At 37.9% G+C, this 69,062-nt stretch overlaps 9 protein-coding genes and 1 long non-coding RNA gene across 12 annotated transcripts; 4 read left to right on the top strand and 6 right to left on the bottom strand.

The window, feature by feature from the left end:
* Nucleotides 1–2,519: 2,519 nt before the first annotated feature.
* On the bottom strand, nt 2,520–4,895 carry LOC122010494. Of its 2 annotated transcripts, none has more exons than XR_006119904.1 (4): nt 4,328–4,895; nt 4,123–4,233; nt 3,814–3,883; nt 2,520–2,767 (listed from the first exon to the last, which is right to left on the bottom strand). It is a non-coding gene; the product is annotated as an uncharacterized LOC122010494 (long non-coding RNA). The 2 variants fall into 2 exon arrangements; XR_006119905.1 differs by having other exon boundaries at nt 4,123–4,226.
* A 7,089-nt stretch (nt 4,896–11,984) lies between these two features.
* Nucleotides 11,985–21,062, bottom strand: LOC122036480 (syntaxin-71-like). The gene is made up of 9 exons (XM_042595812.1): nt 20,787–21,062; nt 20,570–20,695; nt 18,391–18,553; nt 15,817–15,902; nt 14,668–14,736; nt 14,551–14,595; nt 14,392–14,454; nt 14,201–14,277; nt 11,985–12,223 (listed from the first exon to the last, which is right to left on the bottom strand). Exons 1-9 carry the CDS (start codon nt 20,940–20,942, stop codon nt 12,208–12,210), a joined length of 801 nt encoding a protein of 266 aa, XP_042451746.1. The 5' UTR covers nt 20,943–21,062; the 3' UTR covers nt 11,985–12,207.
* Nucleotides 21,063–21,342: 280 nt separating this feature from the next.
* LOC122010485 (transcription factor RAX2-like) lies at nt 21,343–22,448 on the top strand. Its single transcript, XM_042567027.1, has 3 exons — nt 21,343–21,557; nt 21,650–21,779; nt 21,860–22,448. The coding sequence occupies exons 1-3, from the start codon at nt 21,422–21,424 to the stop codon at nt 22,284–22,286; spliced, it is 693 nt and encodes a 230-aa protein (XP_042422961.1). The 5' UTR covers nt 21,343–21,421; the 3' UTR covers nt 22,287–22,448.
* A 1,211-nt stretch (nt 22,449–23,659) lies between these two features.
* LOC122010475 (probable LRR receptor-like serine/threonine-protein kinase At1g05700) lies at nt 23,660–27,776 on the bottom strand. Its single transcript, XM_042567018.1, has 13 exons — nt 27,650–27,776; nt 27,000–27,564; nt 26,457–26,929; nt 26,184–26,325; nt 26,040–26,111; nt 25,887–25,958; nt 25,721–25,801; nt 25,485–25,636; nt 25,156–25,382; nt 24,926–25,052; nt 24,605–24,670; nt 24,320–24,512; nt 23,660–24,222 (listed from the first exon to the last, which is right to left on the bottom strand). The coding sequence occupies exons 1-13, from the start codon at nt 27,762–27,764 to the stop codon at nt 23,886–23,888; spliced, it is 2,622 nt and encodes an 873-aa protein (XP_042422952.1). The 5' UTR covers nt 27,765–27,776; the 3' UTR covers nt 23,660–23,885.
* Nucleotides 27,777–31,078: 3,302 nt separating this feature from the next.
* LOC122036460 (dehydrogenase/reductase SDR family member on chromosome X-like) lies at nt 31,079–36,917 on the top strand. Of its 2 annotated transcripts, none has more exons than XM_042595787.1 (10): nt 31,079–31,368; nt 31,447–31,513; nt 32,105–32,133; nt 32,221–32,429; nt 33,542–33,660; nt 33,826–33,892; nt 33,985–34,080; nt 34,535–34,688; nt 34,780–34,988; nt 36,720–36,917. In XM_042595787.1, exons 1-9 carry the CDS (start codon nt 31,144–31,146, stop codon nt 34,936–34,938), a joined length of 1,125 nt encoding a protein of 374 aa, XP_042451721.1. In that variant the 5' UTR covers nt 31,079–31,143; the 3' UTR covers nt 34,939–34,988; nt 36,720–36,917. The 2 variants fall into 2 exon arrangements, with proteins under 2 accessions (XP_042451721.1, XP_042451713.1); XM_042595779.1 differs by having other exon boundaries at nt 31,080–31,368; nt 33,826–33,927; nt 34,005–34,080.
* Nucleotides 36,918–37,023: 106 nt separating this feature from the next.
* On the bottom strand, nt 37,024–37,799 carry LOC122036472. The gene is made up of 2 exons (XM_042595799.1): nt 37,549–37,799; nt 37,024–37,467 (listed from the first exon to the last, which is right to left on the bottom strand). The coding sequence occupies exons 1-2, from the start codon at nt 37,778–37,780 to the stop codon at nt 37,142–37,144; spliced, it is 558 nt and encodes a 185-aa protein (XP_042451733.1). The 5' UTR covers nt 37,781–37,799; the 3' UTR covers nt 37,024–37,141.
* Nucleotides 37,800–41,011: 3,212 nt separating this feature from the next.
* On the bottom strand, nt 41,012–42,735 carry LOC122036452 (protein NUCLEAR FUSION DEFECTIVE 6, mitochondrial-like). The gene is made up of 3 exons (XM_042595767.1): nt 42,519–42,735; nt 42,323–42,444; nt 41,012–41,373 (listed from the first exon to the last, which is right to left on the bottom strand). The coding sequence occupies exons 1-3, from the start codon at nt 42,653–42,655 to the stop codon at nt 41,354–41,356; spliced, it is 279 nt and encodes a 92-aa protein (XP_042451701.1). The 5' UTR covers nt 42,656–42,735; the 3' UTR covers nt 41,012–41,353.
* A 114-nt stretch (nt 42,736–42,849) lies between these two features.
* On the bottom strand, nt 42,850–44,384 carry LOC122010465 (epoxide hydrolase 4-like). Its single transcript, XM_042567010.1, has 4 exons — nt 43,515–44,384; nt 43,351–43,440; nt 43,205–43,272; nt 42,850–43,105 (listed from the first exon to the last, which is right to left on the bottom strand). Exons 1-4 carry the CDS (start codon nt 44,208–44,210, stop codon nt 42,970–42,972), a joined length of 990 nt encoding a protein of 329 aa, XP_042422944.1. The 5' UTR covers nt 44,211–44,384; the 3' UTR covers nt 42,850–42,969.
* A 15,401-nt stretch (nt 44,385–59,785) lies between these two features.
* On the top strand, nt 59,786–60,796 carry LOC122004286 (uncharacterized protein At2g29880-like). The gene is made up of 2 exons (XM_042559200.1): nt 59,786–60,091; nt 60,197–60,796. The coding sequence occupies exons 1-2, from the start codon at nt 59,786–59,788 to the stop codon at nt 60,794–60,796; spliced, it is 906 nt and encodes a 301-aa protein (XP_042415134.1).
* Nucleotides 60,797–61,492: 696 nt separating this feature from the next.
* Nucleotides 61,493–62,473, top strand: LOC122004278. The gene is made up of 3 exons (XM_042559192.1): nt 61,493–61,584; nt 61,659–61,884; nt 62,313–62,473. Exons 1-3 carry the CDS (start codon nt 61,513–61,515, stop codon nt 62,471–62,473), a joined length of 459 nt encoding a protein of 152 aa, XP_042415126.1. The 5' UTR covers nt 61,493–61,512.
* Nucleotides 62,474–69,062: the final 6,589 nt, after the last annotated feature.

Below are 69,062 nucleotides of genomic sequence, written 5' to 3'. Positions count from 1 at the left end.
ACGAGCTACCAGTATCTATCAGCATATCAGCAGATAATGCATAAATAGAAATCGTACCGCGAAAAACGGATCCATCGGCTCGCTGCGCATCCTCTCTAGTGACCGCATGAATACGCCCAGTCTCTGGTGGAGGAAGAGGTGGTAACGCTACCTGCGACTGCTGCGTCTGGGCAAGAGCCTGCCACTGAGGTGGTGTTGGATACTGTGCCAGAGAAGTCTGAGAGGGCGGCGACTGATACTGTATTATTGATGGCTGGGACTGCGTCTGATACTGAGCCTGAGGCTGGGGCTGCAGCTGATACTGAGCCTGAGGCTGGGGCTGCAGCTGATACTGCCCCTGGGTCAGATAATGAGGTCCCGAAATGGAGCTCTGGGGTACTATGGGAGTACTGGGGTACTCCTGTCTGAGCATGCCAAATGCAGCTGCTGAAGGGGAAGTTGTTCCCTGCTGGTGGTGTGAGGGTGGAAATCTCCGCCCTCCTCGTCGAGCCCCTGACTGACTGTGCTGCCCTCCCTGAGCAGTAATTCCAGGAGCAGTATGCTGAGCCTTCAGCTGGCAATCTCGACTCTGGTGCCCAGGCAGTTTGTAATAAAAGCAAACTGACTGTTCCAGAGAGCAGGCGGTGGTGATGTGATCTCTGGACCCACATCTGAAACAGCGAATGTCGTTGGCGGGTTGTTTCCGGTTCTGCTGTGGAGACCGAAAACGTCCTGAAGAAGACTGCCCTGACTTCTGAGACCTACGTAATACCCCAGAAGTACCCTGATCTGGCCGAATGCGCCCGCTCTGCTGCTGTGTAGCCTGTGACTGCTAGATCTGTCCAGATGTCTGACCCGGCTGTTTCCTTTTTCTGTCAGGAAACGCTCTCTGCTGAGCTGACTCAATCATGAGGGCTCTGTCCAAAGTTTCCAAATAAGATGCGCAACCAAGACTGGCAAGCCTTACTTGCAAATGTCCATCCAGCCCCTGAATGAACTGCTGTATACGTGAACTGTCCTCAGCAACTAGCTCTGGACAAAATCTGGCCAATCTGTCAAACTCTGCATTATACTCTGTCACTGACCGATTGTTCTATCGCAGACTCAGGAAATCCTGCCGGCGAGCCATCTAATAAGCTCGTGGAAAGAAGCGGCTCTCAAAAGCCTCTCTGAATCTGGCCCAAGTGATGTTCTACTCGTCGATGATGGAACGCTGAGTAACCCACCAAGTGTCAGCCTCGTCCCGTAAGTGAAAAGCAGCCAGCTCTACTTTCTCCCACTCGGAGCAAGCCATATAGAAGAAGGTTCGCTCCAGAGTCTCTATCCACGACAGGACCACACTCGGATCAAGGTCTCCTCGGAAGAGTGTAAATCGACTCTTCATCGACTCTGCCAATGCTGGAATCCTGGCTCGTGCCGCGACAATATCAGTGAGGTGTGTCGAAACGGCTGCAGGAACTGGCGGAAACACTAGAGCTGATGCTACAGGTGGTACCGCTGGATAGACCGGGGGAGGTACTCCCGGTGCTGCTGTATAAACTAGAGCATATGCCGCCGGTGGCACTGCAGGGTCAGCATAGGTGGTCGCGACTGGATGTACGGTAGGTAGTGGTACCGGATGTGGAGCAACCGGTACCGCTGGTGCAGGTGCTGCTGGGTATACAGTAGGTATTGGGGGCACAGGTGCCACTGGTGTCGGGTACACAGTAGGTCCAGGTGACGGTGGTGCCGAGTACGTCATAGGCTGGGCCGGAGCAGGTGCGGGGTATGCTGGTAGTACCCCTGGTGGTACCGTAAATACGGTAGGAGTGGGTACAGTCGGTACAGCCGAGGTAGGTATATCTAAAGGAGCCATCGGGATCTGAGAGCACGACACACCCACAATATCCTGAGTCTGTCCCTGACTGATAGGCTCAACACTAGTAGGCATCTCTGGCAAGTCCAAAGATCCCAAGGCACTCGTACGTGGCCGTCCAGCACCACGTCTCGCAGCAATACGTGTAGATCTCCTCATATTTGTTAAGTTATATAACAGACATTACTACAAGTATAACAATCATAAAATAAACATCATATCTATTTGTTGTCTGGAGATGTTCCGTCGCTGTCCAGTCCCCTTTTTCCTCGAAATTCTGTACAAGAAAATCATCGAAAATCTATATAAATCCGAAACGGAAGTCCGAAACATAAACATAATGGAAATCCGTGCTAATCTGAAATAAATACCCAGTTTAACTCGCAAACTTGGGCTAACCCAAATATCCAGAACACCAAAAGCAGGTATCATAACTTGGCTCTGATACCAAATAAATTATCACGCCCCGGAGGAGTCCCTGTCCGAAGAAATTTCGGCAGCATCTCCCCTGTACGACGGACAATCTGAAACTTTCTACATCGCCCCCAGGGCCACACATACATCGGCCAACATGGCCGGAATAATAAATAAGCAACAATCACACATCCAACACCCACGCAGTTTAATAGTGAACAACTAAGAAGCAATGATAAGAAGACTCAAAAATAACCCTACTCAACTACACTCATAAAGCACAAAACTGATGTCCTACTCCATTACACTCATAAAGCTCAAATCTGACGATAAAATCAACTTACGTCTTCTGCCGTCTAGGCAGGCGTGTAGTAAAACAAATCCAAATAAGCTCATCGACAGTATCCATAAGGTAAACTAATACAAGTCCAAATAGTGCAATAAGAGACATAACAAAAAGATCAAATAACTCTGGGTCTTCAGGGGACTAGCGACTGGAACTCTCCGGACAGCATCAACCTGAAAATAGCAACGGAGGAGGGTGTGAGTCCAACACTCAGTGGGTAACAACTAATATGCATAATAAAGAAAATAACAACCAGCACAAATCATGCGTACAGTCTCCTGATACAAGAAGGATAAATGCAACAGAACCAAGCAGGAGAAAACTGTACTAACCAGAACCAGAGTATAAGTATAACAGGGTCGTCAGACCGAGAAGTATCAAAATCCTGTATGCATGTCAATCATATGCATTCATATAAATGCAGCAAATAAATGCAGCAAACACAAACAATAAATGCATCATGCATATGATGCAAATGTCATGGTCACTCTGACGCCAGTCAGTCATCTCCCACACAATGGTGAGACCGAGTGGGTAGAGCTGTGACAACCGTGCACTCTGCCATCACTGCTCCTGATGAGTGACCGAGTGGACGGGATGCTGGCGGAGTACACCTATCCTCCTACCTCAAATCATAAATGGGGGAGCTCAATGCTCTCATCTCCCGGTACACAATGACGGGGAGGGATTCCTGACGTGCTACCACGCTGCGTCACACTACCCATGAGCGGACCAACGGAGCACCGACAGAGCCAAACTGACGTGCTACCACGCTGCGTCACACTACCCATGAGCGGACCAACGGAGCACCGATAGAGATGAAACTGCCGATGTGCTCAACAATAATGGAACAGACTATCGCACAGCATGCAATCATGCGAATGGTGCATGACACTAAGCATGGCAAAAATCCTGAATAGCATAGCAATATCCATACATATATAAAATGTGTACCATAGGAAAATGAACCAAATTAAAGGTACACAGATTAGATAAGTTATCAAAAACCCTAGTTCTTGAACATAATAAATAACATGGTTGTGTCACTACCTCTATAAGTATGTATAATCAGGTAAATACTAACATGATGTGCATAAAAGTAAACAAACAAGCATGTAACAGATCGGGTAGTGATCAACCGAAGCAAATGAGAAACACAATCATTGCTATTTGTTAAAAACATTACTATGCATATTAAATGACATAAAGTCAAAAGTACCTGCCTCCAATAAGAAAGGATCGTATCCGGTCCAAATCCGACGTCGAGATACTCGTCTCGCGTCAAAGTCCTGTATCAAATATATAGATATATTTTATTTAGCTACAATTCTTATAAATAGATAAATAAAACCTCTAACCCTAAATTAGGGTAAAACTCTAATCATACCGATAGATAAATTCCAAACCTAATCCATATATATAACCAACTTAAACTTAACTAAATTTCTGTACTATTCATTTCTTATCTTTTCCTAGCTCCAATTATGTGTATGCTGTAACAAAAGGAATGACTTCCTCTACACCTTACCTTAATTCACCTCACTGCCGTTTCTTGATCCAAAGTAAGTTTATGCCCAGAGTTGTGGATCACCCACGCACAAAGATGATCGGAGCTGTAATCACTGACCAAGCCTTAAATCTCAACAATTTAACATAAAGAACAGAAATTAGGTCTTCTCTAATCGGATATGTGGCATGCCTTACCTAAATCCAAATATAGGAGGAAAACCTACCTCCAATCCGGCCACCGGAAACCCTAAATCAGCACTATCACAGAGGACTTATGTGACTGAATCGGGCAAAGAGGAGAGATATGCAGGTGAACTTGAGCCCTAGGTCAAATCTGCATTGCTCGGAAGGAAGGAGGCGCCGGAAAGGGGCGCTAACGGCCGGCTGTCGTCGCTAGGGCATAGGGAAACAGTAGCGCTAGGGCACAGGGGAGGTCGGCGGCGCCATTGGGACCTCCACAGCGAGGGGCGACGAGCGTCGGTGGTTAGCTAGGGCACAAGCGACTGGTACCAGACCTGGTGGCCGGCGCTCAGCTACGCCGTCGGGCAAAGACGAGAGAAAAAACGAAGGGTGCTCATGTGCCGACGATCAACGCCGTTGCTTGGCGGAGTGGAAGAGGAAAGGTAGGTGTACGGCAGTAGAGCAGAGATTAGGGCACGAGGGAGGGGAAAAGCTCGGAAGAGGAGAGGATAAGATGGGATGCGTCGGGGGAGCGGCGGTTTTGGTAGCACGCTTGTTGGGAGAGAGCAGTTAGGGCATGAGGTGGTTTCGGTGGGGGAAAGAAGAGAGACGCGAGGGGGAGGAAAGGGAAGAAGGAAATTAAAGAAAATAAAATAAAAGAAAAGAAAAAGAAATTAAGAAAATAAACATTTTCTCGCTTAAATGGGTAGCCTAAACAGGCTTTCCCGGGCCCCATTTTTATCCCCGTTAACTCGTCCATACGAGATCCGAAAAATTCTCGAAAGTTTTCTAAAAATTCTGGAAAATTCCCTTATTATTCATCATTTTTCAGTATTTTACATTCGTTGCTGCAGATCACTTTAGGGTCCACGTCAACAGTGATCCGAGCGTCCAAACTAGTCTGAACGCCTAGGAGTGGATAAATGACTTATCGCTTAGCCGTTACAAAGCGGATTGAGGTGACCAGCCGGGGGACCCAGACAGGGTCTGGGTGCCCAGGATCTGCCAAGTTAGAAAATGGTCACTTTGACCAGTGAAACTATAAAAGGAGGCTTGGGGCTTGAGATTCAATTCAACACTTGAATTTAAACTTCCAAATTCTGTTTACTGCTTTTATAGTCTTTTTTTTATACTTAATTGTTGTAAGAGGCTACTCCGCTGAAGGAGATTTTCAATGGAGTCTTCAAAGTCTTAGACTAGCAATCTTCTTATTATACCAAGTAAATCGGTCTTGTATCTTACTATTCTTTTTATGTTTATTTTGATTAACTTTTGATCAACTAACCTGTGTTTTATTTGCTAAAATGAGAAAGTAAAAGAAAGTTTTAAATTTATTAATAGGGTAATTTAGCCCCACTTGCTAACTAACTAGGACCTATAAGTAGTATTAGAGCAAGAACTCTTTAGAAGGACTAATCGTCGTCTACAACATAAGAAATGGCCAGAGCTAGTATTCATCCACCGAAGTTTGAGAGAGACTTTGTGATATGGAAGAAAAAGATGGAGGTATTTTTTAAAATAGATTTTGAAATGTTGTTAATTATTAAATATGATTTTGTAGAACCCAGAGATCAGTATGGAGAGATGAAGAAAGAACAACTCTGGAACAAGAAAGAATAGAGTGACTCTGTGGCAAACGGAAAGACATAATTCTATCTGCTTAGTGTTCTGCCATCTCAAGAGGTCAACTGCATCGAATGCTACACCTCAGCCAAAGAACTTTAGGAGAAATTCTTGGAGCTCCATGAAGTCACCTCAGAAGCAAAGCTAGTGAGAAGGAGCATCCTCAGAAATCAACTAATAAACCTTCGGATGAACAAGGAAGAGAAGGTGACCCAACTCCATGCGAAGATCAAGGAACTAATCATCCAACTCAAAAACCTCGGAGAAGCAGTAACAAATTGAGATGCAATCCAATATGTGCTCAACGCTTCCCGAGGACAATGGAGTGGTCAACCTTAGTATATGCATATTACATCTCTAAAGACTTGGAGGTAAGTACTTTAGAAGAACTTTTTTTAACGTTTGAATTACATGAATCTAGATGTGCAGGAGTGACAAAAGAAATGGAGGTAAATCATAACTTGGCACTGAGAGCCAATAAGAAGGATGAACTAGAGTCAGACTCATCCCTAACAAAAATTAAGAAACATATATGGTAAGAAAGTTTCAAAAGTTTTTTAAATCTAACAAATTTAGTGAGATGCAGGCCAAGAAAAATCGAAGGAGCAAAAGAAAGGTTCAATACTACAATTGTCAGAAAGAAAGGCACATCAAGGATGACTACCTAAAGCTCAAGAAGGAGAAAGACAAAGAGCCAAGGTGACTCAAGCATAAGAATCTCAAGACTACCTGGGATGAAAGCTCTTCATTAGAATCCAAGATAGAAGCTTACTCTAGACTGATACTGATGACATGCAAGTCACGAAGAATCAAGTATCTTAGAAGTAAGCATCGATGAAAGGGGAGCTAATCAGAAGACAACAACAATGCAGGGGGAGAATCGAGCTTCAGATTTTATATGATAAGTGAGGTATATCTTCTACCTCCTGATCAATTGTATTCAGGCATAAAACCAATGTCTAAGTCTTTATGTAAGCTTAAAACAAAAAATGAACAAATGAAAAAAAAAAAAACTAGAACTAAGAGTAGTTTTAGCTAAAACATGCCCTCTAGAAGAATTCGATAAATTCGAAATTGAAAATGTTAAGTTAAAAAAAAATTAGAACAATTACAAAAAGGTGATGCATATTCACATGTTTAAAATTATCAAGGATTAAATTAGTATTTCAGATATCAGTCAAATTATAAAAGTATCACAAAAATATATTTTCAAAAAATATCTTGTTAATCCAGTTGGTAGGAACTTTTTTGGGAATCCTCAATTATACTTAGTTTAAATATTTATGCATATTTTAATTTTAACTTGCCTTAATTTTTTGCATGCTTAAAATTTCCTGATAGTAAATTTTATCAAATAAATTTCATAAACCTTTTGTTAGAAATTAATTATATTTTAATTTTTCTATAAAAAAGAAATAGGTTATTTATCAAAAGAAAAAAATTTTCAGAATTTTTTTACCATTAAATAATTTTTTATAAATTTTTAACAAAAATCATATTTTAAAAATTAAAAATATTTCATGAGTTATTTTTGTACAAATTTAATATTTTATGATAAAATATTATATTCTCTATTACGGAAATTTTTTTGACCAATTTATTTTGAATTATTTATCAAAAATAATGTTATAGTAATTAAAAATGATCTAGATATTATTTTTGAAAACTTTAATTTTTTCGTGGATAAAAATTAAATTTTACATATTTGAAAAATTATCGTAACTTTTAGATATCAGATTCTATTTGTAAAGCATTTAACTTTGAAAATTTTTATTTTTGATTAAATAATTCATACTGGTCAAAATAACTATTTGTTTGTCATAAAATTATTTTAACTAAACTATTGGTTTTTGTTTGACCACCATGAAACTTTGTAGTATTTTTTTTTGAAATATAAAATTTATTTTTAAATTATTTTTTTCCATAAAATCTAGTTGTTCAAATTTTAAAAATTTGGATATTCAAAAAATTATTCTTCAAAAATTTTCCTCAAACTAGTAATTGGTTTAGAAATCCTTAAAAAAAAATTTAAAGATTTTTTTTACATATATATACCCATAATTTTTTTATGTGATAAAAAAAAAGAGAATTATGTTTAGGGGGAGATCTATTAAAATTTTCAAATTTGCTTACTTATAATTGCAAAAATTTTGTAGTACATTGTACAATCAAAATTTACTTATGTTAGCTTGTTTTTATTACTATAACTTAATTTGAGGGTGATGCAAATTAAAAAGGGAGATATTATAAGTACCTTGGATAAATTTTGATATGATCAACCGAGTTAAGTTAGGTCATGTTGCATTTGCTTCTTGTGTCTAAGTGTGTATAAACTTAGGAACACAAAAATTCGAGCGGAAGATGCAGCTAACTAAAAGGATGGCACGAGAAGTGAGTCGATGAGCTCGGTGCATCTGAAGGACGAGGTGTTACAGAAGAGTACACCGATGGACGAGAAGGACGTGCGCGGTGCTTCCAATGGACGAGAAGTCAGAGCGGAAAACTGCTCGAGGAGAGAAGGTTAGAGTTGGATTCGGGTGAACTCAACTCTAGATGGCCGAAGAATTACCCAAGCGATCGGAGACGAAGTCGGACAAAGTCAACTTTGAGTTGACCTTGTCCAAACACCTGGAGAGGGTCCGAGTGCCCAGACCACCTTGGTGCCAAACAGGCACCTCGTCGCAGAGTTGTTGCAGTGGATCACTTTCGAGTGCACATCAACAGCAATTCGGACGCCCGAGAGTGGATAAATGACTTATCACTTAGCTGTTGCAAAGCAGATTGAGGCGACCAGCTAGGGACGCCCGGAGGGTCCAGGCACCTGGGATCTGCCACATCTGTAAACGATCACTTTGATCTGTGAAACTATAAAAGGAGGCTTGAGGTTCGAGATTCAATACAACATTTCAATTTAAACTTCCAAATTTAGTTTATTGCCTTTATAGTCTTTTTATGTGCTTAATTGTTGTAAGAAGCTACTCCGCAGAAGGAGATTTTCAATGAAGCTTTCAAAGTTTTGGACCAGTAATTTTTTGATCACAAACCAAATAAATCAGTCTTGTTGCTGACTATTCTTTTTTATGTTTATTTTGATTAACATGTTGTCTTTGCTAAAACGAGAAAGCAAAAGAAAGTATTAAATTTCTTAATAGGACAATTCACTTCTCTCTTGTCCGCCAACCGAGCCCTACAGAAATTACTAATAAAACTTAAAATCATTTTCAGTGTAAAAGAAAAAAAAAATTAATTTTAGGCTTTACCGAATTAATTGAAAGTTAGTTAGTAAAGGATCTAGATTTTTAATAAAATAGTAAGATAATAAATAATAAAATAATGATATAATCAACAATAAATTATCAAGCAAACCTTGACCCTTACCTAATTTAAAAAGGCCCCCAGCTATGATATAACAATAAGTGCGTGTTTGGTTCAGGGTTATCGTTGATAACTAGTTGGTTATCAACGATAATCTTGTTTGGTTTAAATAATTGATGATTCTTGGTGATGCAACATCTCGCCACATCAGCAATTAGGGAATAGAACCAAGAATCACAAAACCTTGGAAATCTTAGGTTTTCTACGATTCCAGGGTTATCAATATTTTTTTCCAAAATTACCCTTCGAATCACAAAACCTTGCTCGTCTCGACGCCGCCACAGCTGCGATCGGGAGCGCCATTTCCTTCTTGATCTTCTTTTCCTTCTTCGTCTCCGATTCATATCTTAGACGGATTGTACGCTTAGTTGATTGGTTTCTGTCCTTGCATTGGTTCCTGGAAAGGATTCTTGTTTATTCGATCGGGCGAGTGCGGAGTTGATTTTGATTTGGGGTGTTTTGTTCTTTAGGAAAGATGATGTCGAGATCGTATGTGAACCTTCTGGATCTGGCGTCGGGGAACTTCGCAGCGTTGGGGATGGGCGGGGAGTGGGCGGCGCGGTGGATGCCGCGGGTGATGACGGTTCCGAGGACGCTGGCAGACCTGCAGGAGGAGGAGGAGCGGGCCAGCGGCGTGGCGTCGGACGTGCAGTCGTCGCCCGTGTAGGAGCGGATCATCATCGTGGCGAACCAGTTGTCGGTGCGCGCCCGGCGGCGGCCGGATGGACGCGGGTGGTCCTTCGGGTGGGATGATGACTCGCTGCTGCTCCAGCTCAAGGACGGGCTGTCGGAGGACATGGAGGTGCTCTATGTCGGCTCCCTGAGGGTCGATGTGGAGGCACACGAGCAGGAAGACGTCGCGCAGACGCTGCTTGAGCGATTCAAGTGTGTGCCTGCGTTCGAGCCGCCGGATCTCCATGACCAGTTCTACCAAGGCTTCTGCAAGGCCAACATCTGGCCGCTTTTCCACTACATGCTCCCCTTCTCCGCCGACCACGGCGCCGTCCGTGGCCGCCGATACCTAATTTTATTTTTAATATATTTTCGGATTTTATTTTGAGTGATATAATATCATAGTGAGAGTTAATATTTTTCCTTATTATCTTAGATTTTATATAAATGCTTAATATTAAGAAAATAAAAGATTTTGAACGAAATCTAATTGATCTAAATGTATAACATTGATAATAAATGCATACAGATGGCAAAACAAAATAATAATAATAATCATATAATTAAACCAGGGGTAATATAGTAAATATAATATAGTAAATATCAAGTTAAATTATATCATTACCTAATTGAACCAAACAAGGTTAAGATTATATTTTATTCTCCCATAACCTTGGTTATGTGATTACCTGATAATCACATAACCAAAATTATACATAATAACTTGAACCAAACGCATCCTTATTATTTGTCTCCCAAGTACCCACAGTTCAATTCATAAGTACTGTATATTTATTAAAAATTTCCCTTCAAATAAGACATACAATTATATGATACTAGGCTTTTGGATCATCAGCCATATGTACTTTTCGATTTATCTAAAATTATCCAACCTGATTAATTATTTTTAAAAAATAATTTAAGAAGACATTTAAAGAATTTGGATATATATATATATATAGAGTCTTGATCTTCTGCGTGATGCGCACAGTGCGTGACTGTGCGCGTCGCGCAGGAAATCAAGCTTTGATTTTTTTAAATTTTTTTATTTTAAATTTAAAAATTAACATTTCCTTATATAAATTTCTAATACATTAATATATCCCATCAACATATTATTATACTCAATAAATACTTAAATTAATTTTATTTTAATTTTTTTAAAAAACCAAACACTATAATCTAATTGAGAAACCTGAACCCCAGAAGTAAAATCTAAACAACAAAATAATTTTGATACTATAACCCAAAGCCTGAATCCTAGAGGTAAAATCTAAAAAAACAACTTTGATACTATAACCCAAAGCCTGAACCCTAGAGGTAAAATCTAAAAAAAAAAATAACTTTGATATTATAACCCAAAGCCTGAATCCTAAATAGTTTTGATACTATAACCCAAAGCCTAAACCATAGAGATAAGATCTAAAAAAAATTAACTTTGATACTATAACCCAAAGTTTGAACCTTATAAATAAAATTTTTAAAAAATATTTTAATTCAAAAATTAAAAACAAATAAAAAAAACTAAAACCAGTTGAATCCTACGTGCGCACAGTCACACACTGTATAAGCGCGTAGGATATCAAAAATATATCCTACGCGCGTAGTATATTTTTTTTATTTTTTAAAATCTTAATTTTTTTTAAATATTAACTTTAAATATTATATTTCAAATTTTAAATTTCAAACCTAAAAATAATTAGGTACCATAAATATTATATCTAGACATTAAATGTTATATCCTAAATACTAAACACAGTTTAAAAAAATAATAATTGCACAGTATTGCATATATTGTTATTCGGTCATATAAAAAAGGTGTGCAATTATTATTTTTTTAAACTGTGTTTAGTATTTAGGATATAACATTTAATGTCTAGGATATAATATTTATGGTACCTAATTATTTTTAGGTTTGAAATTTAAAATTTGAAATATAATATTTAAAGTTAATATTTAAAAAAAAATAAGATTTTAAAAAATAAAAAAAAAATATACTAAAAAAAGCAAGGGTTGAGATGCCTGGACACATGTCACATACAGTAGCGTACTATAAATATAATAATTACACACTCAGTCAGCAGGAAATGCAATGTAGCTCAGTTTTTGTGTAGCAATACAACAAAAGTGCAATAAACTCGAGATAAAAAATATTAGAAAGAAGAAGCAACGCAATACGCGAACACAAACATTTTCCTCCATGAAGAAATACAAATGCGCAATCAGATGGGAGATTGATAGTCTCATATGCATCTCATTTCTTTAGAACGCTGCATAGGAAAAGAACAAATTAGTTAGGCTTCCAAGCAGGAGCTAAATCACATGATTCTTAAGAAAGCTCATGATTATCATGAGATGAGAAAGGGCAAACCAAGCAGGAGCTAAATCATTTATCCTGTTTCCTATTCCTGGATCGCATGTAACTGTGATTCTTAAGGCATCTATAGCAATTAATAGCAATAAAACTTTGATTCCTCCCAACTCCAACCATATCCCTAACCTACACTTCTAGCGGATACCAGCAACATACAATGGCAATGTTGATGCTTGTACTCTACTGCGCAATAACAAATTCCATAGGAGCATTTCGATGTCTGAATATTACAATTGCAAATGGACTGAAAAAAAAGTTGTAAAAACCAGAATGTAATAAGTTATTAGTAAATAGAGAAACAGACCACTAACACAAGCTACTTTTTAACTTGATCCCAAGTTTGGGGATCAGAGAGCTAATCTTTAGAGACAAATAAACCAACATAAGGTTTATTGTTTCAACCAATTCACATGGCCGAATAGTCTACCAGTATTGCATATCACTTAAGGTTGGAACCAATACAGACCCTTTGATTTAATTACAGTATTCACGTCCAATTGTCTAATTACTTAGTTTTATCTTCTTGTGAGCCATGCTAAAAAATGTTGAGTGAATAAGGATTGATATGGTGCAGTCAGTAAGGTAGGGCTTCTGAAATTAGGATCGGAGTCCAGAAAGCTAGTTAATATGGTAGTCAAAATCAAGGAGACAACATTCAGATGCACACGGTCGCATGACTCAATCGAGCGATCTAGCCAATCAGACCTTTCGACCGATCGGACTGGACTCCGAGTCCTCAATGAAGTCAAGTCGAGTCCCCAAAGAGGTTGAGCCGAGTCTTCAAAGAGGCCGAACCGAGTCCTCAAAGAGGCTGAGTTCTCAAGGTGATCTACATCCCTTAGCCAAGCCAAGCAGATCCCCTCCACGTGCAAGGTCCGATCGGACGATGGAGGAGACATAGCCGGCCTATCATCCCAGTACATTAATGGCTCGCCAGCTCAATATTCCTTTTTGACGTTTTACGTAACCATCGTCGGGGAATCAGGGGAATATTCCCCGTGCAAGTTGTACACCGGAAGCTTTTATCTTGAAGGTGCAAGAATTGTAGGCCTATTTCAAGAAAGGTGTCAGAATGTCATAATGGCTGGCCATATTTTAGTAATGCATCGAGATTCGTACGAGGAAAAGTAACACTTATCCATCTACAAGCATAGGTACGCGAGGCATCGTGATAGGTACGCGAGGCATCACTATCACAGTTCATTGTTTGTAGTTAATGTTCTTCGTCTTCTCCACCATCGTTTGCCTTTGCCTGACTTGAGCATCTAAGTGTTTACGCTAAGACCCCTTCCTGACCCTTTGTTTTTTGCTTCTAGTTCTTTCCCTTGGTACGCAAATTCGCTCGCAACACCATGTCACACCTATCTAAAGTCTTTTTTGGTCAACAGCGAAGACACCTATCCAACGCACCATCCTCCTCGATTCCAGACAGGATCAAGGATCTAGGATCATTTATCAAAATGACAACTCTTCTTTTCCAAGGGATCATTTTATCAAATTTCTTCAAGCCAAACTAAATTTAATGAGAAAAATAGATTATAAGGATGAAAATTTTCTATACAGCATACAAGAAAGTTCATAAGTTCAAATTATACAAATGATCAAATTTTAAATTCTAGTTTTTATACTTCGAGATATTACACTTTCTATGTAAAATTGTACCTTTTCATCTTCTATTTTGATTGGAAAAGTTTGTGTCACTTTGGTTTGGCATAATTCCATTTCTGATATTAAAAAAACCCCACAATATGCACAACCATAGTATTGCTTACATCAATTAATTTATTTTTGAAATCAGATTCAAGATGGAAACTAAATTAGACAACCGACCATAAATATGACTGTCAAACTGCAGATTAGAAGTGGAACTTACTTGTACAGATACGCAGCAATACCAAGAATAATACACAGCAAGATTATATCAATGCAAAAGTTGCGACTGGATCTAAGCTGAAAAATGAAAAAACCACAATTATTTGTTAGAAATTCTTAGCTACAGGTTGTGGAATAAAAATCTCTTGTGAAGTATAGATAATGTTTATTCAAACTAGAATTAGAAGGAACCTGATTAACAGTCTGCTTAAGCCTGACATTGGTATTCTTCAAGTCAGAAGTAGCCTTGTCCACCTAGGGTCCAATCTCACCAGTAAATCAACCAAAACCCAAATATCTCATTTTTTTTTAATGAAAAGGAAAAAATGCATTTGAAGAAAAAAAAACAACCTTCGCGTCAATTTCATCCATCAAAGGTACTTGCCTGTCCAATTCCTGTTAATACAATAGAATCAGTATAAAGCTTTTTTTTTTTTTTCTTTTTGAATAGTCAGAATAAAAACTCACTTCATTCATGTCGTGTGCCATGTTTTTAAGTGTATCCAGTCCTTCAGATATAACATCCAAACCTTGATCCTGAAAAATAGATCTCCTGTCATCCCATGAATCTGAAGCAATAATTATTATAATAAAACCACCACTGACTAAGAGAAAACTAGTAGTATAGTTTGTAATCTCACCAAAATCATCGCGGCACCTGATAGATAATTAATTAGCAAATACAACATAACTGAGGACCAAAATTTAAAAAAATCAAGATGCTCATACAAGGGATTACAATAGAAATTTGTACAATATCCTGAACTAGTTCAATATCGTACCAGTTGCTATTGAAAGTGCATGAAATTAATTTGGAAACAAAAGAAATTTATTTTTCTTGAAACACAGTTCATTTTACACAGATTCAAGGAAGTGACACAAAAAACGTATGACAAACAGAGTAGAGTGTAATTCTCAATCTATAAGCATTGCAATAAAATGAAATGTACTAATGAGATAAAATACTAATACTACACACAGGTAAGAAGACTCAGCAAACAACAAAAGAAGGAATGAAATGCCAAATAAAATAGCAAACCACATACATTTCAGGACACCACGGCTTGTGTCCAATTTTTTATACTAAATGTTCAGTCGCTGAGAAGATATTTGGCTCATCAACAAGAACTAATTGACCATGTCTGAACAAAAACACACATCTACCTTGTGTTCCTGACGGCACACACCGATACCCATATTCTTTATTGCGGAATAATTCTCTGAACATCTTAAAACGATCCAAAATATCCAGGATGGATAAAACATCTAAAGATGAAAGTTTGCAGTTTGAAGGAGAAGATGATGGCAGTTTAAAGAACAAGCAATCTAAGTTGCATATGATATCTATAGCCTGTTTTTCAGGTGAGAACACATGTTCGCCTAAGAAAGCTTCTATATGGGTGACACAAACTAACCTATTTAATAAACTAAAGAAATTATTCATGGAAGAAAATAGTAGCACCAATAATCATGAGAATAAGCCATCACTGGTAAAGCTTAGCAATTTGAACCACACAAAAAAGGACTAGATGTCAGTTGCCACCCTTATCATTCACTTCCACATGCACACAAATATTTCCAAATATAAAGGAAGAAGAGAAATGAAAGATGAATCACTTGTTTCATTTTGCGCATCTCATACTCTTGCCGATATTGGTTTGACTCTTCAGTCTGCTGAAAGTACTCACTGTCGAATCTTCCATCTGGATCAAATTAAATACATGATATGGTCATGATTAATTTTACAAGAAAAGTAGCAATGATAAATCTTGATGTGAGAACTATTCAAATAACATGCATTTCATTGTAAAAAATGAAAGTAGTTGAAAGGATTTCCATCTCCAGAGGCATACAATCAAAGCAAGTAGAAAATAGAAATAATTAACTCAATGACTGTGCTTCTCTACTTCTCGGTTTGTCCCTTTTTGGTTAAATTCATTTGAACAGGTTATAGCAAACATATTGAACAATAAATTTCTTTCGCACTGGTGAATGAGAATACTACTTTGGAGGACAATCATGCATGTGTGGATATATCAGTATACTTGGCAGTACGTTAAGCTACAGGTTATTAATTTAACTTGAGCTCAACAATACATCAAAATTTGATAGGAATATAATGTAGAACACTCTTTTTGTAATTTTTTGAATCTCTGAAACCTTATTAGAAGTAGCATATAGACCATGTAGGTGCAGCCATCAATCAAAAGTGCATTTTACAGAAATGGAGTAGTTGTGAATTCCTAGAACCATGAAGATGCCCAGTAGAAAATGAAACATCTTGGAACATTGATAAACTAGCATGCACTACAGCAAACCTTCATGTTCTACCAAGTGGCATAAAACACCAAACTAGCAAATTTTATGAGATTTTTAATAAGTAGCCTAGTTCTCATACAATAAATACAAGTCAAACTGGAGAATATACCAAACACATCCTTATGAAATCCAATTACAGAACTATGTCAAAGTCATGGTAAACAATGTCTGCAAAACTATCCAATTGAATGGAATGAAACCAAAGAAAATTACATTTCCCATTTCATAGGTTGAATTGAACAAGGTTTCATATACTAAATGCAGAGAAGGCAATTTCCTGTTAATCCCTTTAGTTGAATCAAAACCAAACGGATAAGGTATGCTAGTTGAATTTTCATCAAGAAATCAATCAATCAACTTGGCTATTATGAATGAGAAAGGTTGGTTCCAATGAAAAATTCATAGCTAATTAGAAAAGATCTCCAACCAGAATTCCTGCCATGGGCATGACAATTTGGAAATTCTACTTTCTTTCTTCAATGACCTCTACTAGAATCCAAAGAAAAAGGGTGTGCTTTCAAACCCACAAATTAATATGAATTGGAAATGCATTATTGAGGTCACTTAGCAGTCAGCAGTAAAGTAATACTTGTTATTTGGCTAACTGGCGGAGCCGGCCCGAGTGATCCACTCGGAATGTGGGCCATGTGCACCGTGCAGACGTTGTCACCCCGGGCTAGCCTCCTCTTTCCGACGCTTTTTTTCCTTCCTCTCACATAAATCTCCTTCTCATCCCCATTGGACCCCTGGGCTACAGCTCGGGTAGCCATAAACATGGCTCTGCCCTTGGCTAACTTGAACACAATGTTCTAAATGGCGGTTGAGGCAACCGCCTAGGCGCCGCCTAGTCGGGAGGCAAACCTCAACCGCACCGCCTTCAACGACATCACCTTGTGTTTAGACTGTGGTAAAGTGTTTCTGATTTGGACTCGGGTGACTCGTCCGGACGCATCACCGGACTCGGGCGACGTGACACGTATGGAAGCGTCACCAGGCTCGACCGACGGGTCTGGACTCCTCATCGGGCTCTGGCGACAAGTCTAGACTCATCACCAGGCTTGGGCGACGGGTCCAGACTGGTCGCCGGGCTTAGGCAATGTGTCTAGACCCGACGACGCATCCAATGCCAAAACATTGAAGTCATTCGCCGAATAGAATAGTTTTTTTTTGAACTTAAGATTTAATCGAAACATTATATTAATAATTTTAATCATGATTGAGATAATTTAAATAGGCTTAATTAAAACTCAATAAAATTATCCTAGAAATTTAATATATATATTTTAAAAAATATTAGTATTTATTTTTTAAAAAAAATATTTAGATTAATTTTTTTTATTTTTAGTCAATATATTTTATAGTATTTTTTTTTTATTTTTGATCTTTTAAATAATTTTTTATCAACTAGTTAATATATTATTGAATTATGTATAAAAATAGTAAACAAAATTCAAACTATCTAGGTAGCCGCGGCGATAGCCGACCACTAACTGCACGGCCACTGCCTACCGCCATTTCCAACATTGCTTGAAAGTCATGGCAATCTCAGTATTGAACAGTGAGTTCTACCGGCTTGAATTGGTTAAGACTAGAACCAAAAAACAAAGTAGAACACTTTCCGTGATTACATGAAGGAGCTCATAAATTGTAAACTACCTCATTCTAGAAAATGCTTCTCTGAGTTGTATGGCCTAGAAAAAAAGAAGCATAAATGCAAACACAAACAAATTTGAACTCTCCACTGATAATTTAGTATTAGAATGGTTAAATGCACATCCACAGTTTAGATCAGATCAACAATCTCTAATTTAACACCTTTCATAGATTATTCTTATAACAATCTAATAAATGCACACAATGTGATCTTGATACCTGAAGTAGAGTCAAATCTAATATCTGTGCGAGAACCAGAAGCTGTCCAGCCACCAGCTTTTGCACCATTCGTGCTCCCATCTGGAATTGACTGAATCCTGTCCGGTAGAGCTGATACCAAGTCGCTCCGTGTAGCAATTTCTTCCTTTGAGAGCCCTTTTACCTAGACCAGAAAATAGTCAAAACACCAAATTCAACAACAATAAAAAAATAGTCGTCTATTTCATGATTATGTCCATACAGATTAATGGTTGTGCATAACAGTTACAATCATGAAAGACAAAAATTTTGCCAAACTTTAAGAAAGCCAACACCAATGTGCAAATAATGCATTGGTATTGTATGGAAAGACAAGTTGTCATTAAAACATTGGGGCATGTAGTTTAATCATTATTAACTGTAAAAATATGGTGATTTACCTTCTTGAAAGGAAAAATAAAAAAAGAAATAAGAATTTCAATTATGGCCTCATAAAAAATTTTATACAGGACATATGTCCATATCAAAATTTGGCATCTAATATTTACCACTTATGAGCCACATGCTTCTTCATATCATTGGAATTTCTGAAAATAAATAACTCAAATTAAATTACCCATCTCAACCTACAAAAATAGTTTCTCGCTAATTATTTAAACATGCCTTTTTTTTACAGTTTATGAATAGTTTCCAATAGAAATATCATGAAAATATATAGTTTATAGTCTACTAGGATATATGATTTAGATAACATTCGGATGTGTGTGTGTCTCCAACACAATATGTATAAATTACATGTCTTGTTTATCAGTTTCAACACTAATATTTCATAGAACACAAAACACAATGATTCTATATAAGTTTATATCAACAAGTAATATTTCATAAAATAAGCCATAGAACATAGAACACACATTGATTCTATATAAGTTTAGATCAACACATAATATCTCATAAAGGCATAGAACATAAATCACATCATCATTCATCAAACTGTCTTTGCCCCAACTATTTAAGTTTGGCTACATGAATCTTATCCCTACATTGAATTCTATGCAAGGTAATATCACTAACAATATTAAAATCTATCAAATCATATTTTATTACATTGATTAATATTTTCTTTAGTCTCCCTCTATTTTTTTGTATCTTATACTGAAATAGATATAATTTATAATTATATATTCTATTGGTTGTCATTGAACATGTTCATACCACTTTAACCTATTTTCTCTCATTATACATTTTATAGAAAATACACCAAATTGCTCTTGAATAATAGAAATACATGGATTGGATGCAAGCAATGATCCTATTATATATAAATTTCTGAAATTTTAAAGAATGCTATTTGGATATATTCATGATAATAAGTATTTTCAAAAAAATATCAGTGAGACAAATTGTGAGACATTCATATAGTTAAATGTCTAAATTCCCTTATAGTGTCCCCATCGGCATAATTACACCCACTGGTTAAGGAAAATTGAGTCCCTAATTCAAGAACTTTCAAGTTTCAACTAAAGATACAACCATTTTATGCATAATACATATCATCACAGCAATTAACCCAAAATACAATTTGAACATCTAGAATCTTCCGGAAAAAGTAAAAAATAAAAAATATACATTCATACGTTTAGACAACCATTTAGATCCTTGTCACTCCATTTCAAATTTTTGGCAAATTGTTTATGAAACTATTACATGTGATCGATTAAGTTGATGTCAGACTCAAAGTATAAGTGGTAGGTGTCCAAAACGAGCATGAAATGATAGATGAAGAATACAAAAATATTTAGTTCATCCAAACACATCTTGGAAAAAATAATTGGAACCATAATCCTGCAGTGAGACAACCTTTTCCTGTGTAGCTTAACAGGTCCATTTTCTACTGCATTTATCTTGTAATGTGCTATTGCCCAGTGACAAAGAATTTATTTTTTTAACATAATTTCCACCTATGAACATCTTGAATAACTTTATCTTTTGAACAACATCAGCAAGAACAGAGTTCCAATGACTATTTGTAATCTGGTGGCGAAATCTACAAAGGGCTATACGGAGCTTTACTAACTGATTCTTATATATGAACAGTCAAACATGTCAATCATGCCAGACTGTCGATTACCTGAAATAATACGACATAAACCACAAGATATGCCAAAGACAAAAAACAGAGAAATTGAATGTTTCAGACCTTCTTCACGGCCAACCTCTGCAGTTTCGGGACCTCCTCCAACAACCGCGCCTTTGTTCGGCGGATCTCGGCATTCAACGCCACAACTGCCGCCCGATTCTTCTCGTTGGAGGCTGCTTCCGCTTTCTGCGCCGTGCGACCGCCAGATCAACCTCTACGGAACAAACCCTAGAAAAATGCCAGAGAAGAAGAAAAAGGAGGAAGGAACGGAAGATACCTGGAGGGCGGACTCGATGTCCGACTCGACGGACGCGTAAAGGCGGGCGAAGGCGTCGTCGCCGGAAACATTATCGGCGTTGAGCTTGTCGACGTCGTACTTCTCGTACTTCTTGCAGATTACGTCGACTCGCGTAAGGATATCGATGACGCTCATCCTTGATCCCTGGTCGTCCTACCCCTCTCCCCCTTCCCCGCCACAAAATCTAGCTGTTCTCCGACCCCGATGCCTGGAAATCGAGATGCGACCGGGGTGGAGAACAAACAAAATCACGAGTAAATAAAATTAAAAACAGTAATAATAATAATAATAATAATAATAATAATATACACTTGTAGAATTTTACGCAGAAAGTCCCCCACTTTCGAAAATTAATAAGAAAGTGTGCCTCCAACCCCCTCAATTTCCTGAATTGTACTCTGTAGTCCTGTTCAACACTACTCCGTTCAACGCGTGTTGTGTCGGTCGCCGATTCAATCGGACGGTCCATAATTTCTCACGGGAAGAGCAAGCTCCCTATCATAAGAACAACTTTTTCTTCCTTTTTAAAGACGACGCAGAGGAAGGCATCCTCCATTGCTCCTCTGCTCGCTCTGCTATTCTTCCTTCATCCATTTGCAGCTCTTCACTGTTCAATGGGGAGAGCTCCGTGCTGCGATAAAGCCAACGTGAAGCGGGGGCCCTGGTCGCCGGAGGAAGACGCCGCCCTCAGGAGCTACATCGAGAAGAACGGCACCGGCGGCAACTGGATCGCTTTGCCCCCGAAAGCAGGTCATCACTGTTCCATCTCAGTCAATATCACATGTACCATTTTCTGTCCTCCGTCGATCTTTTCACTATTTCGGTCCCTGCCAATAATGCAGGCCTCAAGCGGTGCGGTAAGAGCTGCCGATTAAGGTGGCTCAATTACCTCCGCCCTGACATCAAGCATGGCGGCTTCACGGAGGAGGAGGACAACATCATTTGCACTCTCTATGATCGTCTCGGAAGCAGGTTCGATCGATTCATTTGCGGGTGATTCAGCTAAGAATTTGATCTCGAGGTTGGCGATCCCTGATTCGCAAAATCATTAGGTGGTCCGTGATCGCTTCCCAGCTGGTTGGAAGAACGGACAACGATGTGAAGAACTACTGGAACACCAAGCTCAAGAAGAAGCTGCTCGTGGCGAGGGCAAACTCCAGTTCCACCCCTCCTCCGGTCCTCTCCCTGCCCATCAAAACAGGGGTTATTGGCGGCGCCGAGTTCAGCTTCGCCAATGTCAACCCTCTTCAACCCAGCTACGGGTTGCTCCCTCAGCAGTATCCCCAGACGCCATTCCCCGAGAGGAGTTTCATCGAGCAAATGGTCTCCCCGCCTGTGAACGAGCTGTTCCTATCAGCGCTTGGACTGGGAGACGCCAGCGCCTTATTCCTCGGCGGCTATGGCTTCGGCTATCAGGAGAGCGATCCAATTCCCGGCGACACGACAACACTGTATCAGGGCCTCACTTTCTCTTCATGATGGGCGCAACTGTAACAAGTTCCATTACCCATGAACGTGAAAGAACTGACAACAAAGTAGAGGACCAGAAATCCTTGTAATTAGCAATGTAGTTTCTGTTCTAATTCCCTTTTGTCTTTCCATCCTCGCGTAGCAAAATGGATTGGTTGGTGCGCAGTGGAATGAATCACCAAAAAAAAAAAAAAAACTTATCATTATCAACTAATGCTTTGATCAGTCATTTTTTGTCTTGTGCATTGGAATGGTGTGGAGACTTCTTAGTACAGACATGGTCAGTAAGGGCATGTCTCTTTTAGTTTACCTGCAGCTGACATAGCGCTCAGAGGCCATGAGAAATGCATGGATGGTGGAATGGCAGTTTCAAAGCTGAAGCACAGGAAGGTAGCTAGCCATCAGCCCTTTCTCACTGCATCAAGATTCCCCATCACAAGGTTTTGACTCTTTAGCAATTCCAGACTGACATTTCAGCCCTCCTAATCCACTTGCTACTTTATATATTTAGTCTAGCCATTAATTGTTCAGATAGGCCTATTGCAAAGCTTTTGTTTATTATGCTCCTCTCTCTCTGCCTGTCTCATAAGGTTGTTGCCTCTGTGATTGGGACAGACGAGCGTATCTGCTTCCAGGGAAGGGGCTCTTCTCTTTGCAGTTCTAAGGCTGCAGACTTTCTTGTCCTGTAATAATTAAAGTGTTGGCGACGGCCAGGTACAGGAATCGTGTATTGGGGAAGACGATTAAATAAACGTCTCTTTTCTTTAAATCATCAAAGAAGGATTAAATATATTCTATTAATTTGAAAGCATTTAAAAAAAAAAATGAAATATAGATAAAATATATGACAATTTTAGTTAAAATTAATCATATAAAGTTTAAAAATATATATATCAGGACCATTTTATTAAATTGAATCTAAAGAAACTACACTGTTCGCTTATATTTGAAAATGACTAAATAATTAAAAAAAATAAGCTTATAATAATTTTGATTAAAATGGTTACTTGAACATAATCTTTTAAAGTAACTAAACTACTTAAAATAATTATATAGTATTGTTAGTCAAAATTATTATATTATTTTTTCTGATCACTTCCAACAATATCTACCTAACTATGATTCTATGCATCTGTTTGATGAAAAGTATTATATAAATTTTCTTGAGTACACGTATTAGGCTGGTTGAACGATTAAGCAAGTATGTAAATGTATTATGACCAGATAAGCCTAAAAGAACAACCTTTTAATATTAGTTTAATGTTAATTATTGGACTATGAGTACTCTTTTCTTAGAAAATTATAGATGCTTACATTTCCATATGAACTGGTTGAACTATGATTTCCAAAAACATGCTATAATCTCTTCTTCTTCTTCTTCTTCTTGTTTTATTTTTGTAATTGAATCTAATGGAGAAAAGTCAAAAGTCTTAACTTTTGCTAAAATCAGTGACGAAACATGAGGCAATTCATCCACTACTGACTCAGAAGTCAAAAGGTTTCCTACCATAGCAAATTGGATAACTTTATCATTGAGATGAACACAAACTTCTTGACAACTCCCTCTACGAGTCCCAAATATTTAGTTTGAGAATCTTGGTTGCACCATCAATCTCTCTCTCCCCTCTCCAATTCAATGCTTTCTTGCAGCTGATCCACTATTTCAGCCATTTCAGGCCTCCTGCTGCCTGGTGATGATGCTGTGCACCTCATTGCAAGGTCAACGACCTTCCACACTGAGTTGGGCTCATAATCTCCATTTTGCAGCTTTTCATCAATGAAATCATCAATCTTTCCTGTGAGAATCCTCTCCGACAGCCATTTAGATATGTGACCCCTTCCTGGATCTGGAATCATTGGAGGTTGGCCAGTGACCAATTCCTGGAGAACCACTCCAAAACTATACACATCGATCTTCTCATCGAGCCGTAGATTACTTTGGTACCTGCAAAATATTAAGACGGCAGTCGACTTGAGTTGTTGGATTTAGTTTCTAGTCTCAGGCCTTATAACAATTCCATGAATTGGAGAAAATGGCATACAGTGGATCAATGTATCCAGGTGTGCCGACCACCTTCGATGCGAAACCATCTGTGTCATACTCATTGCAGAAGGTCTTTGAAAGCCCAAAGTCAGCTATTTTAGTCTCTAAACTTTCACCCAAGAGAATGTTGCTGCTCTTCACATCCCCGTGAATTATCGGTTTCTCGCAACCCCTGTGTAGATAGTCCAGCCCTGTATGATGACGATCAAGGTTTGTAGCTGGTGTCGATACCATGAAGTAGAATGATATACATAAAACTGATTCTTGATGTTTAGGTTGAAACCTTGTGCAGCTTGGTGTGCAATGTGGAGCCTCTCTGCCCATGTTAACCCAGGGGAATGTGCTTTACCTTCAATTTGACAGAAGATAGAAATCTTTATCGATATAGACAATGATACAAAGATCTAGCTGAATTGAGTTCATATATATGCTGAAGTTTCAACCTTCTGTGAAAGGTGCTAATTGTTCTGATATCATGTCAAAAGTTTGATAGGATGATCCTTCATTCTAAATGATCAATATAGATGTATAATACTAACTAAAAGTCTGTTTTATTTGAATTAGGCATCTGTGTTTTCAAATTGCATGGCTTAGAATTGCAAACCTCTCAAATTTTCCTGAAGGCTTCCAAGAGGCATGTATTCATAGACAAGAGCAAGGTAACTGCCATCCTTGCAGTATCCAACCAAAGAAACCAGATTCTTGTGGTGAATTCTTGTTAAATTTCTGGCCTGCCATAAAGTGCAAAAAACCATTATTCTTAAGAACTTGGGTCGAACTTGATTCTGAAAATAGTTAGTTGTCGACTGGACTGATAGAATTTTAGCTGCATACCTCAGCCAGGAAATCCCTGTCACCTTGCGGGGACAACTGCGACTGCAGCTTGATCGCGACTTGAGTGCCATCTTCTAGTTCTCCATGGTAGATGATTCCAAACCCGCCTTTACCAATCGACCTTACAAAATTGTTTGTTATCTTTACTATCTGTGCATAGGTGAACAAGTGAACATCCACTTGCATTTGAATGACTGCACTTTCTTCAGCACTAACTGCAGCCAAATCTTCAATTCGCCGACAACATTGATGCTTTAGTGTTAACTCGATCAAGAATATCACAAACCCTTGTTCTACAGAAGGAAAAAAGAAAGAAAGAAAAGAAATACCTCTTTCATTCCTTCTCATTCTCCATGCAATTAGGACCACCAGTAGAAGTAGGATCACTACTGCTGGACTAACTGTAGAAATTAGAATTACATTGGTGTTCTTGTTCTTGTCACTGGCTTCTACAGGCTCAGAGTTTGTATAACTGTCAAACCTGTATTAGGAAATGGAGATAATGATATTGCTTTCAAGAAACATAACTAAATCAAAAAAATGGAGGAGGAAAAAAGAAGTTTACAGAAGTGTCAATGTCCCATTATTCATCTTTTGTAAGATGGAAACTGGGACAGCTCCAGTAATATTGTTCCCTCTCAAATCACTGGCACCAAAGACAGAAATGAGGTTGAATTATAGTCATCTTTATAGTTCACATTCTGAAATATAAGGTTATCATAGAACTTAACAGGAATGTTAGCAAAGTTAAATTTCCCAAACTGTCAGGTATAACTCCTGTCAAATTGTTGAATGACAAATCCCTGCAGCAAGTAAAAGAGACACCATCAATTCCAAGTTCCTATTCCTTGTACTATGACTATATATGTTAAATTAGAACTTACAAGCTCCTGATTTCAGATAATGATGCAAATGAGGTCGATATTCCTCCTGCCAATCTACTTGAACTCAAGTTTCTGCAAAATGCTTGATCTCGTAAGATCTTTTTGATGGAAACAGATACACACAGACACCTTCAGATAACTTACATAGAAGTGATTCTTGGAGGATCAAGTGTGTGATGGCTACAAGTCAAGCCGTCCCAAGCATATCTCCTTGGAACACAGGGATCACCAGTCCAGCTCCCCCTTTTAACTTGGTACTCTACTTTGATTGCAGTAATGGCGTCGACTACAATGGTTAAATCGTTCCCCAAACATTATTTCAATATTTCTAGTGATGAAACCAGATTTAAAAACTTTATCATATGCAAGAATCTGCTATTTTTTCCTCTAAAAGATGAAAAAAAATGATTGAATTACCATCATTAGCAGTGGTTGTATCTTCAATCTGCATGGGAGAGTAGACCTCCACCGCGTTGATCAACGGCGGGAGGCTGGAATTCCCCGTCGCAGTGAGACGGAAGTTGTAGCTGGCTTGGTCCTCCATGGGGAAGACGCTATAGACGGCGTCGGACATGAGGTACGGCGGCTCGTAGGGGCCGTACCAAAGTTCGCCGTTCATGAAGATGTTGAATTGCCTCGATCGGTTGATCGCGAGCTCCGCGAAGTGGAGGTTGGCGAAGAACTTGTTAGTGCCTTCAAAATAGTCCCAAGAGAACCGCATCTCCCTGTCGAAGAACCTCGCCGGCGTGAACGCCGTCTGCAGCACCGCCGTCGGCGCCTCGAATTCGTCCTGTTCGAAGTTTTCGACCGTGAAGTTGGTGGATATATTCCTCCACCGAGGATCCGGAGGAGTTGGTTGCCAGATGCGATCGTACTTGTCCTTAGGATATCTGCCGAACCAAATTCTGTTGGATTTTGCAGCAAAATTCATATCTGAAAGAGTGAGTATCTACTAGTCACCTCACTGCCTCGTTGTCGAGCGATCCGTAGTTGCTGCGGAAGCAGAGGACTAGAGATTGGCTGACATTCGCGAAGCTGTAAATGCTGCTCTTCAACGGCCGCAGCTCGATCGCCGACACGAAGGGCGTTCCTTGGCCGGTGTTTATCAAACAGACGGAGACTACGCTCGCCGCGGCGACTGTGATGACCTCGTGACTGTACACTTCCGAGGCATTGGTGACGTTCACCGTCCGCCAGTGGTTGACCTCCAACTGCAGATCGAACGACAGAGGACTAGCGACGCTGGCGCTGTTCCGGCCGTCGTAGTTCCCGTAGTAGAAGATCGCCCTGACGAGGTACTTGGTGTGCTGCGAAGCCGGCAAGGAGTAGCAGTTCCGTTCGTCGTCGGGGAAGCTTCTCAGGTTGAGTAGCTGCGCGCTGAGACGGAGGGAGTTTACGTGGGTTGCGGAGACATTGTAGTTGGTTCCCCTGTCGATGAATTGGTCATCGGAGACGTATAGGATTTGGGTGGTAGGATCGGAGTAGCTGTGGTTGCTGGAGATGCCGCAGTCGATGCTAATGAATCCTGAGATCGATCGAATGACCAAGAATTGAGAGGAGAAGACAAATAAAAAATTAAGATAAAATAATTAAAACATCATTTGTAGCACCGTCAGTGCTCGGAGGCTGTCCATGAACGCAGAGAATGAGAACAGAAGCGAACAGAAGCACAAAGCAACACGATCTGCTTGTCATCTTCCTCCCCTGAATTTGCCTTCCTTCCATGAATCCTAGTTCTTGATATGGTAATTGAGAAATTGACATTCGAATAAGGATGTCAGGAAGAGAATTTCATCAACAAAAAACTAAAATGGTTGACCTGAACTCAGTCGTACTTTCCTGTTCATTTTTAATAGAGAAGACGTAGGCTTTGAATGACTTAAAAATGAATGTTCATCATCTGACTTGCGGAATGAGAATTGGTTGTTGAAACGTAAGTATAGGTTTTGAAATATTACCAAAATCACGTATCATTTAGTTACATGTAATTCTGAATTATTTTAGATCTTTACTGTTAAAATCAGCAGATGTATTTTATCATGTCCGAAAGTCGAGATGGAAAATTAGAATATGGAGGTCTCGTTGATCGCTCGTAGACTCTGCTCCATCTTACTAGACAGATGATATTAATGTCGAGTCAGGGAAGGAGTCCCCGGCGTTGGTCCTCCAATACTCAAGTCAGTCACAGACGATAATGTAGAAGGCGGGGCAACAAGAATGAATACTGTAGCGCAAATAGTGTATATCGCGTATCTCCGTCGATGCTTGGACCCCCCTTTATATAGAGCTCCCGTAGCGCGCACGCGCTTCCTTAGGTGAGCACGCTTCTCGAAATTTTTTCTGAAAAGACTTGTCAATAAAGTGTCTCTGACACAATACCTTAACAAACCGAGCATATCTCTGATGTAACAGTGAAAATTTCCGTCATACGATCTTTCTGTCGACCATGTCTGGTATCAGCGGTACTAACTCTCAAAACAATGTCGAGAGATAACACAGTGGGTTTGTTGTTGGGCCGAGCGGGTTAGCCTCTCGGCCGGAATTTCACTGCGCCTGTGCTTCGTCCGCTTGGCCAGAACTCGGCTAAGCCTATGCTGCGTTCGCTCAGCCAGAACTCCGCTAAGCCTGTGTCGAATCCTGTTGCTTGGCCGAGTGGGGTAGCTGATCGGCTAAGATTCTGCATATCGTCTCCTCTTCCTGGCATTCAACACTTCATTGAACGTCGGTTATTTAACACCTCCCTGAGTCAAAGGTGGGGTCGGATCGGAGCCTTCATCTCTTGGTCGGGGGCTTGATCGTCCGACCGACCAATACGATTGATCCCGTCCGGAAGCTGAGTCGGACAGAGGCTGGTTGCGCTGTCCTCGGTGTTGACGGAAAGTCGCCGAGACGCTTGGTTGATCTGACCCCTATTGTAGGGGTTCCCACGAGCGGATGACGGGGGGTGATGACGGGGACGACGACACGAGAGCTTTGCGCACACTCAGACAAACCGCCACTACGTTAGAGACCAAGAACCAGGGAAAAAGTCCCCGGGTCAGGTCCTCCGATGCTCAAATCAGGTACTTTTTCCCCAGAATCATAGTGAAATGACGAAAAGTAGAAGACGAGAATGAAAGGACGAGTGAGCATACCTGCGTAAGGGACAAAACTTCCCTTTTATAAGGTCGTGGGTGTTTCTGGAATTTGACGGGTGTCAGGAAATGTCGGATGTCAGGGTTTGTCTGTGATGAATGACATGTGGCGTCCTCCTATAGGTCTGGGAAGGAATCAGTGGGTAGTGAGCTCCAGACCGTTAGCATATTCTCTGACAGACAGTGATTATTCCCTGACAAGTTGTTACGATTCCCTGACTTGCTTGTCGTGTAGTGAATGCTTGCCCCGATCTGTTAACCCTGGATTGTATCCCTATGCATGTCAGCCTCGATATGTGGGCGTAGACCTACATTTCATAACCTGCGTTTGTCGCTTCACAAATCCAGACCTGTGTGTCCATCCCTGTCCTGTGTGTTCTGTCCTGTGAACTCCTGACCTACCTTACCTTGTAAGTCGTGACCTGTAAGCCTTAGTTTACTTCCGCTTATCTTGCCCTGTACGCCTTGACCCGTGTTTCCTGTCCTGCGAGCCTGGAGCCACCTATCTTAATCTGTATATCCTGGCCCTTATATCCCGACCTGTACGTCCTGACCCATGTTTCCTGTCCTGCAAGCCTTCCGAATTCATACTTGACGTGTACGCCTTGATCCTCCTATCCTGACCTATACACCTTGATCCGTATCTTGCCCGTATATTGCCTATCCTGCTTTGCGAGTCTTATCCTGTAGATCCCGACCTGTACATCCTGATCCGTGTTCCTTGACCTGTAAGCCGTAGTCCACTTATCTTGACCTGTATGTCTTTGATCCGCCTACCCTGCCTGTATGTCCTGTAGATTCCGACCTGTACGCTTTGGTCTGTGTATCATGTGCCGCAAGTCTATAAGTCCTGACCTGTAATCCTTGGCTTGCATATTCCGACCTATACGCATTGGACCGTGTGTCCTGTGCCGCCAGTCTATAAATCCTGACCTATAATCCTTGGATTGCATATTCCGACCTGTACGCTTTGATCCATGTGTCATGCGCTGAAAGTCTATAAATCCTGACCTGTAATCCTTGGATTGTATATTCCGACCTGTACGCATTCGTTCATATATCCCAATATGTACGTCTTATCTTTCGAATTCTTATTTACCATGTAGGTCCGACCCCTGAATACTGCTTATGTTCCACCTGGGTCGTCCTGTAATCCGAACCTTTGACCGCTACATAGGCCAGACTTTTGACCGCTATGTAGGTGGATTTTTGACTATTACGTAGACTTGACTACTGACCGTCACATGAGCTTGACTTCGGATCGTCATGAGGGCTTGACCTCTGACCGCCCGTGAGACTGACTTCCAACCACGTCATCTATTCGACCCTACGCTCATGCACCGTATCAATGATTATCCTCCGTTTGGTCATATGATATCTAAATGATGACCGTCTTGACTCTGATCACCCTCGTGACAACTGACCCTATCGAATAAACCCTTTTTTTATCACCGCATCAGTATATGTAGAAATTGACATGAAATATATATATATATATATATATATATATTTTAAAGGGAGCCACCACTTTCCAATTATCAATTTATTTAAAGGAAGCGACCACTTTCCTTAATCCGTTTGTGTGCCAAGGCTTCGTTGATCGTCGAACAAAGCTTCACAGAAGTTGCTAGGAAGCATCCATTTCCAACTGCACGAACAGAACTGTAAAACCAAAGGGCCGTCTTCTACTCTTCTTCTTCTTCACGCGTACGCGTCTGCGTTTCAATTTGAGCGAGTCATCTGTTTGGACTTGGCCCATTGCAAGAAAACAACAATAAAAAAATTATGTGGTTATTTTAGCTATCTATAAATTTATTTAGAATTTATCCGTTTATTATTATTATTTTTAACAGATAAACAGAAGAAAATGTCGATTATTTATTTATTTATTTATTGCTTAATCAAAACGGTCTCTTCTGTTATCGGCGAAAGCCATTGATCGATTCAGAGAGAGAGAGGGAGGGAGGGAGATGGACTGGGAGGCGGCGAAGATGATGTGCTCGTTGCAGTTCTGGAGGATGGCCGTGTATTGGGCGCTTGCCCTTGTCTATTCCCGCTTGTATCTGCTCTTGCTCCCTTACCTCTCCAACCTCTTCCCTTCCTTGCTCCGCCCGCCGCCGCCGCCCTTTCCTCGCCGCCGCTTCAGTCCAGGACATCAGTGCCCCGTTCGGAGGCCCATCTGCGTGGTCACCGGGGTAAGCCCTAGCCGCACGCTTTTGCCTCTTGACCCCTTCTGTAACTCTGAGGGTTTGTTCACCGCTTGTTGTTGGCAGGCCACTTCTGGATTGGGCAAGGCTGCTGCCAGAGCTCTGGCAGCTGAAGGCTACCATGTTCTTCTCGGTAAGAAGATGCGATGATCGATATTTTTTTTTACAGTTATTTGACATCAACTCTTGCTCTCAAATTTTCATTTTTATTTATGAACAAAATTCAAATGTTCATTTGATGCGTTGCATTTAGTTCTTAGTACAACGCCGTCTCTGGGAACTTGTTCTTTAGTTGCATTTGATATATATTTTTTTTTCCGTGAGGTGAACCATTAAGGAAATGTGATAGTTATCTTCTTTGAGATATTTGATTAAAGTTATGTTTTTTTTTGTGATGTCTTGATGAGTTGTTGGTCCATATCAAATTTTGCTTACAAATGTATTTGAATAAAATTTAGATGTTCAATAAGACACGTTGAATTAGTTCCCGGTACGACACCCACTCTGCCAGTCGGGCAACTAAACTGGTTGTTTATTTTATGCCCTTCCTTGAAGAACTGACAAACTTTCATGCGACACTTTAGGGAACTTGTTCTTAGCTGCATCTGATGTTGTCTCCATTAAGTAAACCACTGCGGAATCTTTTCACATGCACTACATTTATTCTTCATCATAGAATATTAATGAACTAACAATCTGTTCATTTTATTTACACGATCAAAAGCTTCACGTTCTCCTCAGGCACTAAATAAGGTATATCTTACAGTTCGAGCATCAATGGTATATATCTCCTTTTATACTTTGGAAAATTATGTTGTCTTTTTGCTGCATCTTGTACAGGCTGTTTGGGAGATTAAGAAACATGATCCTAATGCCTATGTAGAAGCATTTCAACTCGACATTTCATCTATGCATTCAATTATGAAGTTTGAGTGTAATTTAAAACAGTGGCTGCAAGATGCTAATCTTCATCCTTCAGTACAACTTCTCATAAACAATGCTGGAATATTAGCAAAATCTTCCCGTGTTACTGCAGATGGATTTGATGAGTAATCTCTATGTTCTTTCTTACAAATTTCTTTTATATTAGCTTTTGTAGGACTGCAGTTTATCATTTCAAACATTTCCCGATCCCTTCACTTACTTTAAGAATTCTTGCCCTTTTTATTGCATGGCAAATTATGTATGTTTCTCTATGAAATTTTGTGTATATCTTACAATTTTTGTTTTGGATAAGAAAATAAAACGGCATGACTGTTATATTAATCAGATTGTGTGAGTAGTGATAGAGGATTTTTGAGTTCAAGTCAGTCTGAATATGGTCTGATCCAGAAATCCTAACAGAAGTAGCCGCTCTTCAATAAAACTTCATTAGTCACCTTTGAGATTAGTAGTTGTGCCCTTGACTGCTTGTGCCAATTCTGTGTTCATAGGAAAGATTTATTTCATAAGGAATGCTGTACTTGATGTCCGTTCATTTTGAATCATAAATGTTTCTGAAATAATCTGAAAATTGTGCTGCTCTGCTGGTGATCAGAAAAAGAGATGTGACTAAACTTCCAGTGTCGGAAAGAATAGTAGTGAACCCTCCCATTTTGGTTTCTAGTAAATTCTTGAGTTCAATTTAAACACCCTTAGTTCTGATTTAGTTGTGTTCTATGAAAACTCATGTCATGCAAACTTGCTTTGCCTTTCCAATAAGATAAGGTTTCTTCTTGGAGTTTGAGTTTCATGCAACAGTACAGGGTAAACAAGTGTAAAATGATGCATGTTTCTTTATTTGTGCATTCAGATTGCTGAGTGAATTCAAACGATGGATCTGTATTAACAGAAAGATCCGAATCATCAAGCAGTGCAATACTAGAATTTGGGTACAATATTTCAATTTAGAAGAGAGCTTTCTGATCCTACTCGAGATAATTCTCTGCCTACTTTTTATGTGATAGTAGGATGAATCTCTGATCCACATAGTGTCTTGACATATTAGCTAATTTGTGTTCACCTGTGTCTTATATCTGGGCATTCTTACTTCTTAAAAAAGTTAACATACAGTCATGATTCAACTGTTGAAATTGCTGGAACTGATTATCTCTGAAAGGCATTTTTTTTGTTCCTGTTGTGATAGTAGGATTTATGTTTTGATTTTTGATTTTTATTGCAGGATGATAGAAACAAACTACCTCGGTGCATTCTTTCTGACCAATATTCTGTTGCCACTGCTGAAAAATAGCCCAGTACCTTCAAGGATAGTCAATGTGACATCATTTACTCATAGATGTGGTGAGCTTAAAACAAGAACTCAGCATAATCATTGTTATTAAAGAAGACACCATGTTTCTAGGTTTTTTTTTATTGATTAAGCAAATTTCTTTGTTCCATTGATGCGCACATTACATATTCATGTGTTATATTCTAATAATCTGTGCTGCTTATCTCTGACCATAGTTTCTCATGTTGATCAAAACAAGGGAATCCTAGCAAGAGAAAACTTCCATGTCTTTTCTTCAAAGAAGTATTGTTTTGCCCAAACCTATGAATATTCTAAATGTAAGTTCACCATTGTGAAATATGAATAATTACTCCAATTTCTTTTCTGATACACAGTTTGTATGCCTTCATAACAGTTTGTACACTGCTATTCTCATACGAGCTCCATCGCCAACTATATGCAATGGATTCAGCTTCAGTTGTCTCCGTCATGTATGTAACCATTCTCTAAGGATAAGATGAAATATTGCTTGATTTTTGTTGCTAATTAAAGCTATCTTCTTTTTTTCTTTAAATAAATTCAAAACCCTTTTTACTTATCTACTATAAGTGACCAAATTAAATAACAAGATGTATCCATTCTTTGTATTGACACCACAACAATCATATTATGTCATTCGTCTGAACTTATGGCATCCTATTTTCTGTTTAAGCTATTTAATTCTCATATTCCAAGATTAAACTACACTTATTTTGCCCTTGTGAAAGTTAATAGTTTGAGTGTGAAAGGAGGAAACCATTTACATACCTTTGTATATTGTGCAATGATTTAGCTTGTCATGGTACTCCATGGTTTGAACAGTTCATTTGTAAGATCATATCATAGATATTGATTGTATAACTTGAAAAATGAAGAATTTATCTCTCTTTCCTTCTCATATATTAGGGCTGCTGATCCTGGATTCGTTGAGACAAACATAATGCGAGAACTTCCCCCATCCTTACAAAAGCTGGCTTTTATGGTTCTGGGATTCCTTCATCTGCTACAATCACCTGAAATTGGAGTTGGTTCTATCATCGATGCAGCTTTGGCATCACCGGTAAGTCTCATTGATGTAGCAACAGTTAATCCGTTGGTTCCTACCTAGCCAATAAACTAGAATTTATTATTTTCATCATGCTTTTTTTTAGGAAGCATCAGGGAAATATTTCTATGGGGCAAAAGGCAGGACAATTAAGTCCTCTCCCATTTCCTATGATGTAAAACTTTCAAAGGAACTATGGTTATGCTCATATGAGCTGTTGCAAGAATGCAAGTCAAGAATAGTGAACCTATCAAAGCTTGATTAGCTCCCTAATCATCCGATTGGGGACGAGTGAAGACTTTTTTTGGTGCCAAAGTAAGTTTTTCATGCTGAGCTTTAGCCTACTCTGGTGGAATTTATATGTAACTCATTTTGGTCACTTCATAAAAAATCTATTTTACAGAGAACAAAAAATTCTCTAGGATGCCCGCTAATCAACTTTATGTCATCCTTTTATTATTTTTAGCCTTTTGATCTACTCTCTTCCTTTCTCCCTCTTGTCGCTAACTTCCTGCCTCTTCTCCGCCAGCCAGCTGGATGGTGGCAGTAACTTCATATTGTTTCTTATTTGTGCAACCAAGACTAAACTGCATGTTATATTTTTTGCTCCGAGGTAAATGTCTTCTTTATGTGTTAGTCATTATTCCAAAGACTAAGGGTATGTTTGGTTCAAGTTATCATGTATAACCTTGGTTATGTGATTACCAGGTAATCACATAACCAAGATTATGGGGAATAAAACATAACCAAATGTTGTTTGGTTCAAACTAGGTAATGCAACAAAAACTTGTTTGTTTGAAGGTTTTAATGAATACCTTAGTTTAATATTTTACCGTATTACCCTCAATTACAAAATCAACTATACATAATAATAATATTATTATTATTATTATTTATTTTTTTATGTTTTTTTTACTTTTCTTTTTCTTGTATATTTTTTTACCTTTTTATGTGTTTTTTTTATTTTTTTTTAATGTTTTTATATTTTTTATATTATTTATATTTATATTTTTTTACATTTTTAAAAATTTAATTTTTATTTATTTATTTTATTTTTAAATTTTTTAAATTTTTATAAATTTTTTATTTTTAAAATTTTTAATTTTAAATTTTTAAAAAAATTTTAAAATTTTTTAATTTTTTTAAATTTTTTATTTTTTTTAAAATTTTTAAAAAAATTTTAAATTTTTAAAAAAATTTTAAATTTTTAAAAAAATTTTAAATTTTTAAAAACATTTTAAATTTTTAAAAACATTTTAAATTTTTAAAAACATTTTAAATTTTTAAAAAAATTTTAATTTTTTTTTTATTTTTTAAAAAAAATTAAATTTTAAATTTTTTTAAAATTTAAATTTTTTATTTTTAAAATTTATATATTTTTTTTAAAAAATTATTTATTTTTAAAAATTTTAAATTTTTTAAACATTTTTTAATATTTTTTTTACATTTTTTCTCTTTTTTCCATATTTTTTCTTATCGGAGGGTATTTTTGGTAAAAAAAATTCGTTAACCCCGAAATTAAGAAAAATTTTAGTTTTCTGAGGTTTTCCGATTCCGGGCTTCATGACCCTTTTGCTGACGTGTCAGGCATGGAACATTACTCGGGAATCATCGAATACCTAAACCAAACAAGGTTTTTGTTGATAACCTTAGATGGATAACCAAGGTTATCAAGAATAACCCCGAACTAAACGCACCTTAATAGTCATCCGTGATTTATCTCCTCCGTGTTTATCTTGGGACGGATTGGCGGGGGCGCTGGGGGCGAACGTATTCACCTTTTGTCACAATGTTATATTTTTTTCTCTTATTTGGATTGTGATCAGATTGAACATATTTTTTTTTGCTTTGGTAGTTCTCCTAGTCGCGATGCTATATCTTATCTTTTTGTCTTTATGTTGCCCTGTCTCTGATCTTGCTATAAATCCTTTTGGTTTTTATTCAACTCTAATTTCTGTTTGAAGTAGCTTAAGTTACATGTGAAGTTCTATTGGAGTGATAGCTTGATTGTCTCCTCATTTACGTTATGTAAATCTCTTTTTTCAGATATGATAGCTGGTGCAATTTCAGTTCCCACTTAGTTCATTATCTGTGTATTCTGGAGGAGACATCTGCATCAAAATGTATTCAACAAAACAGTACTAATGTTCAAGTAAATATCAGCCTGGCTTGTTTCTAAGTTGACTCAAAAGAGAAAGTGCTCCCGGATACTTCCATTATTTATTATAATTCAATGATTCATCACTTTTGTTTCCTTCATTAAATCAATAAGAGCCTCTTCAATCTTGTAGAATTCTACCCATGCAACTAAATCTTCAGCATGCCACTAAAAGTTCGGTTTAATCTTATGAAACTAACAACTGAAACCACAGTTATCTCTACCCATGCAACAACCCCCTTAATCTAACCAATTAATTAACTAGCTGCTGATCTTCAGAACCAACTCTACTGCTTACGAGCTCCATTGTTCAATAGCGACAGGCAGTGGATTTGGAAGGGCCGAGCTCGATGAAGCCGCCACTGTAGAGGACGATTCCATCACTCAACTTCTTCTCGAAGATGAGTGAGATCCCTCGACTGCTATCTCTCTTCCCTCTCCTTGGCTCTTTGTATTGCTGTGGAACCGTGCACGTCCTCACCGGCGACGACACCACAAATACCCGGCAGTAGCGAGCCAGGTACTTGGATCTCAGCTGCGTCTGCAGGTAGAAGTAGCCTTGCCGGTCGGTGACTCCCCTGACATTGACCACGCTGCTCGTCACACCACCATTGCACCTCAGAAGAACCACCACACCTGTGCAAGATTCGATATAAATTCTACAGTTAGACGAGTGAAATTTGTTAAAATTAAGAAATTAGATGTAAAAAAATTCACCTCGAAGAGGAGCAGCGTCCAGTGACGGCACATAGCCAGGGAGATAGCATCTGCAGTAGACGACCCCCTCGGCTGCCATGGTGAAGTTCGATGACACTGGCAGCTGTGCTGGAGGAGGAGCCGGCGCTGCTGTGGCATTCGCATTCGTAGGGCAGAGAGCAATGCTGAGGATCAAGAACTCCAGTACAAGGCAAAGTTGACGACCAAGTATGGATGAAATAACACTAGCCATGGTATAGTACCAAGTATGATCTCTCTTTCTAACTCTCAGTTCTTATATAATTCAATTGCACCTGAACTACCACCCTATTTATAGCAGCTGCTTGCTGGATTTCTTGAGAGAGGAAGAAGAGTGAAATATAGAGATTAAAAATTATAGCTAGCCAGCGAGAAGCTGGCCATGCACGCAAATCCTGATTGGATCAAGCATCGTAAAACGATGGCGCAGATTTAATTGCTGCATCTTGAATTGAACCACGCACATGAACAAGTTGATGGTTTGCATTTGAGTCAACCCTCGATCGCTGCAATATTAGTTTTATTATGAAGGCAGGCTATTTATCTTTATGTTTAGCGTCGACTTCCAAGTGTGATGGGAGAAGTCGCGGTTTCCCTCCATGGCTGCAGTTGGGGTCCTGCAAAAGGAACTCTGCTTGAGCATCGTAAACAATAACATGGCGAGTTGACGAATTACTTCATAGTAGTGTGTGATTCAGTGGAGATCGGATGATGAACCGATTTTTTGATGGCTCTGGACAAGTCATTGGAGGTAGATCGGATAAGGAGTTGCCTCTAGTCGGATGCTTCCTTATCGGGTCGTTAATTAACTGGGTCGGCAAGTGATCAAATTGCTTTTGGATCAAGCAAACTAGGAGTTGTCGGTTGTTGGTTTGGGATGAAGAAAGAGGATCACCTAAGAGTGTCAATTCGGATAGATAGATCGAATCCGATTAGGTTGGGTTGAGTTTTTTTAATCCAATTCAAATTCGATCCGAACTCGAGTTCAACCCAATATCCCTAAATCCGAACCCGACCAACTTAAACCCAACCCGAATAATCCGAAAATTCGATTTAAAATGATTTTTTTTATTATTTTTTTTATAATTTTTCACTTTTATCTCAATGCTCCATTATTATCATACAAATATAATATTAATATACATAAAATCATCTTAATTTTTAAAATAAAATTCGATTTAACCTAAAAAAAATCCACTAAATCTTATATTTATTTAGGTCAACTCTAATCCGATTTAATCCGAAAATTTTTAACCCTTCAATCCGAACCCGATCCGAATATGAAAATGTCCAATCCGAATCTGATTTTTTTTCAGATCGATTCGGATATCGATTCATTTTTGACCCTCTCAGTATCATCAAAGATACATCTAGCCCATATGAAGATCAATGGAAAGATATCAAAATCCAATTTGGATCTTTCTCACGGTTGACCGATGGACTAGCAAGAAGGCTACAGGTACAAATAAGTGTATAATTGATTCTCTGAAAACTTTTAAAACTGGAATAGATTAGCTATCAAAGCAATGCAAATATTCTCTGCTTTATGGGATCTAGCCAATCATATGACTCTGATCAGACTTGATACTTAAAAGCGATAAATATATTGGACCACCATGGCCATGCCTATGGGCTATAGCTGTTCACAAAGAGATGAACAGTTATTGACTCCCAATTTAGATTTTGTTTGTCTGCTAACAGAAATGGGCCATCGTGCAAGACAAAGGCGTAGCAACAGGGTTCTTGGCCAAACGAGAAGGCATCTGCCTGCTTCTCCATTAGCAGCCACCACCTACAAGAAGAACACTTCAAAATCCAAATTAAAAACAATTAATGCTTCGTTTGCAAAGAGAGCCGTTGTTACATTGCTCGGTCCGATTTCAAATATGTTTCAGCTCACCAAACTGAACTTGTAATTGTTCAAATGGGACTCTAGTGGTTGGACTACTTGCTCCCATCGCAGGTCGACTTTTGTAGGAGCCTTAAACAATTACAGGTCACGGGCGGTACAATCCCCATGAGCATGCAGTTCCAGGCACCAATTCCGTTAGATTCTGCTATAAATACCGCATTCTTTCGCTCTCGTCCTTCATCTTGTTCCAGTCGATAGCAGACGTGATCTCTTAGTCTTATGATGGAAAAATCTGTCGATAGAAGTGGCAGCAGCAAGCTAAAGCAGCGGTTCGCGCGGATGCTGTTCGGTTCCTCCTGCTCCACCGCTGGCGTCGCCGCCAAACCTCTGACGCCGCAGCTGCCGGAGACCGAGGTCGACGCCGGATGGAACCAACGGTGCAAGCTCGACCAGCAGTACTGGTCCTTTCCAACTAATGGACGGCGGTGCCGCCGCCGCATAGCTCCGGTCGTGCAGGTCTCCATCAACTGTGGCGGGCTCCGGTCCGTCGAAGCTTCCGAGCCGTTGCTCTCCTTGATCGGTACGGAGGAGGAGGAGGAGGAGGAGAGGAAGTGGAAGCCGGATGGAAGTACGAAGCAGAGGAGCAAGGTAGATTTGGATCCGAGAATGAAAGGAAGAAGCTTCCCCTGTCTTTCTTCGTCGGACTACGAGCTCGATCTCTTCGGCAGCGACGATGAGGAGGAATCGAGAACTACTTTGTTCTCGTCCAAGAGCTTCTCCTCCGATTCCTCCGAGTTCTACCACCACACCAACAGCAAGAACAAGAACAAAAACACACACAGCATGAAGTCCACACAACTCCCGCCACGAAGGCACGCGACGCGGTCGACGACGAAGGACCTCCGGCCGTTGGTCTCCGTCTCACCGGCGAAGGGCAACTATCCAGCGGGGTTCGCGGTGGTGAAGCAGTCCACCGACCCTTACGGCGACTTCAGAAGCTCCATGGTGGAGATGATCGTGGAGCGCGAAATGAACAGGGCTCCGGACCTGGAGCGGCTCCTCCACTCGTACCTCAAGTTGAACTCCGACAGGCACCACCGGGCGATCCTCCAGGCGTTCGAGGACATTTGCGAAGCCATGTTTGGCAAATAGATCGAAAAACTAGTGCAAGGTCGATCGCAGACGGAATTGAATCTTTCCTTGCATTTTATCTCAGTTCTCACTGGCAATTTTTACCAGAAACTCCTCCAAATCCAATTCATCTCATCGAGAAGAAGTTCTTCGCAGTCATCAAATCGTCAAACTTTCCCTTAAAAAAAAAAAAATAGAAGATGGTTTTAAAGCAGCATTATATTTAAATATAAAAAGTTGAAGAAGAAATGAAGCAAAAAACCAAAAATTACGGCCAGGAGGAACATTGCATCCATTGCTAATTGTTTACGAAAAACAACCATGAAGAATCCGCACCGTGCATTGCTGCCATTCCAAATCTACAATTCATCCATCTACAACACAAAGAATCAAGTATCTAAGCTCTAGCTCAGAAGGATAAAAGACAAGTATTGCCAAAATTGAAGAAATGACCAACCAAAATTTGCCTTTAATTTGACGAGCTATAATTTAATAAGCAAATACAAAACCAAGTATCGCAACATCTTGTGATACAAGATTTGGCTAACCAAGAAAAATGGATAAATAACATCAGAAGTAACCTTTCGAACAACTTCCACCAACATAAGACTGATGCTCAGAAATGAACTGTGACATTATATTGAGAAATGAATGCAGGGGAAAACAATTGAATATTTGGATCATCTGTCTATCTGATGTCTCACAAGTTTTGCAATCTATCCTCCTTCCATAATCAAAGCTAACTTCGTCTAACGGTATTGGTATTTTTTGACCAAAGTACAGCTTCAATCTGCTTGTCAACCGTCATACATCCTCATTGCTAGCTGATATAAATAGAAGATGAAAGTGATATCAGTATAGTAAATATCTGCTTAGTTTGGCCAGATATTAATGTAAGAATTTTTGATAGAAACTGAGTTCATAGCAAGTTAAGACTCCATGAATTCTCAACATTAATAACTTGCTGGGTTTTCTGTTATGCAAAATTAGCAGAAAATCACCAACAATAGCAGCATTATAATTAAAAAAAGATCATTTTTCTAACATCTCGATGGTGTTACTTAAAAGATAACGCTGCCATCTAAAACATAAATAAGACACCTATAGAATACAAATACAGAAAGAATGCATTGCCATGGGATAATATATTTTTAAAATTTGTCCCAAGAGTACAGCTAACAGTAAGATTGCAAACCAAACATTGTACATAAGAAACTCCATTATGCTAATACCATCTCAAATTCCATTGGAATATTAATCCACATATTTATCCCGAACTCATTCTCAAGGGCATCCATGCTTGTCGCATGATCTCAAAATTGCCTCAGACTGCAACTTGGCCAAATCAATCAGATTGTGAAAGATATAACCCATTTACACGAGGCTCAAAAACATATGCCAACCTGATTACGTGAGAACATCAGTATTTACCTAGATCCATTTCTTATTATTTTGCTTCTTCTTGAAGTGTCTTTACTAGCTACACCTATAAAAATCTTAGCTTTAGGTGATTCCTATGTGGAAATTCTATTTCCCCCCCTAGTATTTACTAGTTAATCGAATATTTTCCCTTCTATAATGGAGATAGTTACATGATGTTCTAGGGCCTAATGGTTATCTTGCAGTAAAATGTGGGTTTCAAGTGAAGCAATTAAGATAACATCCCTCATCAGAGCAGATGAAGCCAACTCCTATTACAGAGTTGCTTCAGTTAGATAAGCAAATTTCATGAAGATGGGAATGCAACCATGACAAGAATGGTTCGGAGTATACCTTCCGACAGCCACCCACAACCCCTGCGCGAAATCGCGAGCATCGACGTCATCAACGCGGAAGCCGTGACACTGTGCATCGGCAGCATCGTTTCCACACAGAAGCTCGCCTCGACAGGAGACCTTAACAATCCGAAAGAAACTAAGCTTGCGCAAAGATGAGAAAGAAAGGAAGAGAGAACACACGTGGCGGGCACCTGAAGAAGCGGAGCGCCGCAAAGGGCCGCCTCTGCTTCGGGACGGACCGAAGAAGGGAAGGCCGCGCCGATCCGGCCCTCGAGGCGGCGCCCCGGAGTGAAGGCGAGAGGAGGATCGACCTGGCGGCCGCGATCATGACGCGCTTCGGTCTGTCTGCAGAGGTTGGCGCACGCGACGATTTTAGGGCTCGTACTCGTAGTCGAATTGAACCAACTAACGAACCGCAAAATAAAACCACGCACGTCGGACTCGAACTTCATTGGACCTCAAAGCATGACTTTGACCAACTTATTTTTAATAACAAATAACATAAAAGAAGAAGTCGAAAGAGATAAAAATTATATCTTTAATAACATTCCAAAACTTTCGATTATTCTCACAATTTAGAGACAATACAAACAATAATAATGTGGTTCACAAACATGTAATTGAATCATGAGGATTATGCAGTCAGTTCTCGGCGTCTTCAGAATTGACGAGTTCAAGGAATTTCTTTAGGTGGAGATTGTAAACGCACGGCCTCTCGACGTGAACAAGATGCCCTGCGTTCTCTATGATTTCCACAGAAGCCTTCTCGCCTAGTTGTCTGGATTGCATTGTCCAAAAGCGAAGGAGAAAAAAAAACACGTTAAAAAGAAGTAGATGCATGTAGTAATTGCTTCCTGATTATAACTGATTATCTCACTCTTTCATCTTCTTGGCAAGCTCTAAGTTAAATATGTTGTCATTCTCTCCCCACAATAACAGGATTCTCTGTCAAGCAATTCAGAAGAATGTTTGTCAAAAACTAAATTGTGTTAATTTCAACTTGTGGGTGTTATGTAAACTAGCCTGATCCAAAGTGGGCACTTTGGCGTCTTGGTTGCTGATCACCAAACCTTCCAGTAGCTCTGCTCTCTCCTTCCTGTTGCTGAACATGATCTGTTCACGGATGAACAATTTTAGATCGCTATTTTGTAAAATATATGGATTAAATTGGAATAAAAATTAAGAACCTCCAGGAAATCCCTGTAGAGGAAGTCGGGGAACCAGAGCTTCTTGTGCATGGAGATGGAGAGGAGGGCCTTGAGTCCCTTGATGGACTCCGGCATTAGGAGCTCCGACGAGGAGGCGAAGCCGAGCTGGTCCAGCGTGGCCTTGCCGATCGAGTCCGTCATGGCGAAGACGGAGCCGGAGACGACCAGCGACGTCACCAGCGACGGCCACCGCTCCGCCATCTTGAACGCCACCATCCCGCCGTAGCTGAACCCCACTGCGGTGCACCGCTCGACGCCGAGCCTGCTCAGCGCCGCGGCGAGGCACTCGGCCTGGAAGCCCGGGGAGCGGTCGGCGGAGGCGGTGGTGGAGCCGCCGAAGAAGAAGAGGTCGGGCACGTACACGTCGTACTGGCTCGTCAATGCCCCGAACTGGAACTGCCACGTCACGATCCCCTCAGTGGCGAAGCCGTGCACCAGGACCACCGCCGGCTTCTCACTGGCAGAGGTGGCGGCGTTGGCCGGGGCGGCAGGGATGGCCGTCTTGGTTATTGCTGCTGCTTCCGGTACCACCGCCTTCTTGTTGGTGGCCTTGTGCTTGGGAACCCACATGCACATGACGGTGCCGGGCTCGATCTCGATAGCTTGCTGCCGGAGGCCCGCCCGGTGAACCAGCCAGTGGAGGAGCGGCTTCTGTGCCTCGACCCAGTTAACCATTTTCGATTCTGGAACCGATTCCCCACTGGCTCTCTACTCCTCGCTCAATCTAAATCTGGCAATCGGAATGGAGTTTATATAGGGAAATTTTGATGTTTTTTAAAAGGAAATTGAAGAAGAACACAGAAACCGAATCAATGGCAACATCTCGTATCTTTTTTAGATTTGCTAGTTAAAACAAGAGACTACAGAACTATTTGACTGGGCGATCATCTGTATATGCGTTCATGTTGCTCAACCACTTCACCTATACATTAAATTTGGACTGCTATAGGACACGGTTTAATTTTGTTTTTCTTTGACCCTCCCTGCAGAGTTGTTGGAATTTGGCCTCCAAACTAAACCATAAAAGGTTAGTCCACCAAGTTAAGGAACCGGTCGAGCTCATCAGGATTACGCATGCACTTTCTTTTGTTTCACGATATGAAAAGACATTTTCAGCATGCCTGCATGATTGACTTCAATGCCAACTTTCTTCATGACCATACTTCCTTCGAGAATGATTTTCTCGGGACTATTTAGTGGATAGTGATCATCATAAGATTTTATGATTTGGAGTTTGAATTTCAGTATAATCGAGATAAATATCTTTTTTATATATAAATAATTATTCCAAAAATTAATAGTGACGGGGGCGTTGGGATGAGCATAGTGGCCTTTGCCTCCATGCTTCCTTTAACAATCACATCAAAGGTCAATATATATTTTTTCTCATCAAATACAACACTTTTAACTACTGATGCACGTAACAAAGGCCTACATGAGGTGAGGTCCGACTTCGCTCCTAGGTAGGTTAAATAAGAGTGAAAGTTAAAATGGATCCGGGCTAATCAACTCTTTCAGCTCGGTCTATACTAACATTAGGGAATCGGCTCGACCGACTCCTCTGGTTCAATTTACCATAATACTTTGAACTCGGTTCACCTGACTTCTCCGACTCGATCTACTCCAACACTAAGGACTTGGCTCGGCCGACTCCTCTGGCTCGACTCACCCGAATTTCCTTGGATGAGGTTCACATATTACATGACTCATTGAGTCGTTGCTTCCGGAAGACATAGATAACATAGTCGTTTCTCTCTCGAAAGGTGTGGGCAACGTAACCTTTTATCCCGAAAATGTGTGATGCGGGGAGTATCGGAAACTTCCACGTAAGGCAGGGATGTCAATATTCTTGTTGATAGGGAGGTCGAACTCCGGAGGGGTCGACTTGATTGGTCCCAATCGGGTTGCCTGAAATAGGAAGAGTGGTCAAGTCCAACTGGGATATCCGAGACGACTCTCTGGTCACCCCTGAGCGGATTCACCACTAGGACAAAACTTTGCTTGGTTTCTCTAAAACCTCTCTCCAAATCTCTGCTCGTCCAGATGCTCAGTTAGCACCAATACTGTCGATCGAGTTGCTTGTATCCCATCGCTCTGCTCAGATACTTCTAGGGGCTCAACTTCCCAGACTCCAGGGGTTCAACTTCCCATACCGCACTCCGCTCAGTTAGCTCAGATTTTGCTAATATGTTCCCTAGACTCCAAGGGCTCTATTCTCCCCGACTCTAAGGGCTCTACTCTCTCGACTCCAATAGCTCGGCTCCCTCGACTCCTTAAACATGAACATATCATCTCCCCTAACTTAGCGCTCCATTCAGTCAGATCAAATTGCCTGCTCTAGGGGCTTTGCTTTTCCGGTTTACTGTTACAGGATTGTAGAAGACAAAAGAGAGATTAGTGAATCTCGATCGTTTTAAAATCTTTCCATTTTTGTAAAACCAAATCAAACTAGAGTAGCAATAGAATGAAATTAAAATAGAGACAAGTACACGATTGGTTTTACTTAGTTCGTAGTCCAATCGCTTCCGATGAACAATCTAATAAAGTTCTTCTGAAGAAGCATAATCGTAAAAATGAAGTGTAAAGTAACAAGCTGCTAACACTTTTAAATGAATGCAATAAATTAAATATACCAACAACAAGGATTAAAGATGAAGCGTAGTTGTTGGATAGCCTTCCAGCGTTGTAGTAGTAGAGTTTGCATAAGCAAAAGTAGCATGAACAAGATGAATCAATGAGTGAATTGATTGTTCTCAATTGATCGTTTAGAAATCGTTGTGTCAAAACTAATAGTCGACTATCCTTTTATAGCTAGTCAGACTTGATCCAGATCCACTAATCTCAGGATCAGTCTTTGACTTGACGTTGATCGATCGACTGATCCCACTATTCGATAGACTAATCCCACTATTCGATCTACCGATCCTGCTTGAATCGGTCCAGCTTCAAGTCCAGGTTCTGCTGCTTGGATAAGTCTTCGTTCGGTTGACTGATCACATCATTCGATTGACTGATCACATCATTCGATTGACCGATCCTATTGACCTCGCTGGCTTATCTAACCTGGTCAACCGGTCTAATTATGTTGATCCCTATCCTCAGTTCGGTCGACTGAACCCAAGGTTCGGTCGACTAGTCCCTTAGTTGAACCTGATCTGTTCGCTGAAAATCTGATTTGTTTACTCAAAGGTTTGGTCAACCGATTCAGAGGTTCGGTTGACTAATCAAGGCCGAAACCTCAACCTATAAAATGTTAGTTTCATGTAAAACAGAGTTTATAAAATAGGCAGATAACATGTGAAGTAAAATCAGTTTTAACAGTCTTCGGACTATCCGATCCTGACTTTGAGTTTCATCGAAACTCTAGGTCGGACCGACGCCTATTGTTCCCTCTTCAGGGAACGCGTCCTCACCTACTCCTCTTAGGAGAGTTTACCTTTTGCTATATCGGTCCTCCAGACCATCTAGACTTTTGCTCAGCGTTCGAGGCTTCAGGTCTTCATACTGAATGTCCGCTCCACGACTCTTCTAGACTTTCACCTGGTCCGGGACCACCAGGATTTTCACCTAGACTCCAGCATTTCGCCCAAAGTGCTCGACCCGCCAAGACTTTGTCCAGTTTCCTAGACCATGACTTCATTGACCTAGGGTTACTATCTCCTATGACCTAGGGTTACCTCCCCGTAGAATTTTCCACCTGCCTAGAATCTACTAGGGCTTTTGCTTAATAACACTTAAGACTTTCCTACAAGCTCATTCACACTTGTTAAATAACAAGTAACCTTAACTTTGAGCTCTTTCCCATAATCAAAATATAGGTTCGATCGTCTGATACTCTCTGCACCAACATATACATCAATTTTGCTCATCCATATGGAGTCAAATTCAAAAAATGATGCATATGTGCCCAATCATTGAAAAATAATCCTTACGCCTTCAAAACTAATGATACTCTAATCTTTATCTCTGATACCAATTGTAAGAATTGTGATGCATCAATAATGAACTAAAGAATGCATCTACAATAGGATCTAGCCATCATCAATCTCTAAAGTAATAATGAAACTAAAACAATAGCTAACGAAGAGCTGACCTAAATCCATCACAAGGCTATTGCTTCTTACTTATCACTGGAGATCCTGCAAGTACAGCGGAAGCCTTCCACAGGATTGAGTCGGCAATCCAAGGTCCTTCTTAATGGGGAAGAAGAAGCAAGAGGAAGACAAGAAGACTCAACACACCCTAATTGAATCAATCTCTTCCTTTACATACCCGACCCAATCTATAGGGACTATCCACCACTATTCTCTTGTGAAGATTACGGCTACTGAAAGAGTCGAATGGAGTACCATCTTAAAACGCATGTGAAAATGTGGATAATCATCTAGACGAAGCTCATCCCCTGCGACAAATGGGGCGCACCAACCTGTAAGAAGATTGAAGCTGATGTTAAATCCACTCAAACTTTCCAATATGGCTTAACCAAAGAAGAGTTGAATTGGGTCGACCCCTTCAACAGCGTCAAGGAGTTATGGAAAAAGCTAATTGAGCTGCATGAGGGTACCTCCGATATAAAGGTAAGCAAAAGAGAACTAATTTTAAACAAATTATATAATGTAAAAAATATAGGAGGGTGAGATGGTGAGCCAACTACACACACGTGTCCAAGACCTTCTCAATAGTCTCCATGCAATTGGTCAGAAGCTGAAAAATCGCGACGTTATAAGGTATGCCATTAACCCTTTTCCAAGGAACACTTTGTGGGCATCCATGGTGGATCCTTATAAAGTTTCTAAGGATCTCTCTTTAATTGGATCTAATCTGGAAGCTAATTATTGAAATGAATATTTAATTGACTAACTATTAAACCTTAGTCTAACTCAAATGTAAATCACTCCTTAGATTTTAATATAAATTGAAGATAAAATTAACTATATCACAAAACAGATAAAGTTCCTTGATTGACAACAATGTAGAAAAAGGGTGAGATGAATTTAAGTTTAAAATTAGTTAATTAAAATTTATACCTAATCAAACTTAATCTTTTCAAACCTAATTAAAATTTAAATCTAATCAAACTTAATTAAAATTAAAAAAGCATAATTATTAATAAATTTTAAAAACTTAATTATTTATTTTTCAAACTTAATTTTTTTAATTCAAACATATTTTTTTTAAAAAATTTAAACTTAAATTTTTAAAATTCAGATTTATTTTTTTTGAAATTTAAACTTAAATATTTTAAAATTCAAACTTAAATATTCTAAAACTCAAAACTTAAATATTCTACAAAATTCTGAGATAATATTCTCAAACTTAAAAATCAACTTAAAAAAATTAACTTCATCTCACGCAAACTCATAAGTTTAACATATTTGATAACTTATAAAGGGTGAGATGGAAAATCAAGAAAATAGATACTTTATGTTTTTAAACTTATATTTTTCATGCTTAGACTCTAGGATTATAGTCATTAATCAATGAAAATTACTTAAGCTCATTAATCAATGCAAATTACTTAAGCTCACTGTCCTCTACAACCTAAACAAATTACTTAAAAAAAAAATTTTGAGGAGAGAAATATTTTCAAAAATTAAATATTTTCAAAGATTAAGTATTTTCAAAAGTTAAAATGTTTTTCAAAAGAATGTTTTATGAGTTAAACTCTTTCAAAATCAATTACTTCTTCAAAATTTTAATAGATTTTTTTTAAACTATGTATTTAATTAAGTTTTTTACCAGAAAAATCTTTTCAAAGCTAAGTATTTTTTAAAGAAATATTTTTCAAAAGCTATGTATTTATCTAAGTATTTTTACAAGATTTTTTTTAAAAACTAAGTAAGAAATCTTTTTCAAAACTAAGTATTTTTCAAAGGAAATTCTTTTTTAAGCTAAGTATTTAGATAAAGGTTTTTTTAATAAAATTATTTTTAAGTAATTGGTTAAATGATCAGCAAAGAAACTCGTTTTAAAGTTAATTTTTTTAAAGAAAGTTAAAGTGATAATTTTAGGGGAGCTTAAAAGTTAAATTTTTGGAAAAAGATAGTTTTTCAAAATTAACTACTATCTTTACAAGTTAAACAATTTTCTCCCTACTTAGTATTCTTTTTTATTTATATCAAAGGGGAAGAGAAAGATTAAAAGTTAAATCACAAGTTAAGTCACAAATAACTTAATAAGTTTTTTCTCAAAAGATTGAGGGGGAGCATAAGAGGGAGAATTTTTACTTTGTTAAAATTATCAAAGTTATGCTCAAATTCTTTATTTATGTTATACTTTACTTAACTTTGAATTGTGTTGTCATAATAAAAAAGGGAGAGATTGTTGGTGCAGGAAGACTAGATGATCGAACATAAGTTTTGATTATGACAAAAGGTTCAAAATTAAGATTTCTTGTTGTCTATCAAATTAAACTAAGTGCGCAGAAAAGTCTTAAGTGATTTTAGGCAAAGGAAAATCATAGTTGAGGCTAGGCAGGTGGAAAGTCATAGTTACGATAGGCAATGAAGTCTTGGTCCGGGGTAATGGGCAAAATCTTAGTGGGTCAAGGACATTGGGCTAAATCCTAGAGTCGAGGATGCTAGGTGTAAATCCTAGGGGTTGCGGATACCAGGTGGAAGTCTGGACAGGTCGGAGATTGGACTTCCAGCATGAAGTCTTGATATCTCGGATACTGAGCAAAAGTACAAACGGTCTAGAGGATCGGCCTTGGTAATCTCTCCTAAGAGGAGTATGTGAGGACGCGTTCCCCTAAGAGGGAACAGTAGCATCGGTCCAATATAGAATTTCAATGAAACTCAAAGTCAAGACTGGACAGTCTAAAAGCTGTCAAACCTTATTATACTTCATATATTATTATTTGTACTAACTTTATTTTGCAGGAAAAAGAAGTTGCAGAAAGTTGGTCCAGGCGCTCGGAGAGGGTCCGAGCGCCCGGAGAGGGTTCGGGCGCTTAGACAAGCCTCAATGAAGAGGCACCCCTGGGCTGGTACCTGGCCAGGTACCTGGGCAGTTCGGGTGTCCGGAGGTGCTCCAATGCCCGGACGGTCAAAATTTCATCAGCATGCTGAGCTGGAGTGCGACGGCTAGCTGACCCACGTTAGTGATTTAGGCACCTAGACATGGATAAACTTCAGGAATGAAATTTTGATGAGAGCTCTCCATATCAGCACAATCCAGACACTCGGGAGGGGATCTAGGTGCCCGGACGGGGATATAAAAGGAGGTTTCAATCAGCAACTTCAAGACATCAATTCAAAGAAGTTTCTGTCTTGAACGCTGCTTAGAAAACACTTCTACGACGCCCAAACGCTGCTCCGACGATCGAAGGCTCTGTTCTTCAAATTTGTAGATTGTCGGTACATTTAAATTATTGCAATTGTAAATCTCAACTTGTACTCTTTTCGAACTGATAGTGATTGTTCATCGAAAGCACTCAACGAGTGTGAGGCTTAAAGTAGGAGTCATCATAGATTCTGAACCAAGTAAAACTTGGGTATGTTAGCATTTCTTTTGTTTTCCTTTATTCCACTGTGTTTGTCTCTCAAAAGTTTTTAAACGAACGTACAAGCCACGAGCACTATTTGTTGGATGTAATCTTGAGGGTCCGTGTGACCATGTATTTTGATGTCTGGGCAAAGGGTTTAAGTTAGGTTTATCCTTGTATTTGATATGTGTATGTGAGTGTGCATGTTTGCAGGATACACATATAACTCAGCTTGATGGCTTCGGGTCCGGTGAAGGATGGAGCATCCGAGGGACCGTGGATAAGACAGCAAGGACAAGGGTCAAGGGAAGCGACTTCGAGACATATGCGAAGGATGACATTGGGTCGAGATGTAGGCTTAGATGCGTTCGAGGGACGAGAACCAAAGGAACTAGGCTTGAAGGCAAGAGGTCAAGGCCGCAAAGAAGAGTCAAGTGAGTCGTGAGAGTCCGAGTACGAGAGAAATGTACTCGGAAAGGGAAACCCTAGGTTTAGAGTTTTACTAGTCGACTGGTACTGGGATCAGTCGATTGGGGCAAAGCACAGAGAGTTTTTGTGCCCGAACGACAAGGATCAATCGATTGGTGTAAAGACCAGTCGACTGGTAAAGAACTGTTGGAGTACCGTTGGGCTGACACCAGTCGACTGGTGCAAGGGCCAGTCGATTGGTAACGAATGGTAAACAGCAAGGTTATTTCTTCCCAAGCTCTATAAGATGAAGCTTGGGATGGCTTGCCAAGGTGACGAAATTAATGGTGGTTTACCCTAATTAGTAGTCACTAAGTGCTCAAGGTTTTTTTTTGTGTCCAAGAGGTCTTGGTTGGAGTTGTGGTGAGGTTTCTCCACCCACAAGGAGACTTGAGATAGTCAGAGTTTGCCAGGGGCTAATCCACTCGAGGATTGAGGGATCGTCTACCTTACGGATAGCCGTGGAGTAGGAGCCCTATCTCCAAACTACGTTAAAGGAAACGTGCTAGCGGTTTACTTTCTTGTCTCTTGTCTTTAGATTAGCCTTCTATTTGTTGTTGTCTGTATTCCGCTGTGCTAACATCCTAGGAAAGCAAATTGGGATAACAAGCTATTCAAACCCCCTTCTAGCTGGTCATCCAATCCTCAATACTATTCACCCCCTCTAGTGCAACGATCATACAATTGGTATTAGAGCCCGGATTGACAGGAGGTATAACCACTGACTGTGCACAAGAGCTATGGTCTAATTGAGCTATGTGAGTAGAATATTGACCTCGAACAAAGGAAGTGAGGGCTTCCATGTCCGAATCAAGAGGATCAGACACCAGGCAGAAAGTCCTAGTTGCGGCTAGGCAAGGAAGTCTTAGTAGGTCGGGTGGACCGAGGGACAATAAGATCTAGTGGTTGAGGATCGGGTGTGCGAAGCTTGTGGTCCTTTGTTTGAGGGGGAGATTGTTAGGTTGCAAGATTGCAAATAAAGTCTCACATTGAAAATACATGAGAAATATCATGAGTTTATTATAAGTGAAAGATATCTCCATTGATATAAGACCTTTTAGGTAGAGTCCAAAAACAAAACCATTAGAAGTGAGGCCCAAAGTGGACAATATCATGTCATTGTGAAGATATCTAAATTTCTTTTGGTCATACTGGGTTATTGGATCTACACATTGAATCTACATCCATTTAATCCAAACTCCTTTTATATACAATTAAACATTAGATCACTTAATGAAGGTTTAGTTTCCTTAATTAATGACAATTAGTTGTGTGTTAATCATGTGTAAGTTTACCTTATGAAGATTAAGCCCATCCATATAAACTTAATTGGATTTAGTATATCCATGTGGATTTAATCCTACACTGTGAGGCCAAGGCAAGGATCACATAGATCGCCTTCAGCTCCGGGTTCAAGTACAACAGTCCGGTGTGGAGATCCCTGAGCTCCGGGATCAAATGCAACAGTCCAGTGTGGAGATCTCTGAGATCGATCAAAAGCGTTAAGAATATGAAAAATAATCCAGGGTAGGATGAGATCGACAAGTTTCCAGTTCCTGTGCCAAAGGTGGTGCCACTTATGACATAGATTTACACTTGACATGTTCAGTAATAAATTTGGCTCAGGTAGCATATGTAAACCTAGCTTGATTATAGTACATAAATCTATAAAGCTTTTATATATCATGATTTCAAATTTCCTTCCAATATCTCAATTGAATGTTGATCCTTGCATCGGTGTAGTTAAACTATTAAAGGGAACAAAAGTTTCCTCCTTAAGCAGCCACAGTACTGCAGAATTGCTGATATTCTTAACGTGCCATTGGTGCATGCACAACCTTTGCCATACTCGGAAGCATGGACCTTAGCTTGCCATCAGCTCACTCAAAGCATACTAACGATATCGATCGAGGAAGCAAGCACAAGGGGCGACAGAGCACCATAAACTTTCTGTGAGGAAATGTCATCACTTCCGCGGCCTCTGGTCGTGTATCCACAGTCCATGAAAGCCCAACAAGCTCCCGGCTCACAAGGTTCGTTCACGCCGGTCTACCTTGTGCTGGGGATCATCGGCGCTCTGACACTGGCCGCCTGCTTCGCCGGGCGGGTGGTTGCGCATCGTTGCCTGCGACCGCGAAGAGATAAAGGGCATGTGGTGGAAGGAGAGATCAAAATGGGCATTCCAACCGTGAACTTGGGCACCGGTGCCTGAAGGCGACGAAGCATTTGGGTAGCGAAGTGCAGGGGTCTGCAGCAGCTGGAACTAGTGGAAGCATAGGAAATCATGGTGGTGCCGTTCCTGACCATGCTCCTGGTGCTGTATATGGCTTTTAAACTTTATTATAAATAGTCTGCTGTATAATTAATCAAGTTGCTTATTGGTTGGAGCATTTCAATTAACTGCTTTTGAAGAAATTAATCTCTCTACATCGAGCTCTGCCTTTGATAATCTTACGAGCTCAGTGAAGATGAAGAATGGAATGTTGTTTATTATGTTAGTTGTTTCGGTCTGAGATCGTCTGATGAGTAGAGCTATTGTCGTGGAGAAGATTGCAGATGACATGTTGGTGAGGGAGCCCCCCAAGGTTCCTAAAACACTCACCTAGAGATTAGAAAGGACACCGAGGTTGGACTCGACATGATGCTCAAATTAATACAGGGACTACTATAACAGGAGAAGAAGAATTAAAGTAGTTGAATTTCTGGTAATTGTGCACGCATACCTGCTCTCACGTGAGTAGGTGATCTTTTATAGAGTTGTAGTTGTACCACTATAAAAAAATTCAACATTTAGCGACAGGCTTATTCCGTCACTAATCCGTTGCTATATGCAATTAGCAATGGATCAACGACGAGATATATTCTGTTGTCTTCTCAAAGAATGTCTGATCTTTAATTAAACCGAAATATATCCCAATAATTGATAACAGAATATATATATATATATATATATATATATATATATATATATATATATATATATATATATATATATATATATATATATATATATATATATATATATATATATATATATATCATTGTTTAACATAGCGACGGATTTATATATTTCGTAAGCTAATTAGCGACGGATAACATGTCAAATATTTGTAAAGTTATGTATGTATATAAACTTAAAGTATTACCTCATGTATGATTTGACTTCTTCATAGTTCAAAAGTTATATATCATGGCAACATCATATACTTGTTCATTTAACCGTCTAGAAATAATTGCACTCATTATTTTACAAATAAACTTGAATATAGAAAACATCTCTAGATCAACTAGTTGACTATCATCGGAATTTTGAAGACACTTATAGTTTCTGATTTTCATATTATCAGTAAAATAATAAGAGCAAAATGACGTTACTTCTTCAATCAAATATGAATTACATATTGATCCTTCAACTCTTCTTTGTTATGAATATTATCCTTTAATTTTCACAAAAACCCTTCAAATTCCTACATCCATCTATATTGCACAAGACCACCTAGTTGTGCCTCATAAGGTAAATGAACAGGTAGATATTCCATTAAATAATAAAAATTAGGTGGGAATATGCACTTAAGCTTATAGAGTATTATTGGAATATATATTTGAAGCTGAAGCATATTAGATGTCATAATAACCCTTGAAGTCAAATCTTTAAAAAACAGACTCAATTCTGTAAGTATTTGTCAAACATTGTTAGGAAGTAGATCATGGAAAACTATTGGAATTAATCTTTGCATGAACATGTGACAATGTTGACTCTTCATTCCAAATATTTTAATTTGTTCGTAACCACACATTGAGACATATTCGAGGTATATCTATTAGAAAATTTGATTGCTTTCAACAAAGTACATAATGTTTGCTTATAATTTTTATTCAATGTACAACAGCTTTCGGATATTTACTAGTAGTTTCATTCTGATACAACTCAAATATGTTTACTAATTCTTTTACTTTCTCACTTGATTTTGCTGTATCTTTAGTTTTCCCATGAACATTCATCATAATATTGAAGATTTCATAAAACAAATTTTTCTTAACATGCATCACATTTAAATTATGCTGTAAATGAGTAAATACTTTAATATGACCGTATGTTTCTTTTTCTCCAACTACACTTGTTCACTTTAACAGTATACTTATTTATGTCATTAGAACCATCCTAATATATTGGTAAAAATCTATAACTGTTAATTTCATCAAGAACTCTTTCACCTAACTTCCATATTAGGGGAAGTTTGCTGACAATTTTATTCCTTTTAAAATTTTTCTTATTTCCTCTGAATGGGCGATCAACTGATAAAAATTTATGATAATTATCAAATTAGGATATCTTTCCACTACAAGACAATGAAAATACATCAGACTCCCTCATATAATGTGGACATGCTAACTTGTCAGTCGTCCATCCTGACAATATTGAGTATATTGAAAAATTATTAATTGCCCATAACAAAGTAGTATGCATTGTAAAATTTGATTTACTTACAATGTCATAAATCTTTGACCCTACATTCTATAAATGATTCAGCTCTACAATTAAACATTGTAAAAAAGAAAAATATTTACCCTCTTGGATTTTGAGGATCTGGAATAAGAAGAGTAAGAAACATGAATTCATCTTTTATATACATCCATAGAGGTAAGTTATATAATGTTAATATAACTGACCAAGATGAATATTGATGCCCATAGCTTCCAAATGGTTGAAATCAATCTACGAAAAGTCCAAATCTCACATTACATGGTTTTGTTGCAAAGGAGAAAAATACTATATCAAAATGTTTTCATGCAGGGGAGCCATAAGGATGACACATTATATCTTCTTCTTATACATGATTTTGATGTCACCTTATGTGGCTTGCTGTTATGGAAGATGCATACAAATGTTGAAGACTAGTAGTTAACGGGAAGTAATACATGACTTTCAAGAGAATATATTTCTTCTTCTTCCCAAGCATATGACTACTCTGCTTATAACGAGAGTGATTACACATTCTGCATTCCATTAGGTCGCTATCTTTATTTCAAAAGATTATGCAATTATTAATATGACAATGAATCTTCTCTACTAGCAAACTCAAATCTCTAATTACTTTCTTTGTATTGTAGAAGCTATCAGTCATGTAGTTATCAATGGAGAAAACTTTGACATCAATTGACACATGTCATCGTCATATCGTTCAGAAAAATGATGTTCTACTTTTACGTTCAGTAATCTTTTAGTAGCTGATGGTTGAAAATGCACTATAACAAAACTGCTAAAAGATAACACTACAAAGACAATGGTTTTAGGAAAAATTATTATAAATTTGGTAAAAGATAATGATTTTGGATAAAACTATTGTCTTTGTGGTGTTGTAAAATATAAAAGATAACAATTTTACACTATCCTTTATCTTTGCAGGTTTTTTTTCAACAACACAATAGTTGGGACAACAGTTCAATCAACTATTGTTAATGAAAATATCATTTTAGTCAAATCACAACATTTGGAACAATAGTGCATAAACCATTATCATTGAGTAAGTTGTGATAATAAAATAACGATTTATAATCATTGTCAATGAAATTATAACCATTTGTTAAACCCGCCTCAACACTCCACCAGAAATTGGGAATAACGATTTTAGCTGTGAGCATCAACATATCGTAACGAAGCTTTTTTTAGCTCAACCTCCTAACTCTTAATCCCTAACCCTCTGTTTGGATGGAGTGAGGGAAGGTTCATTAACGGAAGGGGACGGGAGGGGAAGGAAGGGGAAGTGAGGGAAAATAAAGTATTTAATTTCTCCTTATTTAGGAGGGAGGGAAGATTCATTAACGTAACATGTGTTACTTTGTTTGGGAGGAAAGGAAAGGGAATGAAGGTTAAATAGATAAAGTTACAAAAATACCCTTACTTTTTAAATTAGAAAATTTTCATAATATTAATATTTATTTTATAAATATAAATTAGATATTTTGAATAATAAAATTATTTTTTTTATATTATCATTTAAATTAGCTATTTTTTTAATAAAAATTAATTTTTTTATACTATTCATAATAAAACAATGAATTACCAATAATCGAGTAATTAAATGAGAAATAATGATTTTAGAAACCTTAAATAAAAAAATTTGAAAGATAACGCTGATATTCTTTGAAAACTTATTAAATTTTAATGGAAAAATTAAAAATAGTAGATATCCTTTTAAATTTTGACGACAAAAATGGTTTCTCCCTTCAATTCAGTTAGAAGACGTGTCGGATCCCCTCCTCTAATAATCTGGCAGTAAGCGAGCTGTGAAGAAGGCGAGGAAATTGAACTCCGGCGAAATAGCGAAATTAGAAATTAGAACATTTCTTAAACTATTAAGAACATGGATAAAATTGGAATAAATTTTTTTTTGATTTCCCTTCATCTTCTTTACACCCCAATTCGGGGTGTAAGAAAATCTCTCTTTCTATGGTTAACGAAGATTAAGGGGGGTGTATTAAAACTAGACTTTTAATGACTCTTCTAAAATTTAAAAGTCTAGAGGTATTGAAATTACACTTTTATAAACTCTTTACAAATTTAGTGGTATTCAAAAAAGATTTTCAAAGAGTTATAAAAAATCATGTGGTATTCAAACTTGACTTTTAAAGACTCCATAAAAGTTTAAAGGTATCCAAAATTGCAATAGATTTCCAAGGATTCTTATAAAATTCTTTAGTATATATTTAAATGCCTTAGGTATTACCATAAAAAGTAAAAAATTGTCTTCCATTTTACCTAGAGATTTTGACAGATTTTATTCGCACTAAACTCTCTCAAGACGTCTCGGGTTGTCTCCTCTCACGATAAAAAAAACCTCCTCTCACGATCAAAAAATTCTCCTTCAAAGGTATGATTGTTATTGTTTCGATTGTTCGTCTACAATTTTTCCCTTATTTCATAACGATTGGTACTGTTTCAATTGTTCGTCTATATATCTATAATTTTTCCCATCCCGATTGGTACCATAAACCTATATATTTGTCTACCGTCTCTAACACAATCTCTAACGATTAGTATATACTTTTTTCAACTCTATGGGTCAACGTAAGTAAATATTGAATTATTATACGAATAGTGGAGCAAAATTTTTTATTTGATTTCATTTTTTAATGGGTGTTTGATTTTTTTTTTCTTTTACAAAGCACAATTTGTATATGCAGTACAAAGCACAATTTTTAATAACGATTTGTAGAATTTATTATATAGTATATTCACAATTTGTATATGATTTGTATACACAATTTGTATGAATAGTATACAATTATATGAATAGTGGGTCAACGTAAACACAAATTGATATACGTTTCGTATACACATCAAATTGATAACGATTGTATGAATAGTGGGTCACAATTGTATGAATATTAAATCAAATTGATACTATATTCGTACATTATTCGTAAATTATATGAATAGATATCAATTTGTGTATACAATTTGTTTAAATGTGCTGCTCCACTATACACAATTTGTATACGATATACTTTTTTCAACTCTATGGGTCAACATAAGTAAATATTGAATTATTATACGAATAGTGGAGCAAAATTTTTTGTTTGCTTTCATTTTTTAATGGGTGTTTGATTTTATTTTTTCTTTTACAAAGCACAATTTGTAATAGTAGAATTTATTATATCTCTAACGATTACTATTATATGAATAGTGGAGCAGAATTTTTTATTTGATTTCATTTTTTAGTGGGTGTTTGATTTTATTTTTATTTTATGGAGCACAATTTGTGTATAGAAAATTAATCGTAGAAACTTCGTGTAAAATATTTTTCTTTTGTGGTTCATAGGTGGTTATTTTTGCATCATTCTAACTCAAAATCGACTTTGAAATGTTGCTAGTTTTGGATTTATATAATTTGGGAAAAATGGAGCAGCTGCTCTATGTTCTGTAATTTCCAATATTCATTTTAGCAAAGAACAAAGGATCAAAGAAAATATCAACTATTTACCAATTTTTATACATGATGGCTTGCTTTTATAAACATGTGCAAATATGTAACCGAGAATGTATGAACTTTGAGGCATTAGGGAGAGCATATAAATAACATAGTATTTTATTTTCATTGAAGGAGTCAATGAAAATCTCATATAGTTTAATAGTGAAATTAATAAATTAAGAAGCATTTGATTGTTGAAATTTTCTTTTTCTGTTTAATTGGTTGTATAAGCCAAACTTTTATTATAAAACAACAAAGAATATTGTTATATATGTGCTCATCCATCATTTTTCTATCTTATGCATGCTAAAGAAGTACTATCAATGGGAGATTCACAAGCAAAATATAATATATGGACTGCGGAGGAGAGCAATGAATTATTAAGACTTATGGTTGATGCTGCAATGCGAGGATGGCGTGATAGGAATGGTGTGTTGAACAAAAGAACAGTGGAAATAAAAATACTTTCCACTCTTAATGCAAAACTTGGGTGTGAAAAGACTTTTGCACAGTATCAAAGCCGTTTGAAGTGGTTCAAACAACGATATAACAACTACTGTAAGCTTATGCGTCATAGTTCTGGGTTTGGATGGGATTCTATGACAAAGAAATTCACAGCTAGTGATGAAGTATGGGAGGATTATTTTAAAGTTAGAATAATAAATTGTATATTTACAAACTGTATATTTACAATTAGAATTTGAATTACACTTATGATTTTTGTTTTTTGGCAGTCTCACCCTAAACATGAACATTATCGGACTGATACTTTTGAGGATTATGAAGACTTAAGACTTGTAGTTGGGAATGGAACTGCTACAGGAAAATACACAATTGGACTTGGAGATGACATTGATGCGAGAACCTTTGAAACAGAAGAAAATGGGGGTACTAACTTATTAGATGATTACGTGTTTGATCACAACAGTGGTGAATTCATACAAAGCAATAGGCAAGAATCTTCATATCAGCCTCTATTTTCTGAGGACCTTGCTTCACCATTACCATCTCAACCTATGAGTTCTGAGGTTCCACAAGCAACTAGAAAACGAGATAGGAGTGAATTTGAAGCAAAATCAAGCACTTCAAAGAATATAGACCCAGATGTTTTAAATAGGCTCTCTTACACCATTGAGAAAGCATCTTCTAAGATTGAATTAGTTGGCGTTGTAGATGATAACTGTTGGGATGCTATAAAACAAGTCCCAAACTTGAATAATCGTACTCGTTACAAGGCGTTTGACTGGCTCAATACTAGAGCAAAGAAGGTGGCTTTCTTGAAAATGACAATTGAAGAGCGTTTGGAGTGGATAGATTTTAAAATGAGTGAATGAGTAGTTTTTGGGGGCATAAATTAGTAATTAATGTTAGAATTTTTATTTATAGTATTTTGAATTGGTTTCTAATTATTGAACTAGTAGTGAATTATTAGCTCTTGAATGTTTTCTAGTTCTACAAGTTTTGGATTGTTTATTGAACACATCTTTATTTTGGTTATGCATGGTATGTTTTTTTTATGATTTCGTAGATGTTCTTTCATTTTAATTGCTTGGTAATGTCAGGCATTTAAATGGCAAATATCAATATGCATGAAGTAGATGAACAAATGGAAGAAGAAGAATTGCAAGAAGAGTTGCATGAAACCATTGAGTCTTTGTTGATGGAAATTTCCAAGACCCTCTATGTGCTATATCAATATATAGCAAACATACAAGACGAATATGTTCATCGTCCCTTAAATAGACAACCAATAAGTACAAGTGGATATAATTATATTCATAGAATATTAAAAGAGAATCCAATAAACTTTCGAGAAATTTATAGAATGTACCCAGATATATTTTTAAAATTATGCAAGATCCTTAGAGAAAGAACCTCCTTACAAGATACAAGACACATCTGCGTCGAAGAAATGCTTGCCATGTTTTTACTTGTTGTTGGTCATAATACTCGGTATTGCTTGATTCGTAAAACATTTGGCCGATCACATTACAATACTAGCCAAAACTTCAACAAGGTGTTGAAAGCATTGAAGAGCATTGCAGTAGATATGATGGTCAAACCTGGATCTGCAGTGCCAGAAAAAATAAGAGAGAGCACAAGATTTTACCCTTACTTTAAAGTAAGTATGAAATTCTTTTATTATTATTATTATTATTAGTGATGACGATGATGGTTATGTTATTGTTGTTGTAGGATTGCATTGGAGCTATTGATGGCACTCACATTCCAGCTATGGTGTCTGGGCAAGATATTAACAGTTATCGTAACCATCATGGAGAAATTTCTCAAAATGTTTTAGTAGCTTGTAACTTTGATTTAGAATTTATATATGTACTCAGTGTGTGGGAGGGGTCTGCCCATGATTCACTTGTGTTGACAGATGCTTTATCAAGAAATAATGAGCTTAAAGTGCCCGGAGGTATTTTTTTGTTCTATATGTTTCTTAACTATTTATATTTTTATAATTTTAAAGAATATATATGTTACTCATTGGTTATTTGATACTACATATATATGGTTTGACAGGTAAATATTTTTTAGTGGATGGCGGGTATCCAAATCGACGTCAATTCTTGGCTCCTTTTCGAGGTGTACGTTATCATCTTCAAGAATTCACTGGTCAGGGTCGTCACCCTGAAAATGCAAAAGAGTTGTTAAATCTTCGTCATGCTTCTTTGAGGAACGCTATTGAGAGGATATTTGGTATATTTAAATCGCGGTTCAAAATATTCAAAATAGCTCCGCCATTTCCATATACAACACAAGCAGAGCTTGTATTGGCTTGTGCCGGATTGCACAATTTTCTTCGCAGGGAGTGTCATTCTGATGAATTTTCAATTGAACTAGATAATGAAGTCCCATCATCTTCATCAGAACAAGTTTATGAAGATGACAACTTTGATCAATTATTTTCTCAAGAACAACAACGAGCAAATGCTAACTCATGGAGAGAGAGTATAGCCAATCAAATGTGGAGTGATATTGATCATGTTGTCAATAACAATTAGGTTTTTTCCATACAAGACTATCTTGGTATGTATTATTAAAAACTATTGATTAATGAATTATATACGTTGAATTGACTAATTGACTTGAAGAATTTAAATTTGATTTTAATAAATTGAATAGTGATTTATTCATCATTTTTCTTAAACTAAAGTTAATTTGATTTTAAGCTAAGAAGAATTCACTTATACAAATAAATAATAAAAAGTTGAAGATGTTATCGTTCATTTACTAGTTAAAAGAAATCAATAAAAAAAATGACATAATTATACAAGTTACAAAATCCATGAAAATCCAGAACTCTATGAAAAATATTACGAATGTCTATAAAAATCTTGCAAAAAAAGTCAATAAGAGTCTATGAAATTCTGTTTATAAAAGTATGTGGAATTCTATTAAAGTCAATAGAAATCTATCAACTCTATAAAAATCTATTATTTTAACTCATTAAAAGTAATTAGAAGTCTAGAATGAATACACCCCCCTAAAGCTTACCTTCCTTATCTTTTCTTCCCTTTCCTCACTCCCTTCCAAACGAGGTTCAAAGTTTCCCTTCCCCTTCCCTCACCTCCTCCCAAACAAACAGACCATAAATCTCATTGCCCCTTCTCCCTCCCGCCGCTTCTCGTCAATCCACAATCCTCCTCCCTCTCCCTCCTCCGCTTCGCTAGCGTCCGCTCCTCTTCCTCATCTTATTGTCATCCTCTCCTCCGCCTCACCTCCCCTCCCATTCTCTGCTGTGGAAGAGGAGTTCTAGATGCTCCAACGGCCTCCCCAAAGGCCGTGACTTCTCGATCAACGCTGACGACAGCTTCCAGGGTGGCCTCGATGGCCCCTACATGGCCACCTTCGAAAGCGAGGTCCTCTACGACGGCAGCGTTTCTGGCACCATCTCCCCCTCCCCCCCATTCTCTGAGATCCGTTGTTTGTTTACTTGGGGCTCCTGCGGCGTGAGTGGGAGAACGAACGAGACCACTCCCCATCAAGCTTCAGAAGGTCTATAGGAGTTATTGGACCCGCCGCAGGTTAGCGGACTCCGCCGTCATCGCTGAAGAGCTTGGGTAAGATTAAAGGAAAGAAGAAAAAAAAAAAAAATCCTTTTTGGCTTTACTCTCTTCTTTTTGTTTCTCTATTTTGGTAGATGTCAGACTTTGGATGGTGATTTTTTTTTTTTTCCTTTTAGTGTTTGGGGATTTTGGAAGGTGGCAAGCGATAGACTTTGCTCAGTTCAATCGAAGCACAGTGTCGTTCTTCGATCATGGGAAGCATGAGACACGACAATCTCGTGGTTGAGCCGCATCAGTTTGAATGCTTCCAAGGCTTGTTCCCCTATATCTTTGTGCAAGAAGAAACCTTTTTAATTTATTATGTTCTGTACAAGATAAGAACTTGAGAGAACTATGAGCCCTTTCTTCTGACTTCCTGATGAACTAGTTAGTGTGTTCCTTTCAAATGAATAATTTTACTTCCCAGAAATTATTTTAAATATAAATTTCAAGAAAGTTTCTATGCTTATCAATTATGTAGGTTAGAAAGTACGATCATGAAGTTGAGATGCTTCTGTTCCTAGAGATGAAGCATGCTATTATTGTATATAATTATTCCATAACACTTTTACTATTTATTTTTTGATTCATTTATGTTGGCTAATAGCTACAAATTGAACAATACTAATGGTTTCTTTTCTGCTTTTTAAGTGCCTCAATAATAATGGTTTCTTTTCTGCTTTTTAAGTGCCTCAATAATAATGTTTTTTTTATAGGAATGGAAGGGATTGATAAAGAGAAAGTACAAAGGATAATTTATGAGATGAGCAAAGGATCGATATATTTTGAGAATGAGAAAAGAAAAGAGACATTCATTAAATAGAAATTTGAAAGCTTCTGTGCGCAACGTGCAAAACTTACAGGGAAGGATATTTCACATTTCCAAATGGTAGGCATTGGTTAGTGAATTATTCTGTGGGCCTTTGTTTGCTTTGATATTTGATTCCTATTTATAATGAGGTTTCTATGCTTAAATTAGATGACACTGTAAACATTGCTATGTCGTCGAGAATGGTTCTCTACACTAAAATGTTCATGCTAACTAATTTACCTACAGATGCTTTGTGGAGTCTCATAAACTTTAACTACAACAAAAATACTAAAAGGCAATTATTTTAGGAGAAACTGATTTTCATAAAAGATAATAAAACTATTGTCTTTATAGTATTGTAAAACACAAAAGACAATAGTTTTATACTATCCATTATCTTTGTTTCAAAACTTGTATCATGTGTCACTTCGTCATAAACAGATAGTGCATGCTTGACTCCAGAAACAAAAATACTATTTTAGGAGAAACTGATTTTCATAAAAGATAATAAAACTATTGTCTTTATAGTATTGTAAAACACAAAAGACAATAGTTTTATACTATCCATTATCTTTGTTTCAAAACTTGTATCATGCGTCACTTCGTCATAAACAGATAGTACATGTTTGACTCCAGAAGCAGTGCATTTGTTTCATTAGATCTTAATGACAATGTTCAACATAAACACTTGCATCTAAAAATAAATTGCTATGATATGAATATTATTTTTGAATAGGTTCAACCTATGGAACTTGAGAAAGTCTTGTCAAAATTAAAGGTGCATACATGCTTCTTTATGCTAAGTGAGTCTAATGTACTTGAAACGCCCCCTAGTTTTTTTTTTTAAAAAAACACACACAATAAAACATAAATTGTGAGTGTCACTTATTCTTACTTCCATGTTGATTTCTTAGTTCAAATTACATAAACGGTTCTAAAAGTAAACATAACTAAATGCGGAATTAAATGAGAAGGTCTTTGGGTTGTATTGTCATTGTTCCGAGGCCCGAGCTGGCTCATTGGTCATTGCCTCCTGCCTCATTCATCCCATTGTCTAAAAAAAGTTAACATCTGTGAGTCGAAAGACTTAGCATATTCAAAACCATATTAATGTATCAGTTTGTGCCTACAATGTAATATACTGAGGGAGACCCCATCCTAGGTAACTTGGAATCTTCCTACTAGCATACTATGAACATAAGCATGACATAGACATAAGCATGAGGGAATAAGCATAAACATATTTGCATGACATAAATATACTCATAAGGATAGACTTAGTCATAAGCATATACATAGGAATAAGCACATAACTTTAATATAGTTGCATGTGTACTTATAAGCATATTGTTAGATGGCCTAGTTGCACTTAGCAGTATCGTAACATAAGTTGTTGATCAGACAACTACCCTAGCGCTAGGTTGGTAGGGATTCAAACTTAGGACCGGAGTCCCTCTTTATTCTGGTGCGCTCACCGGGCTTAGGTCCTCGGATCATACCACCATCCCAAAACATATCTTGATTGATTTTGGTGCGCTTACCGAGCTTAGGTCCCTGGATTATACCACCATCCCAGAACATGATTTGGAAAGCTCCCCTGGCTTAGGTCCCTGGATCATGATTTAACCCATAACAAGATTTGATACTCTTTCCGGGCTTAGGTCCTTGGGTACAACTAACCAAATCCATTACATAAACATAGACATAAGCGTAAGCATAAACATAATCATGGTCACTGCATGACATGAATATAAACATGTACATGTGCATAAACGTAAGTAGGTTCATTTCAAGAGCACTTACAGTTATCATGATGAGGAAGAGAACATGAGCTTAACTAAGCTAAATCCAAACCTTACAAATCTATAAAAGCTAATGTGGTACCCTAAACATACATGAACTTGAGAGACTAAAATAAAACATGCTATGAGATAGGCATAAAGAAGCTTGTATTGCAACATCATGTTAATTAACTCTTAAAATGAAATCTAGTCTCAGCTCTAAAGTATCTGAAACTTACTAGTCCTAATAATTCATGTGGGTACGAAAATCTCCCCAACTTCTAAGGGTGAACCAATAACAAAATATGAAACAACTTGTAGAACACGATCATGATAAATTAACCTCTAACCTGAATTTCACAAGACTAAAGATACTAAACTAAAGCATTTATATAGTAGCAAACATACACATCCATATGAACCAAACATGTGACAAAAGGTGATTCGCTCGCCCTCATATGCATCAAACATGTGGCAAAAAGCGATTTGCTCGCCCCAAGCGCCTCCGCCAACCTGTCCCTAGGCCAACACGGAGGAGGTAAATCACGGGTGACTACTAGCTATTAGTGTAAATGACCAAGACATGGGGGAGGTTATGCTCGGTCACGCTGAATTTCGACCCCAAGACCTCATGTGGCAATACCCCATGTCTTAACCATCGCACCGCCCCGAAGGGATAAAATAAATAAACCCATATGAACCAAACATGATATCATAGCAAGAAGCTGATCAAAATCTTACAAACTACATTAATCCGAATCTACACAAGTCATAGGAGCTAGTTTAAAACACTATCAATGGTTGAGAGCATGCACAATTTGTGTGGTCGAAGCATGATATTATAGAAAGAAACAAATCATAACCTTACGAGTTATATAAACCGAAACTTCACAGGGCTCTAGTAGCAATTAAATGCATTAACATAAATGTAACATGCACAATTTATAGGTCCATAATGTGATATCATAGCAAGGAGAAACATGCCAACCTCACAAGTTATAAAAATTGAAACTTGGCAAGGCTCTAATAGCAAATTAAATGCATTAACATAAATGGAAACATGCACAATTTATAGGTCCATAACGTGATATCATAGCAAGGAGAAACATGCCAACCTCACAAGTTATAAAAACCGAAACTTGGCAAGGCTCTAATAGCAAATTAAATGCATTAACCTAAATGGAAACATGCACAATTTATAGGTCCATAACGTGATATCATGGTAAGGAGAAACATGCCAACCTCACAAGTTATAAAAACCAAAACTTGGCAAGGCTCTAATAGCATATTAAATATTTAAATGCATTAACATAAATGGAAACATGCACAATTTATAGGTCCATGATACCAAGCAAGGAGAAACATGCCAACCTCACAAGTAATAAAAACCGAAACTTGCCAAGGCTCTAATAACAAATTAAATGCATTAACATAAATGGAAACGTGCACAATTTATAGGTCCATAACGTGATATCATAGCAAGGAGAAACGTGCCAACCTCACAAGTTATAAAAACCAAAACTTGATATCATAGCAAGAAAACATGCCAAACTTATAATCTATAAAATCTGAAACGTCACAAGACAATAGAAACTAATCTAACACAATAATATAGTTGAGAATATGCCTTAAGTGCTTAGCAATTACTCCTTGTCTTCCCTTAAAACTCTAGCACCGGTGAAGAAACAAAGGGTGGGGAAATCTCCTTAGGGCCAGCGACAACAAGAAGAACAAGTGATGTTCTAGGTGAGAGTTTTATATAAGGTGGAGGTTTTAGGACTTGGTCTAGATTTTTATCTACTAAACCTTTATCCCTATCCTTTATCCATATTCATAATTATCTGAATTTTATATATACATCAGTAATTTGTATGTGATAATATTGTAGTTCTTAGTTATTATTGGCAACATATACATTTTATAGATTATATATATACACGTGAGTTATATATAAGTTCGTATACTTTTATTTAAGACTAGATAGATTTTATAAATGCTAAGTCCCATATATTATTTTTATAAAATTTAATGCTAAGTCTAAATAAAAACCTATATCCATGATTATATAATTCTATATATATATATATATATATATATATATTCACATATATAAAATTCATAAGTTATAGATTTATAAATGCTAAGTCATTTATATTATTTTTATAAAACTTAATACTAAGTTTAAAATAGAAACCTATATCCTATTCATGGTTATATAAAATTTTATATACATACTAAGTCGTCAATTTGATATTGAATTAAATTTCATATATATATATATATAACTACATATCCTGAGGAAGTAGCCAGGATGGCATCACAAGGAAATAACATACTCAATTTTTGCTATACAATTCATAGGTTGTTTACTGCCAGAGATGCTAATACTGGATTAGATATAAGACAAAGAGAAGCTATGAGAGACTTAGAACAATTACAACTCTTTAGTTGGAACTGGATTAAACCTTTTTGTAATGACTTTCTAGCATTAACAGCAGTCTCGGGTAACTATTGTAACCCGGAACTAGGGGAAAGACTTTTTAGCAAACTTCCAGGAGATTTAGGAAAGGAAATACATAAAGCCTGGACAGACATGAATGTAGCACCACAATACGATAATATTAGAGTAAGAATTCAACACATTATTTCCATACTTAAAGAAAAATGTACCTATATCCATATACAAAAGCAATTAAAAAATCAACAATATGGATTTTGTAGTCAGATATATACCCCTCAACAATATGGCCTCACCCAACCTAAATCAAGACTAAATCATTCATCAAGAACACCCAGAAAATTGGTAACAAGGTCAAAGGCAATAAAACCTAAAAAGACTTATTATCTTAGAAAAAGTAGAGAAAAGAAACCTTACTTAAATAAAGAAAAACATGTACGGAAGTTCAAACCAAAGAAGACATATGCCAATACTATCACATGTTTTGCCTGTAAT

This window comes from Zingiber officinale, chromosome 1A (genome assembly GCF_018446385.1).
Source record: "Zingiber officinale cultivar Zhangliang chromosome 1A, Zo_v1.1, whole genome shotgun sequence".
NCBI lineage: Eukaryota > Viridiplantae > Streptophyta > Magnoliopsida > Zingiberales > Zingiberaceae > Zingiber > Zingiber officinale.
This window is presented reverse-complemented; position numbering and strand designations above follow the sequence as displayed.

What these genes read in the sequence shown, in the direction of transcription:
- LOC122036480 (XM_042595812.1), bottom strand. Translation starts at nt 20,942, where the DNA reads ATGAGCGTCATCGATATCCTTACGCGAGTCGACGTAATCTGCAAGAAG. An exon ending in ACATCGAGTCCGCCCTCCAG is followed by an intron (nt 20,696 to 20,786) that starts GTATCTTCCGTT and finishes CGCACGGCGCAG; the next exon opens with AAAGCGGAAGCAGCCTCCAA. An exon ending in AGAGGTTGGCCGTGAAGAAG is followed by an intron (nt 18,554 to 20,569) that starts GTCTGAAACATT and finishes TTTCTGGTCTAG; the next exon opens with GTAAAAGGGCTCTCAAAGGA.
- LOC122010485 (XM_042567027.1), top strand. Translation starts at nt 21,422, where the DNA reads ATGGGGAGAGCTCCGTGCTGCGATAAAGCCAACGTGAAGCGGGGGCCC. An exon ending in CGCTTTGCCCCCGAAAGCAG is followed by an intron (nt 21,558 to 21,649) that starts GTCATCACTGTT and finishes CCAATAATGCAG; the next exon opens with GCCTCAAGCGGTGCGGTAAG. An exon ending in TATGATCGTCTCGGAAGCAG is followed by an intron (nt 21,780 to 21,859) that starts GTTCGATCGATT and finishes CAAAATCATTAG; the next exon opens with GTGGTCCGTGATCGCTTCCC.
- LOC122010475 (XM_042567018.1), bottom strand. Translation starts at nt 27,764, where the DNA reads ATGGAAGGAAGGCAAATTCAGGGGAGGAAGATGACAAGCAGATCGTGT. An exon ending in TACAACCACTGCTAATGATG is followed by an intron (nt 26,326 to 26,456) that starts GTAATTCAATCA and finishes TAACCATTGTAG; the next exon opens with TCGACGCCATTACTGCAATC. An exon ending in CCTGGATACATTGATCCACT is followed by an intron (nt 24,223 to 24,319) that starts GTATGCCATTTT and finishes AATATTTTGCAG; the next exon opens with GTACCAAAGTAATCTACGGC.
- LOC122036460 (XM_042595779.1), top strand. Translation starts at nt 31,144, where the DNA reads ATGGACTGGGAGGCGGCGAAGATGATGTGCTCGTTGCAGTTCTGGAGG. An exon ending in AGGCTACCATGTTCTTCTCG is followed by an intron (nt 31,514 to 32,104) that starts GTAAGAAGATGC and finishes CACGATCAAAAG; the next exon opens with CTTCACGTTCTCCTCAGGCA. An exon ending in AACCTATGAATATTCTAAAT is followed by an intron (nt 33,928 to 34,004) that starts GTAAGTTCACCA and finishes CCTTCATAACAG; the next exon opens with TTTGTACACTGCTATTCTCA.
- LOC122036472 (XM_042595799.1), bottom strand. Translation starts at nt 37,780, where the DNA reads ATGGCTAGTGTTATTTCATCCATACTTGGTCGTCAACTTTGCCTTGTA. An exon ending in GGACGCTGCTCCTCTTCGAG is followed by an intron (nt 37,468 to 37,548) that starts GTGAATTTTTTT and finishes AATCTTGCACAG; the next exon opens with GTGTGGTGGTTCTTCTGAGG.
- LOC122036452 (XM_042595767.1), bottom strand. Translation starts at nt 42,655, where the DNA reads ATGATCGCGGCCGCCAGGTCGATCCTCCTCTCGCCTTCACTCCGGGGC. An exon ending in GCGGCGCTCCGCTTCTTCAG is followed by an intron (nt 42,445 to 42,518) that starts GTGCCCGCCACG and finishes CGGATTGTTAAG; the next exon opens with GTCTCCTGTCGAGGCGAGCT. An exon ending in TTGTGGGTGGCTGTCGGAAG is followed by an intron (nt 41,374 to 42,322) that starts GTATACTCCGAA and finishes TATTTATATCAG; the next exon opens with CTAGCAATGAGGATGTATGA.
- LOC122010465 (XM_042567010.1), bottom strand. Translation starts at nt 44,210, where the DNA reads ATGGTTAACTGGGTCGAGGCACAGAAGCCGCTCCTCCACTGGCTGGTT. An exon ending in TCTACAGGGATTTCCTGGAG is followed by an intron (nt 43,441 to 43,514) that starts GTTCTTAATTTT and finishes ATCCGTGAACAG; the next exon opens with ATCATGTTCAGCAACAGGAA. An exon ending in AAGTGCCCACTTTGGATCAG is followed by an intron (nt 43,273 to 43,350) that starts GCTAGTTTACAT and finishes ATTGCTTGACAG; the next exon opens with AGAATCCTGTTATTGTGGGG.
- LOC122004286 (XM_042559200.1), top strand. Translation starts at nt 59,786, where the DNA reads ATGGGAGATTCACAAGCAAAATATAATATATGGACTGCGGAGGAGAGC. An exon ending in AATTCACAGCTAGTGATGAA is followed by an intron (nt 60,092 to 60,196) that starts GTATGGGAGGAT and finishes GTTTTTTGGCAG; the next exon opens with TCTCACCCTAAACATGAACA.
- LOC122004278 (XM_042559192.1), top strand. Translation starts at nt 61,513, where the DNA reads ATGATGGTCAAACCTGGATCTGCAGTGCCAGAAAAAATAAGAGAGAGC. An exon ending in GATTTTACCCTTACTTTAAA is followed by an intron (nt 61,585 to 61,658) that starts GTAAGTATGAAA and finishes TTGTTGTTGTAG; the next exon opens with GATTGCATTGGAGCTATTGA. An exon ending in TGAGCTTAAAGTGCCCGGAG is followed by an intron (nt 61,885 to 62,312) that starts GTATTTTTTTGT and finishes CAATTGAACTAG; the next exon opens with ATAATGAAGTCCCATCATCT.